This window comes from Equus asinus, chromosome 9 (genome assembly GCF_041296235.1).
Source record: "Equus asinus isolate D_3611 breed Donkey chromosome 9, EquAss-T2T_v2, whole genome shotgun sequence".
Classification (NCBI taxonomy): Eukaryota; Metazoa; Chordata; class Mammalia; order Perissodactyla; family Equidae; genus Equus; species Equus asinus.
The window spans coordinates 71,608,253-71,680,341 of NC_091798.1; positions in this window are offsets into that span (position 1 = coordinate 71,608,253).

Consider the following 72,089-nt stretch of genomic DNA (forward strand, 5'->3'; position numbering starts at 1 on the left):
CAGGCAAACCCCAGGCTGCTGAAGTGGAGCATGTGAACTTAACCACTACGCCACCGCCTGGACCCCTACCGCAAACTATTTTTGATCAATTTAACATAGATTTATAGAAGAGTTTATTTTAAGAAAATTTAAAAGAAAATAAAGAATTAAACCATTTCTTTCCATTCTTTGGAGGAAATTCCAAATACTTGAACTTGGCAGTAATAACAAATTTACAGACTGTGGAACCTCAGTGGGATTTACACTATAACTCTCAGTTTATTCTTATGTAAAATGGAAGGGAGATACAATAGGGTATAGCGGTCCCCTCGTTTCTGTGGGGAATATGTTCCAAGACCCCCAGTGGACGCCTGAAACCTCAAATAGTACCAAACTCTATATACACTATGTTCTTTTCCTATACATACATATTTGAGGTGCAACAGCAAAACTAGAACAAATTTCTTTTTCTTCTTCACAATTTCATGGATAGAAGATTCATTGTTACCCTAGATCTTAGCAACCTCAGCGTACCATTATTTTTCTTTCCTTATTAAGTCAAGAACTTCCACCTTTTCACTTGAAGGAAGCACTTCATGGCTTCTTTTTGGCATATCCGAATTGCCAGCATCACTGGTTTTGGGCTTTGGGGCCACTATTAAGTAAAATAAAGGTTACCTGAATACAAGCACTGTGATACCGTGACAGTAGATCTGATAACACAGATGGCTACTAAGGACTAATGGGCACATTATACAGCTTGGATACCACCGGACAGAGGGTTTCACATACGATGCAAGATGGAGGGGGATGGCGTGAGATTTCATAAGTCTACTCGGAACGGCATGCAATTTAAAACTTTCGAATTATTTCTGGAATTCTCCATTTAATATTTCAGATCTCAGTTGACCACAGTTAACTGAAATCACAGAAAGCAAAACAGTACACAAAGGGGGACTACTGTAGTTGTAAATGCGTAAACACGGATAGCGCCCGACACATGAAGACTCACTAAAGTGAAATTTTACCTTTTTTTGTTAAGCATTTGAACATAATGCTGAAAATATTATCCTTGACAAAAATATCAAATGGTATACATGTAACTTTCAAATATTCACATAGTTTCACCTTATGAGAAGTTATAACCTGAAAAGCGTAACCAGTCTTAACAAGGAATGTTTTAGATTGCTTCACAAATACTATGGAAATTAATCTCCAAAATAATCAATTTGTTCACTCAGACTTTTTATAGTAAAATTATTACCTTATAGGTTAGTATTATACATATGTCTGATATTATAAAAAAGATTTTAAAATTAGGGTTTTATTTGATAGCAGATAAAAGTTATTATTTTGATCCAATTTGTTCAAATTAATTTAATTTTCTCTTGGCACACAAGATGATTCCATGTTTACTTTTTACTATTGTTTGTTTCTGCCAGAAATTATACTATATCATATCCATTTTGTAAGAGGGTTCACAGAACTTCCTCATCATTAGAAATTATAGATAGTTGACTATATTTTTGGTTATGATGAGAATAACTTTCTATATATTGGTATGCTCTAAATGATCCTTTAGTGGAACTGAAAAAAATATATTTTTTAATAAATTTTCATTAAAATCTTCAATTTACCATTATTGGTGTAACAGCAGTTTTAACACTCAATAGTTGATTGTTGAAGGCCTTTATAGAAAGTCCTATTGGTATCTCTTACTTTGTATACATTTTAATATAAGCTTCCTATTCTTTGAATTTAATGCTATTTTACTGATATGCAATTAGACATAATGAAAAACATCATCCCCCAAATAATCACTCCAGTGCATTGAATATTGTACACATTTTAAATATGTCATTACAGTTTATAGATTTCAAAATGTCTTATGAAAGGAGATACTTATTAAATGATATTTTTTATCTTTTACTTACCAGGAACAGAAATGTCTCCAATTTGCAGTGTCATAAATTATGCCTTATAGTTTCTTTGATGTTCTGGCCTGAAAATGAGTTTTGCCTTTTGGAAGACGGAATTCCTCTGTTGTGTGAGATTAATCCAGGTTAGTGGCCTGGAAATATACAAGGAAGGGATAATGAGAAGCAATTAATAAGAATATTAAAATTTTTGTACATTTTTTCTGATGTGATTATCTCTCCTAGCTTAAGAACAGCTTGCTTTTTCTTCTGTTACAATCTGCTTCTTATATTTTCTTATTGCCATTGTTTACCATATTTTCTTACCATCATATTCATCAATGATTCTTTTCTTCTTTACCTTGGAGGAGTTTTCAGTTTTCCTGTCCATTATTATTAATTCGATTTTCCACAGAGTAAATGCTTTATTTGACTGACTCCCATGCAGATTTTAATTTTACTATAGCAGTTTCACTTTCTGTGAGCTCTTCTCATAAGTTTTTGCCTTTTCATGCCACTTATTGCTTTTTTTTTAACATTATCTTGGTCTTTTCTATGACTTTTTGCATCCATTTCATAGAGAAGATATTGTTTTGTATTCTTTAGAAGATACCAAATATCTTTTTACACATTTCTTGTATCCCCCCCCAACTATGAATCACTTCTGATTTGTTCTTCCTAAAATGTGCATAATGACCTTCCCTTTCCTTTGTTTTGTAGTAGTTTCCCCCCCCCTTCTGGTTACTTGTTCTAGAGTGAGATGAACTCAGTCCATGATAGGTGTTCATAAAGAGATGCTGTATGCACCATGCTCACCCACAACCCTGTGGGTATTGACAAAATTCCTGTATAAACTAAAGAGGCAGCCAATTGTGCACAGTCACAGTTCCAATCTTCCGTATGTACTACACATTCAAATAATGCAGATTAATAAACATTCTAGAGTCACATAGTCATTTGTCATTGCATTCAAATTTGAATCTTGGCTCCCTCCTTATCACCAAACATTTAGCCACTCTTCCTGACTTGTACCTTCATTAGAATACATCACTTATCAGGAATACATCGTTGTAAGGAAATGAACCTCAGTACAATACGCACATGTACATAGAGTTTTCCTATACTTGAAGATTCACATGAAGGTAGAAGATATAATGTTGAGATGAGTGTGGGCATCATTCTCTAGTAAATCCATAAATTGCTACCAAAATCTCAAAGAGAATTGACAGAGTTTTCTGTTTAGTTCAGATCTTGGGTATAAGCAAGAATGCAGTCAGTGGGGAAGGACAAATACTCCCCTAAGCTCTTTCAGATTGTGCAGTTTGCTCTGTTTCAGATGGCAGAACCTTCTTTCCCTAACTATTGTCTCTATTCAATTTTGCTAGAACTCAAAGGTAAAAATAAATCTAGCAAGAATTTGGGACTCATGACCATTAATCAGGTACCGTTTTAAGCAAACTTAGCTCTAGAAAAAAATTTGTAATTTTTTATTATAAATATAATATATATACTAGAACATATGTAAATATATGATATATATTATAGATATATTATAAATCCTTTATAAATGTAAAGTAAGGAGTATTAGGATAGCAGATATTATAAACATTCTTTGAAATATAAGTAGATATGTGGACAAAAAAATATTTATGGCCACTTTTTTTCCCACTGGGACTTTTTCCTCTTCAAAATGCATGGCGTGGAGGATAACAAGAAAACTGCAGCACTGAAATTATGACATTGAGTTATACAGACTAAAATTATAATTCAAAGCACCAAGGCAGTCAGGATTTTGGCAGAGCAGCAAGGAGAAGACTGTCACAAGTCCAATTTTCCCATATGTGTTCAGGAAGGCAGAAAGGGCAAAGAGGCAGCATGAGCAAATTCTTCTCTTCTGCTACTGTTTTTATCTTGAAGCAAGATGCTTTCCCAGAATCATTCCTTTAAATAGTGTTAGAATTGTGTCACATCACCCAGAAATGCAGAAGAGTTTGGATAATTGAACACGACAGCTACGAGTGGCTGCTATTCAAAAATTGTAGTTCCATCCCACTTCCTATTTCAGTGCAGAAGGGGTGTTTGCAAAAACTATTTCCTGATGAGTTTGCTCTGTCTCTGCCATTTTTTTCCTATGAGTAAATTATTTTAGCACATTTTTCTTCTTGGGCATTTTCTTTTTGGCATAGAAGAATCCTTTCATATATAACATAACTGACATATAACAGAAAAAATTCAGATACTGGATATACACTCTGAGGGAAATTAGAGGAACAGAGTAATTCACGGGAACTCTTGATGCTCTTAAAAACAAATCTCACAAGCTGATGCCTAATTGAAAGATCCATAGTCTAAGCTTTACTGGAGATAGAAACTTTTTCCTTTTTGATAAATTGAGTGTTAATAGCCGGAGCAATGAAATACATAATAGTGGCTTCCAAAATATTAATACTGTGCTAAACAGAACAGTTGATTTCTTTCTAAGCCATTTCCACCCTCTTGGAAGAGGATTCTTGGAATTTCTGACTCACTATACATCATGTTCAGATTCTGAATAAATGGCTCTTGTTCCTGGAATTAACTATCTAACCACATACTGGCATCAATCAGTTTTAAAAAGTAAGACAAGAGTACTTGCAAAAAAGTACTTCATTTGTGGAACATATTAGTCAGATGTTTCAAGGGCACTATAAAGTACACTTTACCTTACACAATGTTATTTGCCAATTATACCTCAATAACAAAAAAGGAAAATACTCTGATAACCAGTAGTCACAGAAATGTCTCTCTTTCTCTAGTAATTTGGAAATATGTCTCCAAGAGAAATTGGTCTATGCACTATTTATTGTCAATTTCATTTGGCATTTGTGTGCAGGTGTGTGTCCTTTCAACTTGACCTGAGTAGTACTCACTCTTCCTAAAACATCTTATGATAGAAAAGACATTAGTATCGATACATTGGAACTTCTATTTCTTTAAAAACTATTTGGTCAGTATATATCTGATTAAAATCACTGCTTATTTCATTATACGCCTATCACATAACAGAAATACAATAAATATGTTTATAGTCTTAGGAGAAGAATATATTTTCTACATTTACGTTCAAATAATTCAGTTTTCATCCCCATGCTACTAATATCAATAAAAAATAAACAGATGCTAGCATAGCTGAGACATGTCCTAAAAGGAAGAAGATTATCAGAGTGATATTATATAGTTTCACAAATAACGTATCTTGCAATCTCACATTTTATAAATATCTGTTTAACTTGTAAAACTGTTATCTTGTAAAGCTGTGTTTTATTGGAGTCTCATGATTCATGTCCATCTCTGAACTCTCTCTGTACAGCTTTAACACCTTCAGAATAATAAGAATACCTTATTGCCAGAAAGAAAGTATTCAATGAAGAGTTTTGTGGTGAGGGCCTTCAGTCCCAGGAAAGGCTGTGAAACTGTAGCCCACACATGCACAGTTCACTTCCCTGTTCTGGCCTCACATGGTCCTGCCCTGCACAGCCTTTGGGCCAGAGCCAGGTTCTGGAACCTGGCCCGGCCCCTGGGGCAAGGCACTCCAGCACTGTGACTCTGGGTGTGGGGGCTGTGGAGCATCCACGAGGATTAGAAAAATTAAATTTTTTTTTTTAAATTCTCCTTCCATTTGGGAGCTTTCTCTCATGGTTTTTAAGCTTCATTCCATTGTGCTGTGATTTGTGGATTAGAAAATGTAGTAGAAAGAGTGGACTGAAGCAAGTTGATTAAGACATGATAAATGCTACATAACCGAATTATCTTATTTTTTCCCTTTCTCAAAATGTTAATTTTTACTTTTGTAACCATGTTTATCCCTTCATTATACACCGCTCTGTAATTTTCTCAAATAGTGTCTCATTTGAAGTCTTTTCTCCCTGATCCACTTTCTAGGGTTTTCAGGACAGGGATTGTCACATTTTTTTCACTATAATCTCCCACTGCACTCTTGGCCATATAGAAATAAGCATACAATTAATATGTCTTTATTGATCAGTGACTCATGTAACAGACAAGCTTCACAACAATAAATTTGCATTCTTGTATAAGCTAATAAATTTTTTTGTACTTTGTCCAAATACCTGACATGAACAGTTTTTACTATTTTTACATTACTCTAAAATTAAAGGTAGTCTTCACTTTCAAATGTTAAAATTAAAACTACTAGGATAACACTTAGCCTTTCATTGTTATTACAACAAAATGACAAACAACAAATGGCAGGACTTACATAGGAAACAAAACCTTGAAGGATAATAGTTTCCTGGCCCTTTTTATCCAACTCTTTCAACATATATCTTTTTATCTTCTCAGGGTTATAAAGTTGCACATTATTGCATATTGAGTCAGGTTTCAAAGCAATAATACCTTAACAAAAGACACTATATTGGATCTGGACTTAGGGAATTATGTGTCCATACTTTTTAAATAGATGATGGACCATTGGTCTATGAGCATGGTATCTTTGTTTTATTTTCAAGTTAGGCCATAGCTGTGTATCTGTGGGTCAGACATTTAATGTCTATGCTCCTAAATAACACATGTATAAAGAAAAGATTTAAACTAGATGACTTTTCGGTTTTCTTCTTATGTTAATATTCAATGATATGTTTAATGCATAAGAAAAAGAACCACTTTGGTCACTGTGCTAAGACATTAGTAATCTTTTAACATGTTCTTGGCTAATTTTAATACATGTAACTTTAAAGCCATATTCAATTGATAGATTTACATCATCGTCTAGCTTTATCATGCTGAATAACATGATAAAATGCAAAAATTAAGATTAAATTTCTTTCTGTATCTGAATCCATTGGCAGTCTAATTTCTCAACTTGTCTCAAGTCTATTATCCGTATACCTGATCAGGACAATGGGTCACTCCATGATAGAAGAAACCAAGTATATTTTAAAAATCTAAGCTTTTATTTGATTTGTTTTTGGACAAAGTGTTCTCCAAATGCTATTGATTGACTCATATAGAAGATCTAATATTAACTGAAATGTAGATGTAGATTTCGTACAAAAAAAAAAAAGCAACAGAGAATTAGAAATAGCTAAGAAAATAAAATAGCAAAATAGTTTCCTTAGTTATATAGAGAAGAATTTGCATTGGAGATTTCATTTCATTAAATACAAATTAAACATAATTTTCTTTCCCGAGTGGGTAAAAACATTAAAGTAGTCACACTGGTTCTTTTGAAATAAGACTACAGAACTGGTATGGGTTAATACTGATGCTTTGAGAAAATACTAAAAAACTAGTATGATCAAGACAAGATGAGAATAGGAGAAGCATAAGGGAGTCTATCTTTCTTACTCTTCCCCCTACCTATTCCTCATGAGATGGCCTATATTATTACACAAAGCCAGCTGACATTGGTTGGCTGTTCCAAACATCAAGCAACAGAATGTAGGAGGGACTTGAAGTCACGGCATCTGTCAACTAATCAAAAGCAAATAATACATTAATCCTACTTTCTATAATCTTAAACCAATAAGAGAGCAGCTTTCATTGTGATGAATGTTTGTTTTTACTACCTACCCAGTTTATATTTTATCTTTGACAAAAAGTCTATCATACTGTGGGGGAAACATCCTCCCCACTCTAAGTCCAATGTTCCTTGCAGAATTGACATTGACTTTAACTCTAGCTCCTAGCTTAGGACAATGAGTCAGGCCTAAGCCAACAGTATATCTTTGTTGCCCTGATTCGTGGATTGGTACGTGATCCAGTTTGGGCCGCCTATTCTCAAGTCTGCCATTTCACTGAAACTTTTGGTAAAGCACAATCTCCTTATTGCATGGATTACCGGAAAAATAAGATATAGGTTGGAGCTGCTGTAGCCAACTTGCTCCAGGAGGTAGTAATCACTTGCCTGTGAGTGAGGAACATAGCTGAGCTATGTTTGAACTTCTCAATTAAAAAAATGAATAAACTCCCTTCTGTTTAAGCCACTTCAAGTGTGTAGTGTGGTTCTATCACTTTGCAGGTAAAATTCCTCATCAGAACTTTTTAGATAACTGACATTTATAACTCAGTATTTCTGTCCTTAGTGTGTGTTTTCTTCATCTAGCTGATCCTGATTTGATTGTGTTATTGTTAAATGTGAAAATTTTCCAAGGGTCCTTACAATACACTGTTACTTAGGAATATAAAAAATATAAAAATAGCATCCACAAGCACATAGTATGTGGTCATTGAGAGATTTTCAAATATTTTAAAACTCACTTGACTAGAATATATTAATAAAACATTTATTAACATATAACTTAAAGAAATAATTATAAATATCTGTAATGATCAGCAAATAAATTGATAGTGGATTTAAGTTTTACTATATTTAATCTAATCCAAAATTTAACATTCTTTTTTGGTGAGAGAGATTGGCCCTGAGCTAACATCTGCTGCCAAACTTCCTATTTTTTGTCTTTTCTTCCCCAAAGCCCCAAAACGTAGCTGTATATCCTACTTGTGGGTCATTCTAGCTCTTCTATGTGGGATGCCGCCAAGCATGGCTTGATGACTGGTTTGTAGGTCCGTGCCCATGATCCGAACCAGAGAACCCCAGGCTGCTGAAGTGGAGCACAGGAACTTAACCACTCATCCATGAGGCCAGCTCCTAAAATTTAACATTCTATTTGAAGGAGTATTTCGAATTCAATTATTCATCTCCAAAATATAAGAACTTGTTTCGTAGAATTTCACTCTTAAGTGAAAAAATACTAAAAAAACAACAAAAAGGCAAACAATATAGCTGGTGAGGTATTAACATAAATACACAATCCCCAAAGAAAAAACTCCAAGTGATCTTTCCTACCTTGAGAAATAACACTTTTATTATAATGTAGCATAAGTTGAGCTACAGATAATTATGCAAAAACTTTCAGCTATAGAGAATCTTTAACATTGAACTGGAAATAGTATCTGAATCTTGCCAAGACAGGATTTTACCTATATTTTAACTGCTATAGCTTTTTCACCTTCAAAGAAAATATATCCTCTCCAACCCCCATTATGGTCTTTTCCTTGGGATGGAGAGAAAATGACACACTAATGGGAGGAAAAGTTATAAGTTGTTACCAAATAGCTTAAGGCTACAAAACCAGTGCTAGACAAATTCCTATTATCTCCACTCCCCCAAAATAAGTATGAAGGCAAAAGATTATTCATGCTCCTCATTTCAAGAAGATTAAGGAGGCAAAGCTGAGGAAGTGGAGGTTCTTGATTCAGTTTCAAAGATCTTTGAATCATGTGAATAAGCTTGAAATACCAAGAAAAATGGAACATAAGTAAAGCATTAAGAAATGTACTCATCATCATAATATGCTTTCCTCATGTATTGTATCATGTGTTTCTTAAAGTGTCAGGCATCCTACACCAGGAACACGCCATGTTCCTACTAAAACCCTGATTGTGGATCCAGGAACTCAGTATCTGTGGGGTTGGAGTAACATGAGTTGTTGTTATGTACCCTGAGAAAATTCTCCCATTTACCCAGAGCTTAGAGCTGATTGAGTCAGCTGCATTGCCCCAATTTTTTACCAACTTTACCTTCCTCTTCCAGACAGCCCACAGTCTCACACCCTGATAGTCATGATCTGTCTTCTAGAACACAAATTTGTTGGCCTTCTATACATCAACTAATGAAAGTTAAAAGTTATTACATCACCATGTAGTCTATTAGCCAAGAGTTCTACTCCAGAAGGATCAACATCTTTGTATTTGAATGTATCAAAATATGTATTTGAATATTTATTTGCATTTCTCCCATATGTAGTAAAATAGTAGGACAGGGAAATGAAAACTATTTGAGAAAAGATATTGTATTTGAAAAAAGATAAAAAACAGTATACATTCAAAAAGTAGTGGTACTTTAAGCTCATTTTGAATGTTACATTATGTTGGAAAATAAAATTGATGATGAAAATGCATGCTAGAAATATATCTCTCATGTCTATGTCTACCAGGCAGATATATTTGGTGATTTCATTAAGCATTTGGTTCTTGGTATTGAAAATTCCTGTTCACTTTTTTGACTTTTGGCTATTTTATATTTTATTCCACATGTCTTTTTCCTCAAAAATATAGTATATAAGGGCCAGCTTGGTGGCATAGTGGTTAAGTTCGCCTGCTCCGCTTCAGCAGCCCAGGGTTTGTCGGTTCAGATCCTGGGGATGGACCTACACACTGCTCATCAAGCCATGCTGTGGTGGCCTCCCACCCACAAAACAGAGGAAGATTGGCACAGACATTAGTTCAGGGACAATCTTCCTCAAGCAAAAAAGAGGAAGATTGGCAACAGATGTTAGCTCAGAGTCAATCTTCCTCACCCCCTCAAAAAAAATGTATATAGTATGTAATTAAGTGGGGGATCATCTGAATATTTAATATTGAGAATATTCATTTGATTGTTTATTCATTGGACAAATCTTCATTAAACACCTGTCTCAGTTCTAGAAGCGGGATATACTGTAGCAACAAACCAGAAAAAAGGTTCTATACACATAGAGCTAGCATTCTGATTAGGAAAATGTAGGCATTAAATGATCAACTGAATATCTATTAGGTGATGATACACATTAGAATTAGAGGTAGAGGGGGAAACAACTGTGTTGGCTACCCCCCAGTGAGAATACTTCGGGTAGAGACCTGAAAGAAGTGAGGGAGGGACTTATGTGTCTAGTGGAGAAAGCACATTCCAGGCACAACAAGGGCCAAGCCCGTGAGACAGGGGCTTTCACAGCATGACTGAGGACCACAGAGAGGCCAGTGTGGCTACAGTAGAGTGAACAAGAGAGTCCAGAAGATTACGAAGTTAGGGAGGTACAGCAGACCAGATCACACAGCAGCTGACAGTCCAAGGTTAGAACACTGATTTTTATTCGTCTGGGTGAGACGGAAAGCCACTGGAAAAATTGGAGCAAAGTGTCAATATTTTAAATTGGATATATTCTTTAAAAGATTTCTCTGGTAACTGAGTGGAGAATAGCCTGGAGAAGTGCAAAGATGAAAGTAGGGAGAACAGTTATGAGCCTATAAAAATAATCCAAGCTAGACATAATGCTAGCTTACATGAGAGTGGTTACCGTGAAGATGGAGAGAAATGAGTGGATTCTAGATAATTTCCATATTATTTTAAAAAAATGCTGATGAATTAGATGTGCAGTGTGGAGAGAAGGAAAAGATGCCTTTCACAATTTTTTCTGTGCATCCCAAGGAAGGGAGTTGTCATTTATTGAGATGAGGAACACAGCCTGCTAGGAGAATATGGAGGATGGGGGAGCATGGTATAAAATATTTCACTGAAGACATGCTACATGTGAGATGCCTATTTAACACAGAAGTGAAGATGCCAGGTAGACTAATGGTGGAAGAATGGTTTTTTAAAGGAGAGGCTGGGATGGAAATAGAATTTTGTGTTCAGCATCAAACAAATTATATTTAAAACCTGAGATTAGATGTGATTACCCAGGTAGTTAATGAAGATAGGGAAGATATCCAAGAACTGATCCTGTGCTAATCTAGTGTTTAGAAATATAAAAAGAAGAAGAGAAATACCCATAGGACAGAGAAAAGAAATAAATACTAAGTTGAAGAGAAAAAAGAGTAATATTTCTTAGCAGTCAAAAACAAAGATGATGAAGGAAGAGCGGAAAGTGATGTTGAGGCTTGCATATCTAAGTAACTAGAAGACTGGTGATGACATTATCTAAGACTCTGGACAAAGGTGAGAAGCAGTAGGTAATCTCTGGAGGACAAAACCAAAGACAGTATACCTCTTCCTTAAGGCTCACGACATACTGCATTTGACGTGCCAATGCAACCTAGTACAGATAGCAGTTATTATAAAAAATTGTTGATTAAGAAGTGTTGAGATAATAAGTGTTCCTTTGATAACGTTAGGTCATGATTTATGTGATATAAAATGGACGGAGTATCCTAGTTAACACGTAAAGTTGAATTTTTGCACGCTGTGGTACCCTTGCTTCAGTCTCATCCTCTTCTCTTCTTTGCATCTATTATACAATGATATATAGGATTATTTTTTATTATTCTATTTTGAATTAGAATGCTTTTGATAGGAGCTGAGATAGAAAACAGCGATAAAGAAATAAATGTTGATATTTTAAAATGAAAGATTTGAAAGTATACAATTAGTTTGTTTCAAAAGGTAATTCCTGAAATTTTAACGATATTTAATTGCAAAATGTTAGTGATACATGTTGTGGGATTTGATTGATAAATAGCCATAGGCTAACTGAGCCATGTAGACTTTTGTTGTTCTCTAAGTGGAGTGAATTTGTTCGCTTTTGCACTATAGGGGTGGTAGATTTTGGTTATAAAATCGCCAAAACTGCAAAGCATCACTCTCATCCCTGAGTTCACTGATGATATTACTTATAGTAGCAGATATTTTCAAATACTATTTTGGCAATTTAAGTAGTCCCTTGATTTCTTTATCAAATTTCCAAGAATTTCATTTAAGAGGATCAAATTTCAATGCTTTCCACAGAGGGATAAGGATTCTGAAAGATAATGCTAGATTGAGTTACCAACTCAAACCTTGGCATTACTGACTTTGTGTACCCATGCAATTGCAGCTCAAGCCCTTGCTAGCCCTGTCCTATATTGAACTATGAAGAAGGATCTCTAGTTTCTTATTGACACTTGCACAGAAAATTTCCATCTTGAACGCAACACACAAAACCAAATTATCTCTTCCAAAATGCCCTCCTTTTTGATCACTATATCACATAATGAACTCACCAACAGCCCTGTGTCTTACATTTAAAATTTCAGCATCATCTCCGATTCCTCCATTTCCTGTTGGTACCTTGGACATCGTCCAGAAGAATTCATTCAGTTATCTCACTCAGCTTATTAGAGACTCATTTTAATTTAAAAAAATTTCAATAGGTTTTCAATTTGGTTTCGACCAATCATTAGCTCTTCCAGTCTTGTGGCCCACTGGAATCATATCCACTCACACAGCTGCAATCCAGTTATAACAAACGCTTTTCATTCTTTTGATTCAATTGCATATTTCTGCCTGTTGTTTAAAACACCTCGGGGGTTTTGATGCTGTTGAAAGACATCTCTTCTGTGAAATTTGCCCAGGTCTGTATCTCCTTGGGTAACACTTTTACTCCCCTCCTTGCGTTTCTGTGGTATTTTATGTCACTAATAAACACTTTGGGTGAAGCTCGTTGTAATAAAAGTGTTTGAGACTGTATCTTCATTCCTGTTATTATGCCTAGTAAGCAGCTTAGGGCAGAAAATGTTTTAGTCACACTTGCATGTACCAAAATGCCTTGCTCCAAAGAGTAATATATATCTGATGATTAGTATTTTATCAAATGTCTCATATGATAAGTGTAGCTTCCACCTTGTTGAGCATGGTTTAGGTGTTTGTGATATATGATAAATATTACATCATAAAGAGTTTTTATCTTTAATGAAGAGCAAAGTGGCAGGATTAAATCTTCCTGGCACAGCAGAGGGCTCTGTGCACCTATGCGTCAGAGGGCTGTCTAATGCTCAACATTTCCCAGCAAGCTTGGCTTTCTATCAAATTCTGGCCAACATTTTAATTGAGCTTTGGGCCAATATTCAAATTAGTGAGATCTTTAGTTATCCATCTTTATTTCTTCTTCATCCACTTGTCCTTAACCCTAACACATTTTAAATACTCAATAAATATAAGTAATTTCATAGAATTTTATGGATATATTAAAGATTTAATAGTTCAGAATTCTTTGAAATCCTAGTAAATTTGATGGTTTATAGTAATAACAGTGCTTTATGTAACAAACTGTTTTATATGATATTTTAATTTCTCAAGATTGCATAGACTTGGACTTTCCTGTTATAAACACATTATACTCTGGCACAATAAATAGGCTATATCTTTTTGTAAGAAAAAAGTGCCTTTTAAAAATATTTGTTTAAATGTGTGTGAGATTTTTCATTCAAGTCTAATACAGTGATTTCAGCAAAATCAACATAAAATTGTTATAGAATCTTAAGACTAATTACCGGAACAGAGCTGGTTCACAACTTATAATATGGTTTCTGGTGTAACTAACTTTCTCTTTATGTTTCCTTTTAAAGCTGAAATTTTACCGAATGCAATTTTCCCATTTGATAGGGAAGGTGTTTAAAAGTAATCAGAAAGTAAATGCAAAATAGACAGCCTCTACTATTTGATTTTTAATAGGTTGTATATGTGAAAGGTCCACACAAATTATCAGAATTATATAGAGTCATTGGTAATAATTTAAAATATTTATTCTAATAATTTTCTTTTCATAATACTATCCACAAACATTAGAGTAAAAGAGCTAAGGAAAATGTATCCTTTGTGCAAATATTTTATTTTTATTTTCTAAAATTTAAGGTACTATTGTCAAGCGAGAATGCATTTGCGATTGCAAAGGACAAAAAGTAGAATTATAATCTCTGCCCGAGGCTGGAGTGAAAAGCAGTGCTGTTAGGTTGCCTTTCATTCTTCGGGCTCAGTGGTTCTCAACCAGCAGGGGAAGTTTCATCCCCCAGGGGCCATGTGTCAATGTCTGTAGACATACTTGGTTGTCACAAGTGGTGGGTGCAAACGGCATCTAGTGGATAGAGGCCAAGGATGCTGCTAAAGATCCTGCGATGCCAGGATAGATAGTTCTAACAGTGAATTTCCTGACCCCAAATGTCAATAGTGCTGATGTTGAGAAACACTTGCACGGGGTTTATTAGCCCTAAGCTTCCTTTTGTAGATTCCTCTCTCCCTCACTTTTGACCAGGCCATTAGTCCTCAGTTATTGTGGTCAAGAAACACAAAGATGTCTAACAGATCCCAAGAAATCTGTGCTATTTCCTTTTTCGGTCAACAGTTACTCAAATCCAATATATGCAGAAAAGTAAAAGCAAACATAATCCATTTCTCACTTGCTGTCTCATACACTCACTCATACACCCACACTCATTTTCTTTTTTGTTTGCTTTTTTTCTCAGCAGTTCATTTATAAGAATGAGAGAATAAACTGTTTGCATATGAAAGAATATTAAAAAGTCTTCATTTCAAAGAACATTTATTCTGATAGCTGCATGTTCTTTATAGCTCTTGCTATAAAAAATGGGAGTGAGAATCTACAAGATTAATAAAGATTGCTCAAAGACCAAAATTTTCATGCACATGTTCTACTCACCCTAAACTGTATCAAATTCAAGATTCAGGTAGCAAATCTGTACAAGTAGGAATTTAGGGAAAAACGAAATCATTTCTTTAGATCAAAAGTTAGCAAACTACAACCCTCAGGCCAGGTTCAGCCAGCTGTCTGATTTTGTCAATAGTTGGAAGATCAGTCACATTCATTCATTAAAGTATCGCTCACAGCTACTTTTGTGCCACAATGCAGATTTGAGTAGTTGCAACAGGAACTATATGGTCTATAAAGTTTAAAATATTTACTCTCTGGCCCTTTACCAAAAAAAAGAAATGTTTGTCAATCTCTGTTTTACAGTCAGGGTTTGCAAACATTGAAGTGCGTCTCTTGTGGTCACAGGGAACCTGAAGAAAGAGGTTTGAAGCTCCAGTGGTTTCCTCTTCCTTTGTAAGGGCTCTACGTCTGTCTGCAGAAACTGAGGACACTTACCACAGTTTGAAAATCAATGACTTAGTTTTAAGTGCCAAATATTGGTTTTGGTGATGCTGTTGATAATAATAATAGTGGATATGACAGTTACTAAACCTCACTGACACAAGCAACAATGGTATGTAGTTCAACAAACATTATTAAGCACCTGTTATATGCCAGGTGTGTACTGGAGGAGTGATAACGTGATTCTTTCTCTGGAGGTGGCCATGTTTTTATAGGATTTATGCTATTTTTTTGGCTTTATGAGTACGCATTTTAGTGTACAGTAGTTCAACCTATATTTCTGGACAGGGAATTATCAATGAAGGGATGAAGTAACCCGTTTCTATCTCTTCTTGCTCCTTTTAGCTTTACCATATATTTAACAAACACTTTATTTTTCAGGAATTCCCTTCTAATAGGCTTTAATATCTGCTTCCAGCTTAGGCCCTTGGGGATTCCGAGCTACTTCTTGGGTTTTTTCCCTGTAATTTATTTGGTATTCTTGTTATTGAGATAAGAATGCTAACTCATAAAACATATCCTTTGAATGATTTCTGTCACTAGAGATTTCTGAATTTAACTGGATGTAGACAGGAGGAGAAGAGAAGAAAAAGGAAATGTAAATTGGGTACAAGAATGTATTCAAAACTACAGGAAAATAGAAACAAAATGCTATACATAAAAAGGCCTTTCTTCTGACATACAGTAGTATGATCACTTACAAAAGAAGACGGAAGTTCAAGTCCAAGCTCTCAACTGTACAGCCATTCTCTAATGATGCTGAGCATCATTCTGAGCTCAGCAGGCAGCAACCACATCTCCCCAGTTGCTCAAGACAAAATGTTTGACAGCATCTTTAATTTCCGTCTTTCCCTCACTTTCAACACCCAATCCATCAGCAGTCCTATTAGCTAAACTTCTAAACAATTCTCCACTCCTACCATGCTGATCCAACGCATGTCTCTTGGCCTACCACACTAATCTCCCAACTGCTTTCCACGCTTGCATTCTTGTTCTCATACAACCTATTTTCTACAAAGCAGAGTGATTTTTTTAAATACAAATTGTACAATCCACTCCACTTTATATCACCTCTCTCCACCTTCACAACTAGAATAAAATCCAAGCCTTTACCCTGAATTATAAAGCCCTAAGGGATTACTCTCTGTCTACTTTCTGACTTGTCTTATATATCTTTTCCCTTTGCCCACATCGGAAATGCTGGCCTTCCTTCTCCTCTTGTAGGCTGGTTCCGTCATTTCAACCTCTCCATTCTCGCCTCTGGGGATGTGCTGTCTCCCAAACTTTGCTGTATGTGTTCCTTTCAGAGAGTTTAAAAGGAGCTGAAGGAATTTTAGCATGATTCTTGCTGTGGAGGTAGCAATAGGTTTAGAATTTGTACTATTTTTATTGGCTTTATGTAACACACATTTCAATATATCATTTTCTCAGAGACGTCTTCTCCTTCAGTCCCCCGGCATTCATTATAGAAAATCTTGTTTACTTTTTTTAAGCTTGCTTCACTGAGGTATAATTTACATACAATTAAAAGTTTTCAATTCAAGGAGTTTTGGCAAAAATATACAGTCATGTAAAACATCACTTCAGTCAAAACATAGAACATTTCCATCACCCTCAAAATTTATTTTGAGGACCTTTGCTATTATTAAACTGACCCCATCTTGAGTCCTTGCCAACCGATAACCTGCCTTCAAATAGATGAAATCAAGCCATATGTAGTCTTTTGTGTCTGGTTTCTTTCACATATGAGTATTTTTTATAGATTCATCCACTTTGTTGAATGAATCTAAAGTTCATTTCCTTTGTTGCTTTTTATCCATTGTGTAGATACACCACCAACTGGTTTATCCGCTCACCAGGTGATGGGCTTTGAAGTGTTTTCTCTTTGGGGCTATTATGATTAAGGTTGCTATAAACATTTGAACCATTGTCATATGATGCAAGTTTTTATTCCTATAAGAGAGATTGCTGAGTTGTATGATGCAGTGCATGTGTAACTTGGAAAGAATCTCCCAAAGTGTTATATAATCAACTTCATGTTCATTTTTGTGCATGGTGGGCATGTGCAGGTTCATTTATTTCCCATATGGATGTAGGAACACCATATGTTGAAAATATTATCCTTTTTCCAGTGAGTTACCTTGGCTCTACTGCCAAAAACAATCATCCATACATGTGTAGGTCTATTTCTGGAAACTCTACTCTGTCCACTGATCTATATGAGTATCCTCTCTTTATTAAGTAGCTCAATAGTAACTCTTAAAATTACACTTTGTGAGTCATCAATTTAGTCCCTTCCTAAAATTGTTTCGGCTATTATAGATCCTTTATACTTCCACATAACTTTTTGAATCAGCTTGTAAATTTCTATGAAAATGCTTTGAGGGTTTTTGATTGGGATTTTATTGGCTCTATAAATCAAGTTGGGAACTGGTAACTTAGCAATCTTGAGTCTTCCGATCCATGAACATAGTAGATACCGTCATTGACTTAGGGCTGATCGTCTCTATTAAAGAGCAGCGCTTTCACAGCTTTAAGTCCACGGGTCTGCACATATTTTATTAAGAGTCCCTAAAGATTTCATATTTTGATGCTATCCTAAATCATATTTTAAAATTTCAATTGGCATGTTTTGATTCTTTGTATAGGTCTTATCACTATTTATTTCTCTATTGGTTTATTTTTTGACTTTATATTGCTTTTCTTTTCTCACTGAAAAGTAAGCTTCATCACAACAAGTACCTTTGTATCTTGATGACTATTACCATCCTATAAAAGTACTGGTGCACAGTAATTCTCAATAATTATTTCTTCCTGAATGAATGTACTATATATGTGACCTTGGAAAAATTGTTTAATATTTCTAAGTCTATGTTTCTTCATGTAGAGGTATATAAACATTTATATATACATAAATATAAATATCTATAGATAAACATACATATTAATGTATAAACAATAAACAATAGTATTTACCCTCTCTGAGATTTATACTGATTAAATCATATAGTTTTTATAAAAATTTTAATACAGCCTAAATGACAATAAGTATTCTACATTTCCTAATTTTTTTCTGAAAAGTTATTAAACACATCAGTATTGGTATGACTGATTAGCTAATAGTGGATTTACTTTAGCTTAGTTCTTTCTCAAAGGAAATGTGGTTGCATAATATTTTTTATTGTATTAGTTCTCTGCTGGACCAGGCTCCATGAATCAATTACAGCCTGTAGAAAGATATACTCAAAAATATCCTGAAATTGTTTCTTAAAAAATTTAGAATTTACATCTTATTAGTTCACTCCATCATTAATAACTGCCCCACAGTATATTTCTGAAATATATGAAAAAGAAAAAGCTCCTATTTTTAAATAATTTTTTCAACTACTAATTTGGGACTGGTTCTCTGGGACTCTTTATCCTTAGATCAATGTTCTTACTAATTTTTCACCTAGTGAAGATGTTTCATTCTTATTTTAGAAATCATTTGAGTTAGTGATTTCTGAAAGACAGGCCTCAGACAGCTCTGCCTGCTCACCTCAGCGATTAAGATGTATCTGTTATTCTGTAACTAATCATTCTCAACTTTCCTGCTCCTTCTGTTAAGTGTGGGAGATGGGTATGAGGGTGGGTTTGTGTTAACACAGATATAAAAGCAAATCTTTGTATGTTTATTTTCAAGGAGCTGGTCAGTTATTAACAAGACTGGACCTCCATGAGTTATTAAAAGTGGTTTGGGTTTAATTACATTTAGAAAACTCTCAAACAAAAACATAAAACCATCTTTACTCTTCAGAGCAGTGAGAGTCAACGGTATTATTACTCAGCCATGCCCTGTGTAAATGTCAAGTGATCAAGCCTCTCGACTACAAGACACAGTGCCAGCTTTCATTTTCTTGTTCTTCATAATAAGTCATATGAACATTGTGAACATTTTGCTCCTTAGGTTTCGTGTCAAGAGTCCTGGGGTCCGGTGGAGGACATTAGCTATTGGGTTCAAGTTACTGGTCCATTTCACTTTCTTCACTGTCTCTTTGGTGTCCTGTGAAAGGCACTCAGGTGGAAAGATGCACAGACAGGTGTCACACACCCCTACACACACCAGCACTAGGTAGGGAAAGCTGCTGTCACACTGCTGACATCACTTCTTTTTTTGCTACTTTGCCCTTGATATTCTACCAGCAGAACAAATATTCTAGGAATCCCTGCTTCTTTAGCTCTAAACAATATTTCTGACTCTTATCTCAACTCGTCTGTACCTCTCTCAGGATACCAGAACTTATATATTTTCTTCACATCTCCCTTACTAGGCAATCTAATCCTAGACACCACCTTGTCACTATTCAGCAATTCCTTTCCTTATCTTTAGTCAGCACGACCTCATAAATATTCCTTCAATGCCTAATAATATACCATCACTTTGTTAAACACTGGTGTCCAAAAGGCCAACTAAGAGAGAACTTGTTCCATGAAGAAGCATATATTGAAGTGAAGGACAGATTATTTCAGTATAAAGGAGAAAAGATAATGTAGAGCTCACATTAGACTCACCTAGGAAATCTCTAAAATTCCCCAACCCAGGTCTTCATCCCATACCAATTAAATTGAAGTCTCTAGGGGTGAAGAGAGAGTCAGGAGACGCCTCACTCCCTCAAATGATTCCAATTTGCAGCCAAGATTGATTTTCAAAAAGAAGATAATAAATCATAATGAGTGATTTGGGAATAAAATTCCTTAGAATAAATCCCTTCATGTAAATAGAACTCTGTTGTGTCATAAACTTAAAGTTTTACATATTATGGTAGAGTATTAAGAAAGATTTTAAAATTTCATGACTCTATATGATTTTTTAAGCATCAAGAAACAAATAGTAATTCAGTAAATGAGAAAACTTTTAACTACACATCTTGCCAACAAAGCTGTTATTCACAACTGCAAGAAGCATTTTTCTTTTATTTGGAAGTTGAGCTTGAACAGGTGTGGAATGTCAGGAATTTAGATGAAACACTAGATGGCGCCCTGTATGCTGAACATAGAAATGTCAGAAACTAGGAGAATGAGGATTATGAACCTGATGTTACCATGGTGACCTGCTTGGCTTGTTCTGGTTGCTTTTCCCTAGGCCATTTTGCCTCTATTCTTCCTAAATACACGGATTTGCTTTTTATGAACATGGCTATACATTGTGCCAGTGGGTAAAGAAATAAGAAATGTACCAACTACATTGAGAATTGCTGCTTTGTGTAATGCCCTATGATAGTAGCTTCTAAGGGGGATTAAAAAGGAAGCTTAAGCCATGGTATTTGTCATGACGGCGTTTAAGATCTAAGTTATGCATAATAGGTGAAGTTTTGAAAAAATAAACTAAACTAGCAATAGCAGGAAGTGCTTGGTTGTGTATTAAATCAGAGCCATTCTTGGTAAGCATGGCTGGATTTAGAGGGTTCTATATAGGTTATGAATTAGAGAATATGGCTCTTTACTCTGTATCATTAATTTGCTGTGTTTCTCGAGATAATATTTTTTAATCTCCTATTCTCAACTTAAATATGTGGATTGGACAAAGCAATTTCTAAAGTTCTTCTCAATTTTAATATGATATAATTTTTCTAATGTTATAGGAATGGCATGAAAGATAACTAGGCCATAACAGTCAGAAAAAGTATATACATGTGTCTGGATATGTTCTCCATATTTGAAAATTCAAAATTCTGAAGAATAGACAATATCTAGAGGGGGAAAAGAAAGAAGGAAGCCTGTCAAATCTGTCCATCTGACCGGGACCTATGTCCACTTACACTGGGGTATTGCTGCAGTTCAAAGTGTTCAAATGTTCGCATGGAAAATATGCTAAGAACACAGGAAGGACAGTGACATGTCTTTGGGACTGTAAATAAGGTTATGACCTTGACAGTTATACTGATAAAATAAAAACATTGAAGTTGAAACTGATTCTCCATAGATGTGCCTTTAAATTGTAGGTGTCTCGTAAGCCAAAACAGAAGTCAAAAATCCAGAAATCTAATAAAACATGTATTATGTGAAAAAAAAATGCATTGCTCTGTATTTGTCAGTGCACCATTTAGGATCCCCTATGTCAGAAGCAACTGGGGTGTGTTAGAACCGGAGATTCCTAGGCTCCACCTTAAACCTTGTGGTACTCTGTAATTTTTTGGTTTTGAATTTTTTCACTGTGTAATTTTTGAATGAATGAGTGAATGAGTACATGAGGAGGGAGCAATGAGTGAGGAAATAGGGACAATTTATGCCTTCTAGCAAAAAGGTGATTTCATGACAAACCAGAAGAGTAACTATTTAGACAAGACAGAGTTTGCCTGTTCCTTTCACAAAGCATCATATGACTGTGCACATAGTTGGGCTTGTTTATTTGTTCGGTTTTTTAGTCTCAAATCTTAAACTCTCAGAAAGCCCTCATTAACCACCTCATCTTAAGCAGCTCACTCTAATTTTCTCTGCCTCCTATCTCCCCGTTTATTTCTGTCTCACTTATGTATGTTTCCTTATACGTTGTTTTCCTATCCCCACTAGACAGCAGGATCCCAGAGGACAGTACTCAGTGACATTCCTTGTGTTTTGTGTTAAGTGACTTGTGAGGCTGGAACTGGAAGGTACAGATTTTGTTTCCCAGGAGAAAATTAAGCTCCTCTGCAAATTGTCACTGTAAAATGGCCTTAGACAATGTAATATCACTGGGAAACAGCCATTAATAAGCATAAATATTATATTAAATGATATTGAATTTATTTGATAATTGATAAATTATTAAGTGATAATGAATTTATCCATAGAGATTTCTTAGTAATCTGCATTTTGAAGAGGTAAAGTATAACAAACTTGCAGCACATAACACACTCCAAGTCAAAAACTGAATATTATCTTCTCAGATAATTCCCCATGCCCTTTCCCAGTCAACACTCCCTCAGAGGTCACTCTTATTCTGACTACCATAACCAAAGACTAATTTGCACTGATTTTGGACTTCTTACAAATCAAATTATAAAGTATGTACTCTGTTGAGTATAGCTTCTTTCGTTGTAGATAATGTTTTTGAGATTTATCAAAATTGTTTTGTGTATCTGTAGCCCATTCCTTTTCATGGTTGAGTAATATTTTATCTTACAAATTTGCCACAGTTTTTGTACACATTCCATGCTGATAAACTTGTGCATTTTCCAGTTTGGGACTACTCTGAGTAAAGATGCTATGAATATTCTTGTACGTGATTTTTTCTGCATGATTTTTCTCTACATATTTGGTTTTCAGATATATATATATTAGACCTTTTGTCGATATCTCTTATCTCTCATCAAATATGCCCCTTTCCACATTTTGTTTTTCTCTTCTTTGTGCTTCAGCTGAGTATTTTATATTTACCTTTCTTGGAAATTACTAATCATGCTTTCTGGTCTTTCTAGGCTACTGTTGAATCCATCCATTGGTTCTTAATTTAACATACCACCTTTTCCAGTTCTAAAATGTCCACTTGGTTCTTTTTTTGTGAGAGTTATGTTCTCCATTGAATTCTTCCATCTTTAACATATCATTTACAGTCATTTTGAGGCCCCTATTCACTGATTCCAAATCTGGACCACCTCTGGGCCTGCCTCTCTTGCCTGTTTTATCTCTTATGAGTTACTTTATTGCTTGTTTTCATGTCTCATAATTTTATATCATATTTTGCCCATTATAGATAACTAGATACTGGAGTTCTGGATGGTTATATCATTCCTTATGAATGTTAAATTTTGTTCTTTCATGAAGTAAAATTACTGGCAGTTAATCTTGATGCTGCTATAGGCTTGGTTTTAGGTTGTTTTGGGACAGCTTCTTTATGAGCTTTGTTCTTATCTTAGAGGGTGGCTGCTATTCTCAGGTGTTACTTTGCTCAGGACATGTCCTCTTTGGATTCTCACCTGAAAGGCAGTAGTGTCGACAAAGCTTTGTCTACTCTGGTTGAGTTGGAACTCAATATCTGCTCAACACTCTGGGATATTTCTCTCTTTTCAGCCATGTAGCACTGTTCCCTACTGGGCCTGCCCAAGACGCGCTGTACACATAAGATGTTTAGAAGTTAGCCCAGCACCCAAAGTAAGCTTTCATTCAGATTTTTAGTATTCCTTCTTTATATCTTTCTTTATCTCAGCGTTTTGATCCAAAAGCCCAGTAACTCTGTTAACCCATGCAAAAAGCTCTGTTTCCTCCTGCTGTTTCCTGATTGGGCTCTATGCTCCTAACTTACAGTTTGGAAAATCTCCTTAAAGAGACAGCAAGGGTAATTGAATGCTTCCCTGCATTGTGTGCTGTCCAATGCTTACAAAGAATTGTTAACTATATTTTGTCCAGATTTTGTAGTTGTTTACAGTAGGAGAGTAAATTTACTATATGATTGTCTATCAGGACTAGAAGTAGAAGTTCTCTAAGGGATTCTAATTTCTAAGTTTCAAGGAGAATCGATTATTACATTACAGTGTCTATTTTTACATTGTTCATTAATTGTTGAACAAATATAAATGTAGCACTTGTATTTGCAAGTATTAAGCACTGAGGATACAAACATACAAAACAAATACGGATCATGCCTTCATGTTGCTTGAAAAGAAAATATTCATTAAACAATTAAACATGCAGAAAAATAATTAACCCAAATCTTAGAACAAAATTTGAAATAGATGTTGCTATGAGCATGCATAATACAGACTCCCAAAATCAGTATGCTATAAAATCAATTTATTACTTTGTTTCTTAAATTTACTATAGAACTGCATGCATCTACAATATTTTGGGCAGCAGTCACTTAAATAAAACGAGGCAGAATGTTTCCTGTACCTAAGAATACTTTCTCTTTTTAAGTGTCTCGGGCACATTTTAATTTTTACAATGTGAAATACCAATATATAAGCAGATAGAGAAATAGCCACCTAAATTATTATGTTTTATGCAAAGCCTGTGAGAGTTCAGCTACATCCATTTGAAGGAAGCAAGTAAATATATTTAGGTGAAATTCTGCCTCTGAGAATCCAGTGGGACATGTGAGTTTCCAACTGAACATCAGCTTCTCTTGGGGGAAAAACAGTTTTGTGTAAAGAATCTTTTGGCAGATGTTTTAAAAATATCTGTTTTTCATTGAAAAGTGAATTTTATTATATGAAAATGATAAACATTTCCCAGAACAACTGAACACAAAGCCGTTTTCCCACAACCTCGTCTGCCACTATGGACAAAGATAGAAATTTAATATAAGGTTCGCTGGAAGGTCAAGAGATAATTTATTTAATTTAACAAGTCAAATTGAATGTTTTAAAGAGGATTTGAACTTGATGTGTTTAGATATTACTAAATGGAACCGCTGTTTTTTTCCATCACTCCTCTACCATTAAATGGACAGGCCTCTGTTGAGTTTTTCTAAGCTAGGGACATGGGGGTACAGAACAATCAAGGTTATGAATCCCGTTCTCAAGGGTACTAGTATTTTGTAAACAGAGAGAGCAATTCAGGAAATTAATAGTACCTATGACTTGCTAAATTGCATGACATAGGCAGTAAGTATAATACAAGTTCAAAGAATAAAGAAGGGAGAGAAACTTATGTGGCTTAGAATTGTCAAGAAAGGTTTGGTTAAGAAGGTAAGAGCAGAGATGGCTCTAAGTCACATTATGATTTAGTGGAGGATGAACTAATATAAATGACATTGGCAATAGTTAGGCCTTTAAGCAAGGATCTGGAAGGGCCTAAATGATCTTTGTCATGGAGCGCAGAGTAGCCCAGATATTTGCTATGCACCCTAGCCTACAAACTACTCAAGATGGACTCATTTCAGGACTCACGTATCCTATATGACACTTCTTTATCTGTTCCAGAGCATAGCAGATAAGGTTAATTCAAAACTTTTTAGGAAATATTTATGGGGCTGATAGATGATATTTTCTTAGAATAGATTAAGTTCACCCTGCCCATGTATAGCAGAGATTCCAATCAGTGATATTTGTGACCCTGGATACAAGAATCCTAATTTCATCCATAATTATCTTTAATAGCCTTGAAAATCTTTTTTATTTTTTTTTTGGTTCTTAAAAAGCGATATTATGGCCAGCCCAGTGGTGTGGCGGTTAAGTTCATGCACTCTGCTTCAGCTGCCTGGGGTTTGCAGGATACGGATCCCAGGCACTGATCTAGCACTGCTTGTCAAGCCACGCTATGGCAGCATTCCACATAAAATAGAGGAAGATCGTCAACAGATGTTAGCTCGTGGACAATCTTCCTCAAGGAAAAAAAAAAGAGGAAGATTGGCAATAGATGTTAGCTCAGGGCCAATCATCCTCAGGAAAAAAAAAAAAAGGATATTATTTGGGGCTGGCCCCATGGCCAAGTGGTTAAGTTCGTGTGCTCTGCTTCGGTGGCCCAGGGTTTCACCGCTTTGAATCCTGGGCACAAACATGGCACCACTCATCGGGCCATGCTGAGGCTGCATCCCACATGCCACAACTAGAAGGACTCACAACTAAAAATACACACCTATGTACTGGGGGGCTTTGGGGAGAAAAAAGAAAAATAAAATCTTTAAAAAAAAAAAAGGATATTAAAAGTAGAGGTTGAATGTTGTTATGCATCCCACTGTACAAAATTAAAAGAGGAAATGTCACAAAAACCTATAGGCAAATGATTTGTAAATAATTTTAAAATGTGTAGTATTTCCTAGACCTCCCAAGTTAATTTCTTTGGTTTGATGGAATATGTGAACTCTGAAAAAGCTATATTTACATTCCTCCCACAGATTAATAAAAATCCCTTAAGCATAGGTGATTGAAAACAGTATAAAATAGCAAATGCACCTACAGAAATATAACTTAGGAAATTGAATAATTCAAATATCCAGGTCAGACTCTCAAATTGATTCCTCTTCTGGTTTTTGATACAAAGTCTCAAATACAGAATGAAGTGGAAAGCCACGCAGAGAGAGAAGAACAGATCAAGCTCCAACAGGAAAAGACGACTGAATGCTTCGTGGAAGAGGGAAGATGAAAACTCCGGCTCTGTCCTGGGTGACCAGGAGGGAAGACTGCTGCATTGCCCACTGCTCAGCGTTGTTTGGGGCTGGTAACAAGGCAGAATAAAGCCAACGGAGAGCCTTTGCTCTGAGTTCTTCACTGAGCCGAGTGTGACTGAACAGCACCGTGAGCTGGCAATGGAGCCGCGCCACTTGGAGCTTGTTTCCTCTTGTTAGCTTTCTTTAAATGTCAGTTGTCAGCTAAGCAAACCTTTGACCGTATGAGGCAATCCCCTGAACACGCAGGAATCAGGATGGACGAGTAAACTTTCAGCAACACTTTGGTTATCCTCACCAGAGACAGGGAAATATGCCAAACACTCCTGCAGAGGCCTCACACCCATCAGCAGAATCACCACCAGTCACAATTTTCCAGTATTGCAACTTGCCCCTCTGCAAATACCATAAACTTCCAAATTATACACCCATATGCAATCTTACCCTCAACATAACACAAAATTAAAACTATACTGCACGGAATCTAGTGAAAAGTGAGTCTCTCTCCTGTCTCCTACCGATCCCCTCTCCCATAGCTACTTGTATCACAGTAATGTACTCTTCAAGAGACAGTCTATGCATATGTAAATATCACCTTGTTACATAATAATACCCTTCTATACAGACTTTTTGTCTTCACTAAACAATATAACTTGAAATTAATTCCGTCAGTATACACAGAGTAGCCTCATACCTTTTAACGATGGTATAATATTTTATATTATATCATCTATGGCTATATCATGATTTTTCCAGCTGGTCACATATGGATGCATAGATGTGGATAGATGTATAACTCAGGTTGCTTCTAGTCTTTTGCTTTTACTCACAAATATAAATTAATATCATTTTACATATATATTTGTACCCATATGTGAATATATCTGTCAAACAGATTTCTCAGATTTAACCTCCAAAGAACATACGGTAAATGTATACTCTCCCCAGTGAGCACATAAGAACAAGACTACCCATAACTGCTCTCCTTTGCTTCTCTAATTGTGTATTCCTTCATTGCACCAAATTTCATCTGTTTTAATTGTTTCACTTCTATACGTTTTCTCTGACTACCAAGTCTCTCAGAATCAGCTCTCTGCATCTTGATCAGATACATGGTTATCTTAACACTTTTTCCCCCCTCCATGGGAATAGTCACTGCTTACTGATTATCTCAGCCTAATCCCGATGACTGGTATCTTGGACTAAAAGTCAAAGTGTAGAACTTTGAAAATATATCCCTGTTTTCTGTTGCTTGGTACATTGCTAAATCATGGAAAGGCGGGTAAATTTAGCTCTTTGGATTTAGTTTAATTTACCCTTTAATGTCATTTTAATTTTTGTATTATAATCATACTTTGGGCTTCAAGAAAAATTAATTTAAGTAACTGAATTTTGGCACTTCTATTGTGCTATTTAAACTGGCGAATAATCCCCTCTTTAATGCAGCATATTGGCAGTTGTTTCAACCACTTGTTCCTTCTGGAGGCTGTATTGATCTTAGCATTTCATTCTCTACCTGTGAAAAGGAATAGACTTTTCTAAACTGGAAAGGTGACAACATTTCATATGTTACACCATCTGTATCAACTCACATAAATAGGCAAGTAAGCAAAGAGTAGAGGGTTAGTTAGTTAGTTTATTTGTTTGTTGCTACTTATGATGTAAAATGGCAACTGCAGATGAGGGGCTATGTTCTCTCTTATCAAAGTTAAAATCTTTCATAAAAATTGTAATCTTTATAAGCGTAAAAGCAACCAGGTGCTTGGTTCTCAAAACCCATATGCAAATTTTACTGACTGAATTATGTGAAAGAGGCAGAAAAAGATACTTATATGAGTTGGTGAGTTGATATAATTGCACATAGATTTTAGTGACAGTAGATTTTCTAAGCTCTGTCACCTTTCATCTTTCCTGGCATTTTCCTTGCCTTTGCCCACCATCCCCATAAAGGCAGGAGAGTTGAGTGTTCTATCAGTTAGGCTTCAAATAAAGAATCAGAACCAGTAGCAGATTATCTATCTATGATTTATCAATATTATTTATCACAATGAATTGGCTTACACAATTATTCAGGGTATGTGGATAAGCAAGCCTGGAGTCCATGGGGCAGCCAGTTAGGAAGGGAAGATTAAGAGCAGATTGGAAGCCCCTAAGCATGAATAGATAGACAGGAAGGAAGATCCTGGGGAAATGGAGAGATATTGCAAACCCAGGAGCTGACTGAAGTCTCTGAACTCAAGGAAGCGTTAAACCCTCTTTTAAAGAGCTTTCAGCAGATTAAGTCAGACCAACACAGTAGCTTAGTCAACTAGTCAGAGGCTTTAATTTCATCTGCAAAATCTCTTCACAGCAGCATCTAGATTTATAGTTATATTTGAATAACTGGAAGAAGGTGAGTATATGTTACAAAATGGCTGCTGCCTCCCTTACATTCTCCAGCTTCAAATAGACACTATCTTTTCCAGCTCATTCTAACTGGAACCATTCTAGAATGAGAACTCTGGGCACTGTAGTTCAGCTTAGTCAAGTTGACACATCACAAAGCCATCACAAGCACAGTTATTATCCATTCATTATACTCCCTTCAATTTTTGATATTTATGTTATGAAATGCATATTTAAAGACAAATTAAATATTCTACAGCCTCTGTGTAGTAACTGATTCCAGGAAATATCTCTAGACCCACACTGTCAAATATGGGAGCTACCGGCTACATGTGGCTATGCAAAGTTAAATTTAAGTCAATCAGAATTTAATATTCACTCCTTAGTGACATCAATCACATTTTGAGTGCTAATAGCCACACGTGGACAGTGACTACAATGTTGGATAGTGCTAATATAGAGCATTACTTCTGTTTATTTTATTTTATTCTTTTTAAAAATTGGCCCTGAGGTAACATCTGCTGCCAATCTTTTTTTTATTTTCTTCTTCTCCCCAAAGCCCCCCAGTACATAGTTGTATACCCTAGTTGTAGATCATTCTAGTTCTGCTCTGTGGGATGCCACCTCCACACTCCAAGATGAGCTGTGCTAGGTCCACACCCAGAATCCAAATCAGTGAAACCCTGGGCTGCCGAAGTGGAGCACATGAACTTAACCACTTGGCCATGGGGCTAGCCCCAGAACATTTCAATGATTACAGAACATTCTATTGTGTGATGATATTTAGACAATCTCTTCTAAGAACTACAAGAATATTTTATTTGTCTCACTAGAAAAATTGTCTTTTTTTTTATAGTGTTACCAAGCTTTTAGAGTCACCACTCACATAAAACTTAAAATTACATTAAATGAAAATTTATCTTATTAAAAGAAAATGCCCAGTTATAACAAATGTACCACACTGCTATAGGATGTTGGTGGTGGGGGACATTGCATGAATGGGCAGAGGCACTAAGTGGGAACTCTGAACTTTCCACTCAATTTTTCTGTAAAACTAAAACTGCTCTAGAAAAGTGTATTGATTTAAAAAGAATTCCTAATATCTATGTCAAATATTCTTTGAAAAATAGTGCAGGGAATTAACATTGGTATCACGATAGAATAAGATGTACCTCATTTGTCCCTCATTCCCATCCTCCACCAACAAAAATTTGGCATCTACCCATAGACAAAAGTGCTTTTGTGGAAGATGCGGGATCCAGCATCATTTACCAAAGGACCTAGGAGGAGTCTTGCTGATTCATAAGTAGGATAATAAGCTTACAGAACTTAGTCTTAGCTGTAGACCTTGTAGTGGCTAGGAACCAGCCTGAGCCCCTCTCAGCCATGGTCCAGAAGCCCCTTGAAAACTCTGTCTTAGACAATTACCCACAGTTGAGGGAGCTTTTGTAGAAGTCCAGGTTTCCAGTGGAGAAGTTCCAGCACACTGCTGGAGCAAAAACAATATGAGTTTGGATGTGTTGGAGAAAACAATGAATAAGATGGTGTTAATAAGTCCTTTCCTATCAAAAATTACTCTAAATGTAAATGGACTAAATTTTCCAATCAAAAGGCATAAAGCGGCTGGATGAATTAAAAAGAAAAATAAAGACCCCATTATATACTGCCTACAAGAGACTCACTTCAGCTTTAAGGAGACACATAGGCTCAAAGTGAAGGAAAGGAAGAAGATATTCCATGTAAATGGAAATAAAGAGAGCAGAGGTAGCTACACTTCTGTCAGACAAAATATACTTTAAGCCAAAAATAGTAAAATGACACAAAGAAGGCCATTATATAATAAAAGGGTCAATTCATCAAGAAGATACGACAATCATAAACATATATTCACTCCACATTAGAGCACATAAATATATTAAGCAAGCATAGATCTGAAGGGAGAAATATATAACAATACAGTAATAGTAGGAGACTTCAATACCCCTATTTCAACAATGGATAGGTCATTCAGATGCAAAATCAATAAGGAAATGTTAGACTTGAACTACACTTAAGCCCAAATACATTAGACCACCTAGACCTAACACATTCCTCTTGAGTGCACATGGAACATTCTCCAGAATAGATCATTTGATAAGTCATAATACAGTCTTAGAAATTTAAGGTAATTGAAATCATAGCAAGTATCTTCCTGACCACAATGGTATGAAAATAGAAATAAATTACAGGAAAAGCAGGAAAATTCAGAAATATGTAAAAATTAATATATTCCTGAACAACCAATTGGTCAAAGAAGAAATCAAAAGGGACATCAAAAATATCTCAAAACAAATGAAAATGAAAACACAATATACCAAAACTTATGGGATGCTACAAAAGCAGTTGTAAGAGGAAAGTTTAGAGTGATAAAGGCCTGATTAAGGAAAAAGAAAGATCTCAAACAACCTAACGCTACACTTCAGAGAACTACAAAAAGAACAAACTAAGCCCAAATTTAGCACAAGGAAGAAAATAACAAAGATTAAAACAGAAATAAATTTAAAAAATGACCATAAAAACAGCAAAAAAGATCAATGAAACTAAGAGCTTGTTCTTTTTAAAAGATAAGCAAAATTGAGAAAATTTAGCTAGACTAAGAAAAAGAAAGAGGATGAATAAATAAAATCAGAAATGAAAGAAGAGACATTAAAAACGATACCATAAAAATACAAAGGATCATAAAAGACTACTATGAACACTTATACGCCAAAAAATTGACCAACCCAGAATAAATGAAAAAATCCTTACAAACATACAACCTGTACAGACTGAATCATGAAGAAACAGAAAATCTGAATAGATCAATAACAAGTAAGGAGACTGAATCAGTAATCTAAAATCTGCCAACAAAGAAAAGCCCAGGACCAGATGATTTTACTGGTGAATTCTCCCAAATATTTAAAAAATAATTAACACCAATCTTTCTCAAACTCTTCCAAAAAATTGAAGAGATGGAAACACTTCCAAACTCATTTTATGAGCCCAGCATTACCCTCATATCAAAGCCAGATAAGGACACTACAAGTAAAGAAAACCTAGGCCAATATTTCTGATGAATATGGAAGCAAAAATTTTCAAAAAAATACTAGCAAACCAAATACAGCAGCACAGTAAAAGGATCACACACCAGGATCAATTTGGATTTATCCCTGGGATCCAAGGATGATTCAGCTTATGCAAATCAATAAATGTGATGCACCAGTTTAATAGAATGAGAGATAAAAATCATATGGTAATCTCAATAGATGCAGAAAAAGCATTTGACAAAATTCAACATCTTTTCATGATAAAAACTCTCAACAAATTGGGTATAGAAGGAATGTATGTCAACACCATAAAGGCCATGTATGACAAGCTCACAGCTAACATCACGCTCAGTGAAAAGCTGAAAGCTTTTCCTCTAAGATCAGGAACAAGATACAGGTACCCACTGTCACCACTCCTATTCACCACAGTACTGGAAGTCCTAGCCAAAGCAATTAGGAAATAAAAAGAAATAAAAGACATCTAAATTGTAAAGGAATAAGTAAAATTGGCTCTGTTTGTGTATGATATGATCTTATATATTGAAAATCCTAACGTCTCCACCAGAAAACTACTAGAACTAATCAATGAATTCAGTAAGTTGCAGTATACAAAATCAACACATAAATATCTGTTGCATTCCCATACACTAACAAAATGTCTGAAAAATAAAGAAAACAATTCCATTGACAATAGCATCAAAAATAATAAAATTGTTAAGAATAAATTTAACTAATGAGATGAAACATCTATACACTGAAAATTATAAGACTGATGAAAAAATTGAAGAAGACACAATAAATGGAAAGATATCCCATGTTCATGGATCAGAAGAATTAATTTTGTTAAAATATCTATAGTTTCCAATGACATCTATATATTCAATAAAATCCCTATCAAAATTCCAAAGGTATTTTTCACAGATTAAAAAAAAATCAATCCTAAAATTTGTATGGACCACAAAAGACCCCAAATAGCCAAAGCAATTCTGACAAAGAAGAAGGAAGCTAGAGGCAACACATTTCCTGAATTCAACTATACTATAAAGCACTAGTAATCAAAACAGTATGCTACTAGCATAAAAACAGACACAGAGAACAATGGAACAGAACTGAGAACCCAGAAATAAACCTTCACATATAGTACTGTCAACTTATATTTGACAAGTGAACCAGGAATACTCAATGGGGAAAGGATAGTCTCTTCAATAAATTGGTTGGGAAAAATCAATAACCACATGCAGAAGAATGAAGTTGGGCCTCTATCTCACACTACTTTGTAAAAGTTAACTTGCAATGGATTCAATATTTAAACATAAGATCTGAAACCATAAAACTCCTAGAAGAAAACATAAGGAAAATGCCCCTTGACATTGGTCTTGGCAAAGATTTTTTGGATATGACACCAAAAGCACTAGCAACAAAAGCAAAAAATTAATAAGTGGTACTACATCAAACTAAAGAGATTCTGCAGAGCAAAAGAAATAATACATAAAATGAAAGTTAACCTATGGAATGGGAGAAAATATTTCTAAACCTTCTATCTGATAAAGCATTAATATCCAAAATATATAAAGATCTCTTACAACTCAATAGCAACAAAACAGACAATCCAGTTAAAGAAATGTACAGAGGAACTGAATAGACATTTTTCCAAAGAAGAAATACAAATGGCCAACAGGCACATGAAAAGGTGCTCAACATCATTAATCATCAGGGAAATGTAAATCAAAATTGCAATGAGATATCATCTCACACATGTTAGAATGGCTGTCCTTAAAAAACAAGAGATAACTATTGACTAAGATATAGAGAAAAAGGAACCCCTGTGCCCTGTTGTTGTGAATGTAAATTGGTACGGCCACTATGGAAAACAATATGGCAGTATCTGTAAAAATAGAACTAGCATATGATACTGCAATCTCACGTCTGGCCATATACTCAAAGGAAATGAAACCAGGATCTTGAAGATATAGCTCCACTCCCATGTTAACTTCAGCATTATTCACAATTTCCAAGACAGAAACAATCTGCCTGTCTATGGATGCACAGCTCTCTGTAAGCTGGCCTTCAACAACCTGCTGGAGGGGGCAGCCCACCACTGCCAGAGCTTCCAGCTGCTGCACGACCTGCCCTGCCTGCCCATAGCCTTCCGCGTGCTCTTAGCCTCCAGCCACGTGCAGAGGATCTCCTTCGCCATCAGCCAGTAGGAGGCCCAGAACCTTACAAGCCGGATGGAGAACCTGATTCAGACGCTGGTGATACACATTGCACTGGCCACCTGCAGCCAGGCTGCTTCCCAGGTCCCTGTCCTGGAAGCCCTCTGCCTGCTCCCGGAAGTCTTCGTGCCTCTGCTGTGCCCCGTGAGCACACAGCTGTACAGTGCCCACCCTCAAGAAGCAGCAGCTGGCCAGCCTCGTGGGCACCATGCTTGCCTACAGTCTAACCTACCCCCAGGAGCACAGGCCCAACAGACAGTATATCTACAGGCTGGAGCCCAACATGCAGGAGGTCTGCCGCTTTCCCCAGATGCCCTCCCACAAGCCCATCACCTACCAGGTCAAGAAGCTCTTCGCCTGTGAGATTGAAGGGGAGAAATGCACACAGCGTAGGCCTAGGCCCCGGCTGGGGACAGCCCCTAGGCGGACGGGAACCGCTGGGGGGCGCTGGAGAGAAAGGAGCGCAGCTGGAGCGCATCCTGAAGAGAGCGGCCCTGGAGGAGCAGTCTGAGAGGGACTTCTTCCGTCGTCTGGTCGTCAGGAGAGCAGCAGCCCCGAGCCCAGAGGATGCGGGGTCTAGACAGATGCGGCCGAGTGACGCTTGGGCACTACGGTGCCTAGGAGCGGTGTCTGGTTCCCTTCCGGGAGAGCATCTCCACCGCCGGCGGCAAAGCTTGTGCTGCCGGGACCTGCTGTAGCCTCAGGTCCACGCCGAGGCCCTGGATCCACACCATTTACTATAGGTAATTTAGCTTCTTTTTTAAAATTTGAATCTTGATTTTATTGTGGTAAAAATAGTTAACTACCCTCTTAGATTTTTAAGTGTACAATACAAAGCTAACTATAGGCACGATGTTGTACAGCAGGTTTCTAGAATTTATTCATCTTGCATTACTGAAACTTTTACCTGTCGATTAGCAATCCTCATTTTCCCCACCCCCTCTGCCCCGGTAACCGCCATACTGCTCTCTGATTCTATGAGTTTAACTATTTTAGATACTTCATAAAGTATCGTTAGTGGAATCATGCAGTATTTGGCCTGCGGCCGGCTTATTTCATTTATCATAATGTCCTCGATCTTTTTGCATATGGCAGGATTTCCTTCTTTGTAAGGTGAAATCATATTCCATTGTATTTATATATACCACATTTTCTTCATCCATTCATCCATCGATGGACACACATAGGTTATAATCATTTATCTAGTGCCAAAAATATGTTTGAGGCTTCTATCATGATTTCTGTCTTTTCCTGAAGAATAATTAAGTACTGAAAATAATCTAGATTAGTGACTCCCTAATTTAAATACTACCTTAATTTAATCATACGATATGAGCTTAATGATGTTTAGGAACACTACTGCTTTAGATCTGAACATTGTAAAGAATATATCAACATAATGTAAATAAAGTGAATAAAGTATTTTAGGCTAAAAACAGCATGTATTATAAATTAAACAAAATCAAACAAATAAAACATCAGAATATTAATAAAAAGAGAGATTCTAAATATATTACACAATCCCTACATATAATGGAAGGCAAGCTATTTAATATAAATGTTAAATGTTTCTGACATTGAATAAAGTCAATGCAAACAAAGCATGCCCATGTTATCACAGAAAATTTACATAATTACTAATGAGATAATTTTAAAAATACCAGCTGATGTAACTTCATTAAAGACATTGACAGGATGACTTTGATGAGAATACTCCAAAATTTAAAACTGGAGAGCAGTGTGGCTATATTACTGAGCTCTGAAAATTGACAATTTCCTTTTTATACATACATTGAAAGGGTATTTTTATATATATTTAATACACTTCAGAATATATTTCAAAGAAAATATTTTCTTCTGAGTTGAAGAAACTTTCTTTCATTTTATTACCTCTTTCAGTGCCCTGTTCTTTCTTCCTTTCTCTGTCACCTATGTGTCATTTTTTCTTCCCAGGAAAGAAAGAAATTGCTTTCTTTTAACTCAAGAGTTGTCATGCACTTGCTATGGGGTCTTTATGCATCCAACGGGTTAAAACTTATTAGTAAGTGGAATATGAATGAATAAATTATATTAGCTCTGAGATACTTTTCTGACCTTATTGAGATGTGCTGCTTAATGTTTGCACTAGAATGTTCTTATGCGTGAATCTTGATTCTCTCCCAAAGGAAGACCAGAGAGGTTAATAAATGGAACAACTAATTAATAGTCTCTTTAGATTCAGAAGGAGTATTACATTTACGACAAAATACAGTTGGGAACAGTCATAATGCCCTTTAAGAAAATGAAATAGAATATGAGCAAAACAAGCTATTTGTAAATCTTCATCCATTTTTGGTAATAGTCCTCAGGACATGATGTCTGTATGTGGTATTTTTATAAAGTTTTCACATAAATGGCTTGAAACTCTTGAGAAATATATATATTAATAACTACACTTGTAAGATACAGACACTTCTTCTCGTTGTTAGAACATTGCTTGCTATATTTGAAAACTGTATGTAGAAATAGTGGGATTATCTTGGAGAAGTATATCTGAAAAGCAGTGAATGATCAGAAGTTTTGTGACAGAGAACATATAACCTAGCTCTCCACTTCCCTAATTCATTGCTTATCTTGTAACACTTTTTACAAGGCTTATTGAAGCTTGAAAGACAGTTCTGTTTGTTTTCTTTCTTAGGAGAACCCACCCTTGTTGGTGAGATAACAGTTCAGTGGTCAGCTGCTATGATATTCTGCAATCCTCAGCCCTCTCTCCATAGTGGAATGTATCTTTAGTGTGTCCTCCTTAAAATATGCTTCCCCCAGGCCTGTCTGGGCCTCTGCGTCTTCAGATTGCTTTGCCGGCCTGTGGTCATCTTTCCAGCCCAGTGGAAATTGGGCCTCACGAAACCGATTTTCTATGCTGTTGGCTACACTGTAAAATTTTTCATTATACACTTTTTATTAATTACTCTTAATTTTCATGTTAAATAAGCCTCATAGGTGATTCTTTTCACCTGGAAAAACTTCGCCTTCCAATTCTGAATGTCTAATCTCAACCATTTCTGTGCTTATAAACAGAAGCAGAGAAATCAAACTTACGAAACTCAAGAGATTCACACACATGAATGTATTCCAAGCTAGAGATCAAGAATTACAATGACTTGGAAACTTTGAACAGTCACACTTAAAGGGCTCTCTAATATTTATTTAGTAATTAAGCCAATAAATTGGAGGGGTTTTTGTTATGCAACAAAAGCTAATGTATGGAATCTGTTAACACCATCACTACGTATATATATATATATTTTTTTCTTTGAGGAAGATTAGTCCTGAGCTAACATCCACTGCCAATCCTCCTCCTTCTACTGAGGAATATTGGCCCTGAGCTAACATCTGTGCCATCTTCCTTATATGTGGGACACCTGCCACAGCATGAGTTGATGAGCGGTGCATAGGTCCACCCCCGGGATCTCAACTGGAGAACCCTGGGCTGCTGAAGAGGAGCATGTGAACTTAATCACTATGCCGCTGGGCTGGCCCCATCATCACTATATATTTTAATCACTACTATTTTGGGAGGGACTATTTGGTTATTTGCTGGAAGGACTAATACACTTCCACATAAAGTTATGGTCATGTCTACGATTTATTATAGCAAAAGATGTAATGCAGGAAGAGCAAAAAGAAGATACACATATGCAAAAGAAGTCACTCACAGGCTTCCAGGTTCCCCCTTTTTCTCTGATAGCATAGGATAGGATGTGATTTTCTCCTGTGAGGTATCTCCACTCAAAAAAGTCCACCTGAGTCTTGGGGTCTAGAATTCTTTGAGATAAAGACTGCAATCCAGGAACCGAGTATATCATGATTCTTTTTTTTTTTACTGAGGTACATTGATTTATAACATTACATAAATTTCAGTACATCATTATATTTCAACTTCTATATAGATTACATCATGTTTACCACCAAAAGTCTAGTGGCTGTGGGTCATTGTACAAATGACCCCTTCATGTTTTCTTTAAATATGGTGACAGCTTAGTTCATCTTAACCCATCACATCACAGTCACTAAGAGCACCTTACAGTTTAGTGTTCAGTGTTTGACTAAGGGTTGTTGCCATGGCCACAGAGAGAAGCAAGAACTGAATAAGACAGTCCCGCTGTGTTAACTATTTCTCCCACCTGCCTAAAACAAGACTTCCAACCAGAAAATAAAAGTGATGGTGTAGAAGATTTTTGTATCAAAGAGAGTTTTCAGTAAATGAGGCAATGTGGTGTAACACTGAGCAGTGTTTCATTTAGTCAGTAATGCCTTTCTTTGTCTTCTACCCCCAGCACCTCACTGTTGCATGATAACCTTGGGCGAAGAATTGATCTCTTCTCAGTCTCAGCTTTCTCCGTAATATTTAGCTCACACAAAGCTTCAGGAATTAAAAGAAATCCATATGTAAATTTCCTTGGCATTTAGCAGTTCTTCAAAAAGCAAATGCAAGATATTAAATCTTTAAACCTCTCAAAATTATTGTGGATTTCACTGAAAAAGAAAACAGTTTAATTAACTTTTCTTTTTTATTCAGACCAAGTGCCTTTCATTCTGATTACAACATTTGTGCTGAAGTTTTCATTCCTTTGCAAACTGAACAGGATGAGGTAGATGTCAGGAGGAGTGAATATTTATCCCGGACCCTCTGCCCTTTGCCCGCACACTGTATGTTGACCAAAATGACCGTAGGATCTCCTTGGCAGCCTCTTCAGGAAAGAGGACACGCTTGATTCATCAGTGTCTGGCCTTGAATATCAAATGTGTTTTCAATAAGCACAAGGTGTCTTTTTAGTTCTGCGGTGCAGCAGTGCAGCAGACCATGTGGTTTGACTTCTGGAGGTCACAGCTGGCTCTTTGACAAGCCTTACCCTTCCTTTGGTGTTCCTTCACTGAATCATTGGAATGTCAAAATATAGCCCTTCAACTTTTTGTTGTTGCTATTGTCCTTAGTTATTACCATGTTCCGCCAAATATCAAAAACATTTTTTATAGAGAATATATCAGGCTACCATAGCAGTTATTTCTCTTATGTAGAAAGCAAAATCTAGAAGACCACATTTAATTTGGAAAAATATTTTGAAGTTCCTAGAGAGGAACACTGCAGTCATAATGTACTTTTCCCTATAGGATAATTATCTTCAGGTATGCATTTTACTTTTTAGTTGTAGGGATCTGGCTAAAGGATACACCTTCTTGTTGAATATTTGTTGGGAATTGAACTTTTTTTCATTATGAGTAGATATGCTTTCTTAAAAACATCATTATTCAAATCCTAAGGAAGCGTTTACAATTAACAAGAAAGTAAGAAGAAAGTGAAATGAATGGGGAAAAAAATTATATTGTTAAAAAATTATTTCAAAATATATAGGTTGTACAGCAACTAATGTGCATTAATATTCAGCTGTCATCAGTAGTTAATTTTAAGTTTTCTTTCCCATTCTGATTGTAAAAGTAACTGCTTTGCCATAATTTAAATGGAATGTATGTTCTAGATAATTTTTAAAAATGTGATGGCTTATTTTATTCATTATGAAATAAAGATTTAATTTTTCAGGACTTGATCCTACAATCCTTTGTAGCACTTGAAAGTGTAGCTGAAAAAAGGGATGGATTCTGGCCATTTTGCATGGCTAGGCTATTTGGGGGAAAAAATGAAATTCTTAAATGCACATTGCATTTTAATTTGTCTGCTTGATCCAAGAAAAAATGTAAGAGAAAAAATTTAGAAATAAATCTTAAAAATACATCATTATTGGAAATTAATACATTTTATTTTGCATATTCTCGTTCAGAGCTTAAGATAAATCCTTAAAAATAGGGGAGAAAAGTTCATAAAAGTTTTTAAAGTGTTTGGGACATTGTTGCTCTTTAAAATTATGATAATCTCCAAGTGATCTTATTAACAACTGTTCAATATAAAAAAATCGGAAAAAAGATAAGCAATAGGAAGAATGTAGAAGTGATTTACCACCTAGAAGTAATCACCTTTAATACTGTAAGCATATAATTGTATTTAATGCCTTTGAAACATATTGTCAAAATTCTTTCATAAATATTTCTAGAAATAGGCATTGTCACTGAAAACTAAGCTAAATGTTTATTTTCATTGGAAATTATCATTATTTGTGGCTTTTGTTAGTTTAATAGGGCAATATGGTAGCCATTAAAACACCTTTAAAAATATGTTTATTCCTGATTACTTTTAACTTTCTGAGTGTTTCCTCCATAACGGTGTGCTTAATTTTCCGTACCCTAGAATAAAACAGTATTGGCCTAAATTCTGAAGTTTTGAGATAAAGATGTCTTGCTGATGCTTTTCTTTAGAAGTTGTTTAGGTTTAATATGTCTTAGTTATTCTGAGGGTATTCCTAATGATCTGTAAAGAAGTGCCTAGAGAAACATAAAAGTGCCTATTTTTAGAAATAGGCAACTGTAGTGAGTAATATGAAAATGTCAGCAATGTATCACTCTTGTATAAAGATATAAATCATGACTACCTAATAGTGAAGAATCTTCTAATTAGGGGTTATGAGGTTAAGTTTCTTAGCTTCATTAGGTAGAGTTAAAATGGAAACAGCTTAAATATTAAGAACATTTACATCTATAACTATATTAAAAGGAATTTGCATACTATATAATTTTTCCTTGTTTTATTCCTGAGAAGAGTCTGAATTATTCAGATGATAAGCAATGACATTTTTCCTTTTATTTTTAATTAGCTATAACTGTTTAAGTAGGTAGACCCAAGCATCTTATCTTTGTTGATTTCTGATAGAATACAAGGCACGGTGGGAAATGTCTAAAGATGGACAGGGATGACTACCCCTTCCCTCAAGACAAAGATGAAGCAAATACTGGAAAGATGAAGATGACAGGAAAAAAAAGGCTATCATTTGTGTCAAGTTATTGGGAAGAGACGTTTATTCAACTATCTTTTTAACAATTTCCTAGGTGCTATGAAGGATAAGGAAGATTTTGTGTGTGTAAGTTTCCTCCCTGCAAGGACTTTTCCATTTACGTGGTAACAGGAAGTCAAATCACGTGGAATTCACACAGGAAGACTACGGTCAGTTCTTCAAGCACTATATCCTAGGAATGTGTGTGTGTGTGTGTGTGTATGCTTCTTGATCAATAGAAGCAATTAGTAGGTGTGAAAATTATTTTGTTAACTTGTTGAAATATATGACCCACCAAGTTATGTTTCCTGAGCTGTCTTCAGCCCTGTATTTTAGAGTAGTTACCACACCATACCAGCCATGGTATTAGTTTCTATTGCTGCTATAACAAACCATTACAAACTTAATGGCTTAAAACAACACAGATTTGTTACCCTATAGTTCTGTACGTTGGAGGTTTAACACACACCTTACTGGGCCCAAATCAAGGCGTTGGCAGGACTGCGTTCCTTTCTGGAGGCTCTGAGGGAAAGTCTGTTTCCTTGCCTTTTCCAGTGTCTAGAGGCTGCTCTCACTCCTTAACTCATGGTCCCTCTCCATCTTCAAAGGCAGCAATGACCAGTTAAGTCTTTTTCACATCATATTACGCGCACATTGACTTTTATTCTGCCTCTGTCTTCCATTTTTAAAAATTCTTATGATTATATTGGACCCACCCAAGTAATCCAGAATAATCTCCTTACGTTAAGGTCATCTGATTAATAAACTTAATTACATCTGCCACCTTATTTCCCCTTTGTTATGTAACCTAACATATTCACGGGTTGTGGAGATTCTGCCCTGAACATCTCTGAGTGGAAGGCATTATTCTGCCTGCCACAGCCATGAACTATGAAGACAGGACATGAATGAATATAGTGTAGAGTTTTAATAAATGAATCTGAAACTACTATTAAACATGTTTAACATTTTACTGAACTTCAGGCAACTTCCCATGTGGTCTTTAGTGTTTTTTTTGAAAAAATACCTGAACTTTCTCACATTCTCTCTCTTTCTCTGTCTCCATCTCTTCTCTCTCTCTCTCTCTGCTTAAGAAGCTCTTTGTGACCTTTCTTTTTGCTTCAAATAATGTCGCCCACTGAGGTCAGCCTCTGATGCTTAATGAGTTTCTGGAAATCTTCTTTATCAGGACATTCTTGGCCTTAGAAGAACCCAGCTATCCTGGATTACTTAGATACTGAAAACATGCTTCTTGTTTGTCATCTGGATCTTGTAAATCTCTTCTGCATCCACTGAATCCAAGCACTGAAAGACAAGTTGAATTTGATCACAGAACTCTTTGTTCCAAGGAGTCATAAACCAGGAAGTATAATCTTGATGCATCAAATTAGAACCTGCACTAACATTTTGAGCTCTGATGCACAGACACCAAGATTTGTAGCCTCTCTGTATTGAAGGAGCTTGGAACCATCTTAATTATTAATAAATATCTTCTCTTATTTTGGGGAAAACTCAGGAGCCTACCTCACTTGGTTTTCTGAAATCCATGAAAAGTGTTTCCACAAGTTCTCCACATATCTGACATCTTTCATTCATTTTATTTTGTTTTGTTTGTTTTTTTTTTAAAGATTTTATTTTTTTCCTTTTTCTCCCCAAAGCCCCCCGGTACGTAGTTGTATATTCTTTGTTGTGGGTCCTTCTAGTTGTGGCGTGTGGGACGCTGCCTCAGCATGGTTTGATGAGCAGTGCCATGTCTGCGCCCAGGATTCAAACCAATGAAACACTGGGCCGCCTGCAGCGGAGTGAGCGAACTTAACCACTCAGCCATGGGGCCAGTCCCTTGTTTTGTTTGTTTTGTTTTGTTTTTTCCCTTGGCACATTAGAAGCCAGCTTTCTTCCCTAGATCATGGGGGAAAAAAAGATCCTGCTTAGCCATTTAAATCAACTAGAATAGTCTATAAATTTTTCATTTTTTCCTGAGTCCTTCAAAATATCTCACTTTGTATTCTGATCTTTGGAAACATCTTCCTTGTAACAACTCTCAAAAGCATTTCTTTTCACATTTGTATTCTGAATCTTTTATATTTTCCCAGGGCTTCAGACTTTAGCTAAATCTTCCGCTGATCAAATGTAACTAGAAACAACAAAAGTTTAGAAGGATTGTGTTTGCAATGAGGAACAACAAAGGTTGGCTTTTTTTGGAGTTTGCTCTTTCCTTGCCTAAAAAAACTCCAGAAAATTAACCAGGAGACTCATTTTAAGTTTGCCAATGGTGAGTGGAAAACAAATGGAGTAATTTAATTAGATATAAAAGGGCAAGGATTGAACATTCTTAATATAAAAGCTTGCCATATTGTTATTTGGTTCTATTTGGGCATAAATGTTCCTCTTTTAAGGTAAGTAACAACATTAAATATATTTTTGGAAAGATGAAAAAAGCCCTCTCTCAAGTTAGAGTAAACTAGTGGAAGGAGACCTTAATGGGTAAAATCATGGCTCTGAATTTCCTCTCTGATTGCCATTGTAGGGTAAAAGGTGGGCTGAGACTCTCAAATACCATATTTTTCTCTTCTTAGAACATATTCTGTCAAGAAATGGTGTTAATTGAATGATACAGTGTAAGAGAAGTGTTTCTATCCCCCAAATTTCTCTAAAGCAGTTTTGGAAACCCTCCAGTATGAAATATATTGGGTTCAGCAGAGATGCATAAGTGGATTCTTCAAACCTCAGTGTAGATTAATTTGATTTTTAAATTTTCCCTTGAAGTTTGTGATGATGGCTGTGAAATGGTAGGGCTTTAGAAGGAAGGAGATCACTGTGATGGGTAGAGTGCCCATAAAGTAGTTAGCGTAGCCAGCAGAGGGTACTGTAGATGCTGGCAGCAGTGTCAGCATTTGCTGTGGATGAAAGAATGCTAGGATGCAAGGAGAAATATGGACCATTCTCATATTAACAGCAACACTTCTGACTATCTTTACACTAGTTTTTCAAAGAGGGGTGTGTTACTTGATGCTTAGGATAAGGATGATTGTCAATTAGAAAAGCTATGACACCAGAAAGAATTATAGTATTTTTAAATGTTTGAATGATTTTATGAAAGAATACAGTGACATTTTCAAAAGGTAACTCCAACAATCAAAATATTAGCATTTTCTGGGGCTAATACACTTAAATAAGCATGTATTAAACTGAATGAATATCTAAATAAATGAACATATGGATGTGGCCTGAAGAAAAGAATCTTGGACCACTTTGCTTTTGGGAGTTGTTATGGATTGAATTGTGTTCCCCTAAAGATGCTAAAGTCCTGATCCTCAGTATCTGTGACTGTGACTTTATTTTGAAATAAAGTCTTTGCAGATAAATCATCTTAAGCTGAGGTCATTAAGGTGGCCCTAATCCAATATGATTGTGTCCTTATAAAAAGAGCACATTTGGACACAGAGACAGACATGCACCAAGGAGAGATTATGTGAAGAGAAATACGGAGAAGGCCGTGTTGCTATTGGAGTCATGCTGCTATAAGCCAAGGGACATCTCAGGCTACTGGAAGCTGGAAGAGACAAGGAAATATCCTTCCTAGTGCCTTCAGAGGGAACATGTCCCTGCTGACACCTTGATTTTGGTCTTCTCTTCTCCAGAACTGTGAGACAATAAATTTCTATTACTTTATGCCATTCAGTTTATGTTACTTTGTTACAGCAGCCTTAAGAAATTATACAGGAGTCCTTATAAAAATAATTTTTCAAAAGTTGTTAATGGAAACTAAATTTATTTTTATCAACATACAGTTAAAGTTTTTCGATTTGTAAGTTTCTGTTTTGGTTTCTCTATTTACATGTTGACATTTTCTTCCTTATAAAGGAGAGTCTAGAGAATACTTTAGAAATTGTGGCGTTCAAGCAAACACACTGTATACATTCAAAGCAAAACAGCTAAAGAAGAACCAGATATGTGAGATAGAGTAATGTAAGAAATGAATTTTCCTGAGTCCTTTCATTAATAATGGCACCTATGCTATCTGGTAGGAAATAAGACAATTTCCTTCTGTACCTCCGACCTTAAAATAAAACACTCTACAATATATGTACTTCTTCATGTATTATCCCTCTTACTGTTACGATATTGATATTGAGGTTTCCCTGATATTTTAGTCACTTGCAAATATGTGACCTCACAGGGATGTAAATGATCCTTCTGCATGTAGTCTACTCATCTATGTCATCAGATCCCTTCTCCTCAGCCCACCTGCCACACACACACAGTTTCACCAGGGTCTTTTTACAATGAATCAAATTCTGAAAATACAAAGATTAGATAGATAGATAGATAGATAGATAGAACAAGGGAGTCAGAACAGTGATGTGCAATAACATGTATTTTCAGATCAACGTAATCTCACGATGCATAGTATTAGGAAATTCTGACTTTTAAACATATATCCATCAGCTGTTTGAAGTTTCTATTCATTTATTTATTGTTTATGTGTTTGGTTTTTGTTATGCTGGTTGGATAATTTGACTATATAATGATTATCATGTGAAAAGCCAACATAAATTTTTAATAATGACACCTTCAGGTCGTAAAATTTAAAATCTAGTATTTTTGTAGAAAAATAGGAAAAGATAAGGTAAGAGAGATTTTAAATTGAAAGGAACCACCAAGATGAAAACATAATCTGATGGGTAACTTTATAAAAAGCAGCATGGATGTGTGCTATTCTGATTTCTTGAAAGTCCTTGAGGAAATCTTATTAGGGTGCGAACTACTTTGTCCTAGATCCAGAATAATGAAAGGGCTCTCATCCAGAATAAAAATTAATTGCATTCTGCTTATAAATTCTACTATTGTAAAGCATCCTCTGCCTCTTCTTGTCAATGAAAATAATATTAACATTTTCCAGGTAAACAATATTTCCTTTACATGTGTTTAAGTAGCCAAATGATCTTGTCACAGATGTTTTTTCCATCAAGTATTTCACTTAAAAGTTTCCAATCTTTCTTCAAACGGTTAGAGTTTAATTTTGGTCTTCTTCAGTTCTAGCATTTTGTATTAGCAGGAAATGACATTGTGCCAAATATTTCTAATTGACATCTGCAGAGCATCCTGTAATTCTTCCCTCATCTGTCAGGTAATTCAACTTCTCTAGTCCTATTTTTAAGTTAATGAATCAAGGGAATGTTGTTTTCCCTTTTGTGAAACTGAAAAACACGGTAAGATTATCCACAGATATATTAGGGGCACAAGAAAATGCTCCTGTAACTTTTATCTTGGCAAATTCTATACATGTTCAAAAAGAGACGTGCAATAATCCAAAATTTGAAAATGGAAATGGGTGATTTTGCTCACAGGTTTTGCTGATGCACTTGTCTTATTGTTGCAAGTTATACTAAATATAAAGCTTTGTTTTTTTTCCAGCGTGATTTAGCATCATTAGTCATACCTCACAAAGTCATTGCAGGGAAGACTTAGATTGTCAGTGTCATTTCACAGGTGAAGAAATTTAGAAAAAAGTGATAGAGTTTATGAGACTGAGATACAGACAGTGTTTTTTCCTTTTTTTCCCCAAACTGTTTTCAATACTACTCAAGAATCCATAGTGGTTTCCTATTGCATTGTGTCAAAGCAAAATATTCTTTTTCTCGTGTCTTCAAACACTGGTCTATTTTTCAAAACCAAATACAAAGCCTAAAGTAACCTCTCCAGTGATGGCATTACTACAGTCATATTATTTCTAAATAATTCGTGCACACTCATGATGGAGCTAGCTTTAACAGAATGAATCCAATTATAGCAGGCTGTTGAGGGGATCCTCGAGAGGTGAGGAAGACCTCGTAGTGAGGAAAGGAATGTAGACCATGGAGAACTGGATTTGATTATTTTCATAACACCATCAATCCAGACATAAGCAATATGCTTCAAGCGTTTGAATGGGTTCTAGAGCAATCACAGGCAGTAAAGGCGGCCCTTATAGAAAGAAGAGTTTGTGCTCTCTCTGGGTGAGCTGGAAGAGGTCATTTTAGTTTCATTTCTCTCTCAGGATCAAACACCACATTTCACTATTAAGCAAACTATTAAATTCCCTTATATGAGTTGTGATTTGTAACATAGCTACCTACGTTATAGGTGATATAAATGGGACCTTTAAAGGCCTAACTGGTGTGTTTAATTATGATAATATTTCTCTTGAGCCTGGAATGGTGCTGTGAATATTTGTCTCTGCTACAGTTCTTGCTATGGAAATTCTAAATATGAAATTTATTCTAAGAAAAACTGTATTTAATAAGAATAAGTCTATTTGAAAGAGCCAAGTTGTAGAAATAATTTTTCCTTTTACATTGCATCAGAAAAAGGATATAGTCATCTAAAAATGTGAAGCCAAAAGAAACAAACAACGTGAAAGGAATCATTGATCAAATTGATCCATTATTACAAAACAAAATTACATTTAAAAAATATAATTACAAATTTTAATCAAATTATCTGAGTAACTGAGTAAAGTGCTTCAAAAATTTAAATCTATGGCGCCAGCCCAGTGGCATAGCGGTTAAGTTTGCACGCTCTGCTTCAGTGGCTCGGAGTTTGCAGGTTCAGATCCTGGGGGGACACCTAGCACTGCTCATCAAGCCACACTGTGGCGGCATCGCACATAAAACAGAGGAAGATTGGCACAGATTTTAGCTCAGTGACAAGCTCCCTCTAGCAAAAAGAGGAAGACTGGCAACAGATGTTAGCTCAGGGCTAATCTTCCTCACACACATGCACACATAAAATTTAAATCTATAAATCTAGTTTCTTATTTGAAAATGCTACCTCTACTCATTTGCATTTGAGTAGATTTTCTTAAAATTGAGCTAGTGGGTTCATGTTGTGGACATGGTAATATTTATCCTTCTTAGGATAGTTTTGTAGCCTATTTGTGGTAGAATTTTTTATTATATTTTGGAAAATTTTAGGTTCCAATAAAAAAGTTAATATCTTCTTTTTGAATTAGTGTTTATAAAAGAAACAAAGATCTGCTTTATAATGCTTACTTTGCTTCTAATTAACTATGTGTGTTCGTGAAAAAATTTACTTAGTCTTCATATATTTCTATTTCTCAGTATTACTGTGAGGATAAAGATGGATGGAGAGGATGGATGTAAAAACACTTATAAAATATGCAAAGTGTATAAGCATCCCATGAGATTATTGTTAATATTTTGATTGTTACTATTTTCTGTTTTGATTCAGCCACCTGTACATTTCTTAAGTTGTATTGAGCTATCTGAAAAATGATAGCAGTCCCTGTTTGTATTTTTTCAAATAGATGTGAAGATAATACAGATAGTAGAAAGAACATGTTAATTTTACCTCAAAATTTTTCAAATATTAGAACACATTGGCAACTGCGATCCAAAAATATAAATAAATAAGAGTTTAATAAAACAGATGTGGGGAAGTCAGTAGGAGTTAATTTTGATAATGAAATATTTGGGAAAATTCCTACTAGTATGGTCCACTCTTAAAAGTTCATTTTACAAGTGATGTTGGTGAGAGAGTGTTTACATATGAGAAAATTAAACTAAGGAAATCCTTCTTAGACAAAAAGATTATTATCTGGGAAGTGTTAGAAAAGGCCAAATCTAAAACCATTATTTAAGTATTGTCTCTCCAATGATCTTACAGATTTCCTTCTTTTATATCCACTGATGTGTCTGTATTTATTTTTGGAGGGAGCAACACACATGAAAAGACAAAACCATTACACAATTGGCTGCTTCAAATGGGTTGTTTCTGCCTGAACTTAATTAGCCATTACCTACACATGTTTACTCACGCTAAATAATATGAGAGAGTGAAATTTTGAAGTAGACACATGAAGGATAGGACTGGGTATAATTACATTGTATATTGGATGGTTTTGAATCATATTGCTGCTCTTCTTTCCTTTAATTATACATATCCCTCTGTATTCTCAATTCAGATGTTTGGTTAGTCAATTTCGTTTTCCAATCACAGGTTGATTCCCCAAATAATTTAAATGTGTTCATTAAAATGAAGGTAGTGGATTTCATTCTTTGTTTCTTTCTTTCCTTCTTTCTTATTTTTAATGTCTCAGTTGTTAAAAATCAACTTAGTATGCAGTCTTGAAATGTTGGGGGAGCTGTTCAATTAAGTTTGACAGCAATAGTAATATGACAGCAGGCTCACTGGAAAGTAGAATATTCTAATTATAATAACTCAGATTGGTTTGAATCCTGACGGTCATTAGGCTATATGCTTCTGCTAGTTACTTTACAATTCTTCTCAATTCTCCAGGGTCAATAAATTTTGACCCCAAAATGAAAGGAAATGTAGTCAACGTATGCCTGTGTCAACATATACATAGCCTAAGAGAAAGCTCTGGTATAAGAGTGACTCATTTACACAGGGGTGATAGAATGCCTTACTTAGCATACTGGGAGAAATTTCTCACACTGTGAAAATATGATGTGAGAAAATCTATGAATTTAAGATAGACTTTTTACATGTAAACAATGGGTTGGAGCTTGAGACAAGCATCCTACATTCGACAGATTACCAGGATGATATTAGAAGTTGTACAGAGATACAAGTGGTATACAAGTTACCTGTTGGTAAGGTTGTCAACAGGACTGAAGGTAAGAAGTGTGCCTGAGTAATAGTACTAGCTTCAAGTAGTTTCATCTATTAATTCATACCATTGCTAATGAGTTGAAGGGTTTCAGAGACATGAATACTAATCCATTTACTATGAGATGAAGCTGTTACCAGATTGCAATGAGATTGAAATAAAAATAAATACAGAACAATCAATAAATAGTAAATAAAAGTGATACTTTGGGGAGCTAAAAATGCGTAGACAAAGGAGGAAGGAGAATGATTGCAAATGTCTTGGGATGGCTGTTGACTCTGGAATGTCAATAACCACTGCAGGAGTGACTGTCATGCAGTTACCTCACTCAGCAAGGTGCCTGAGTGAAAGTGAAAAGGATATTGAGCATCTCTTATTTTTCATGACACTTGTGGTTCCACCTGGGAATGTGTGAATGTGAGTGAAGAAGCAATGTGATGCTTCAGTATGTATCATATGGTACAACAATATCCTTCATATAAATGGACGTTCTGCTAAAAGAAAGAAATTCTTGTCAAATAAATTGGGGTAAGATTGGATTAAGGTATTTATTGAAAAATATCTCAGAGTTTTTAACAGTGAATGTCCAGTGAAACATTTTGAATGCATGCAAAGTTAGCAGATTTTTCCTTTTTTTTCTTCTTAATAGACTTTACTTTTTAGGAAAGTTTGTGTTTACAGAAAAGCTGAACAGTTAGCACAGCATTTCTTAAATACTCTCAGTCCTCCCTTACAGTTTCTGTTTTAACATCTTGCATTAGTATGGTGCATTGGTTACAATTGGTGAACAAATCTTTATTATTGACTAAAGCCCATAGTTTACATTAGGGTTCACTCTTCACCCTTTGGATTGCACACTTCTCTGAGTTTTGATAAATGTATACAGTCATGTACATTACAGTATCATATAAAGTAGTTTCACTGTCCTAAAAATTCCTTATAATTCACCTGTTCATCTCTCCTCTCTCCCCACCCCAGATACCTGACAATCACTGAGCTTTATACTGTCTACAGTTGTGCCTCTTTCAAAACATCACATAGTTGGAATCGTACCATACTGGCTTATTCATACTGGCTTATTTTGCTTAGAAATATGGATATAAGCTCATATCTTTTTGTGGCTTGATAACTCATTTCTTTTTTTATCACTGAGTAATATTCCATTGTATGGATGTACCACAATTTGTTTATACATTTACCTCTTGGTGGGTATCTTGCTTGCTTCCAACTTTTGGAAATCATGGATCAAGCTGCTATAAACATTCCTGTGCAGGGTTTTGTGTATACATAAGTTTTCACCTCATTTGGGAAAATACATCGGCACACAATCATTGGATCAAATGGTTAAGACTACATTTAGCTCTCTAAGAAACTGCCAGTCCTCCCAAGTGGCTGTATCATTTTGCATTCTCACCAAAAAGGGATGAGAATTCCTATTGCTCTACATCATCACTAGCATTTGGTATTAACAGTGTTTTGGATTTTAGCCATTATAATAGATGTATCATGGGTTCTCATTTTTGTTTTAGTTTGAAATTCCCTAATGACATACAATATTGGAAGGCTTTTCATATGCTTATTTACCATCTACATATAGTTTCAGGGAGGTGTCTGTTCATATATTTTACCCACTTTTTACTTGTCTGTTTTCTTATTGTTGAATTCTAAGAGTTCTTTGTATATTTTGGATACAAGTGTTTTATCAGATATGTGTTTTACAATTATCTTCTTCCAGTCTGTGGCTTGTCTTTTCATTCTTTTAAGTTTCCAGGCAGAAGTTTTTAATTTTAATGAAGCGCAACTGATTAACTTTTATCTTTCATAGATTGTGTTTCTAGTGTTGTGTCTAAAAATTCATTGCCAAACTCTTGGTTACCTAAATTTTTTTCCCATGTTATATTGTAGGAGTTTTATAGTTCTGTAGATTTGTATTAAACATTTATGTCTGATTCATTTTTAGTTAATTTTTAAGTTTTGTGAAAGATGTAAAGTCTTTCTCTAGATTCTTTTTCTTTTTCTTTTTTTTTGGAATGTGGATGCCCAATTGTTTCAACATGAGTTGTTGAAAAGGCTATGCTTTCTCCATTGAATTACCTTTGCTCTTTTGTCAAAAATGAGTTGACTGTATCTGTGTGGGTCTGTTCCTGAGCTCCTTATTCTGTTCCATTGACCTGTCTATTCTTTTGCCAATACAACACCATCTTGATTTCTGTAGCTTTAAAGTAAGTATTGAACTTGAGGAGTCTTCAGTATTGTGTTGGTTGTTATGGGTCTTTTGCTTTTCCATATAAACTTTATAATCAATCTGTCAATATCCACAAAATAACTTGCTGGGATTTTCTTTGGGATTGCCTTGGATCTGTATAAGAACTTGAGAAAAACTAGCATTTTAACATTTTGAATCTTCCAATAATAAACATGAAATAACTCTCAATTTATGTAAACTCTCTGAATTCTTTTATCAGGGCGTTGTAGTTTTCAGCATACAAATCATGTACATGTTATGTTAGATTTATACTTAGGATACATTTATTTTTGTGCTATTACAAGTTATTTTTTTTTAATTTCACATCCAATTCTGCATTGCTGGTATATAGGAAAGTAATTCACTTTTGTAAATTTACCTTGTATGTTTCTTGGGAGCTTATTACAATCAATTATTAGTTTCAAGAGATTTTTGGTAGATTCTTTGAGTTTTCTAAATAGATGATTGCTCCCTCTGAAAATAAAGGCAGTTTTATTTCTCTTTCCAATATGTATACTTTATATTTCTTTTATTTTCCTTTCCTTTCCTTTCTTTCTTTCTTCCCTTTTTTTTTTTTTTTCCTGGTCCCATTGTACATCTGGAGCTTTCAACAAAATGTTAAATAGGAATGGTGAAAGGAGACATCCTTTCCTTGTTCCCAGTATTAAGGGGAAATCATGTTAGCTCCAGGAGTTTTGTAGGCATTCTTTGGCAAGGGAGTAGGTTTCCCTTTATTCCTAGTTGCTGAGAGTTTTCATCATGAATGGTTGTTGAATTTTGTCAAATGATTTTTCTGCATCAATAGATATGATTGTATAGTTTTTGTCTCTAGTTGGTTGATATGGTAAATTACATTGAGTGATTTTTTGAATGTTGACTCTTGTTTCCCTAGCATAAATCTGACTTGGTCATAATCTGTAATTCTTTTCTTAAAGCTTTGGGCTCCTTCGTAAAAATTTTATTGAGGATATTGGGGTCTATGTTCATGAAATTATTGGTCAGTAGTTTTTTTTCCTTGTAATTTCTTCATCTGATTTGGTGTTGTGGTAAGGCTGACCTCATAGAACGAGGTAAGAATTGTTTCTTCTGCCTGTGTTGTTAGTTAAATCTACTGTATTAGCTTTCTAGGACTGCCATAATAAATTACTGCAACCTGGATGGCTTAAAACAACAGAAATTTATTCTCTCATGGTTTGGGATGCTAGAATTTTGAATTCAAGGTGTTGGCAGGGCTGCGCTCCCACTGAAACCTCTCAGGGAGGATCATCCTTGCTTATTCCAGCTTATTCTGTCATGATGATGACATCATTCCTCAATCTTAATTTCTTTAGGGTCAGTTCCTGCAGAGTTGTTTTGTTCCCTTGATTGTGTCATGTTTTCTGTGATTCTTTGTGTTCCTTGTAGCTTTGCGTTGGTGTCAGCATTTGAAGAAACAGCCACCTCTCTCAGTCTTTGCAGATTGGCTTTGACAGAATAAATCTTCACTTAGTAGCGTGGCTGGAGATTCTGGGAGCCTCTCAAACCTTTTCCATGGAGGTGTCTTCTCAAACTTGTCTGTGTGGATTCCTGATTAGACGGGATTTACTTCTTTCTCTTTTTTTCAGGAGCCCATGACCAAGATCTTGCTCTCTCTGGGGTTTGACTTCTGTACTGCAGGCCAGGACTTCAAAGGCACATTCCACTCCTCTCCCTCCTTCCCTGTGGAGAAGCCTCAAGTTCTGGGCCTTCTCCCAGATTTGCTGAGCTGTGCTGGGTGCAACAGATTGCCCACACTTTTTTCTTTATTCTTAATTGTCCCCATGGAACTGTGAGGGTTCCATCTGTGCTCTGGTTGAGGCAAGTCAGAAACTAGCATCTCAGAGTGGGGACATTGGAGGCATGTTCTACTGCTCTCCCTCCCGCCTAGTGGAGAAAGCTCAGGTTCTGTGCCTGCTCTCAGTCTCACAGAGCTGTCTCAGACACGGTAAGCCATCCACCCCTTTGCCATTGTTCTTATCTGCCTCCAAGTGTACATCTGAGTTTCCAACATAGAATTTTCCTTTTTCCTGAAGGGTTTCCTTTAACATTTCTTGTGAGGTTGTTTCACTGGTGACGAATTCTCTCACTTTTTTGTTTCTTTCAGAGAACCTTTTTTTCTCTCCACTTTTGAAAGATAATTATGCCAAATACATAATTCTTTCTGCTGGATTTTTTCTTCAACACTTCAAACATCTCACTCCTCCCTCTTCTTCTTGCAAGTTTTCTAAAGAGAAGTCCAAGGTAACTTTTATCTTTGTTTCTCTGTACGTGTGTCATCCACTGCCCCCATGTCCTGGATTTTTTCTTAATTTTGTCTTTGACTTCGATTTTCTGCATTTTGAATGTGATGTGAATTGCACATTTTTGATATTTACCCTGCTTGGTTTTCTCAGAGCTTCCTGGATCTGTGGTTTGTTGTCTGTCATTAATTTTGGAAAACTCATTCCTTATTATTTCAGACATATCTTCTGCTCCTTTCCTTCTTCTCATTCTGGTATTCCCATTGAGTATCTATTACATCTTTTGTAGTAGTCCCACAGTTTTTGGATATTCTGTTCTATTTTTTTCATTCTTTTTTCTTTTTCCTTTTCAGTTTGGAAAGTTTTCATTGACATATCTCCAATCTCACTGGATCTTTCCTCAGTTAAGTCCAGTCTTCTAATGAACCCATCAAAGGCATCTTTTATTTCTGTTACAGTGTTTTTTATTTTTACCATTTTTAAAAAATTCTTTCTTAGAGTTTTCATCTCCCAGCTTACATCATCCATCTATTCTTCCATGTGACATCATCCACCTATTCTTGCATGTGGTCCACTTTTTCCATTAGAACCCTTAGCCTAGTAATTATTGTTATTTAAAAATTCCTCTCTGATAATCCCAGAATGTCTACCATATCTGTATCTAGTTTTGATGCTTGCTTTGTATCCTTAGGCTGTATTTTTTTTCTCACCTTTTAGCATGCCTTTTATTTTTTTTGTTGAAATCCAGCTAACAGGTAGTTACTTAAAAAGGCCTTTAGTGTGAAGATTTATGTTAATCTGGCTGGAGTTAGGCTGTGTTTAATATTTGTGTCAGAAGATTTGGTTTCCTCTGCTGTCCTTATTTTGTCTTTCCCTCTGTCTTTGGATTTTTCTAGAAACTCCATCTAAACTAGAGCCTGTAGCTTTCAGTTCTTTTGTTTGTAAACCATGATTATCAAATTGAAGTCCTGTTCATGTGGTGGTAAGATATTCATGGGGGGAGGCATCCTAGAATCTTATGATTAAATCTTTGTGTTTTAGAGGGCCAGAGTCGCTTACCTTTGGCCTTCAGAAGAACTTTTTAGCTTTTTTTTCTTTCCTTAGGAGTTACAGGAAACCTAGAGAGGATTCCTGTTTCCAGTTCCTCTTCCCCTAAATCAGATACGGTTCTAGTAAAGTTGTTTCCCTTCCAGGCAGGCTTTTGCTATGGAGACAGAAAGCTCTGGACATATTACAAACTGGTTACTTTTCCCTTCCTCCTGAACTAAGCATGATCCAGTCATCACCATGAGGACCTAGTGGGACTCTTGGAGGTAAATCTCATGAGAGTTTGGTGCCCCAACAAGACTGGGCCTTCAGGAGTTTTTAATTCTGAAGCTCGTTGACAGTCAGCCTCCAGCAATTCATCAATTAATGTTTAAGTGTTCCCAGCAGTGAAGGGCTCCAGTATCTTTTACTCCCACTAGGGTGTGATTCACTGTATTCTCCTGTCTCTCCAGTTTTCTGGGCAGAAATTTGCCCTGTGAACTCAATTCTCTGATGGAGGAGAGTTGTTGTTCTCTGATGGAGGAGAATTCTCTGACGAAGGAGAGTTTTCTGATGGAGGAAAGTTGTTGTTCGGCTTCTTCCTTGTTGACAGGATGGGAGTGAAGATGCCCAAGCTCTTTATCTGTGTGAGTGTGAACTGGAAATTTCTAATCCTTTTTATTTAGGGAGCAAGGAGGATACATACGGACATGTCCCAGAGGATAACGATTTGGCAAATGCTGACCTGACCATAGCCTTTTATATGTCTTTAAAAATATAAAGTAATAGCCAAAAGAGGATTGGCTGAGGCTCAGGTATGAAAAATGATCAATTAAATCCTAAGTTAAGTTTGGTTTTAAAAGACTGCTTCACAAAAGAACCGTGAATCTTCCACTTACTACAGGTAAGAATTTCATCAATTAAATTGCCCTGTCTGAGCATGTCTCTCTATCTTTCAAATTCTCAGCTATCTCAAAGATTAACATGAAGCTAATATTAACTGATAAAGTAATAATAATAGCAGCAGATAATATTTACTGATATGTTAAAAGGTGCTAGTGCGTATATATTTTATTTCTCTTAATCCACTTCGGCGGGCCAGGGTTCCTGCTTTCAGATACTGGGCTCAGACCTAGACAATGCTCATCAAGCCACCCTGCGGCAGCATCCTGTATACAAAAAATAGAGGAAGATTGGCACAGATGTTAGCTCAGGGACATCTTCCTCAAGCAAAAAGGGGAAGATTGGCAACAGCTATTAGCCCAGGGACAATCTTCCTCAACAACAAAACATAGCAATAATAATAGTTAAGCCTAGTTCACACAGATGTGAGTATTAATTAAGCCTAGGGCTGTCTGAATACAGAGCCCAAACTCCAAAGAACATGGTAACATGCTCTATAACTCTGAGAAATTGTCAATCTGTGACAAGTCAAGTCTGACTCATTGAGGGTGGTGTTCAGATCATGAATGATAATTTGTTGGGATGTTTATGGATTCATTCATAATACAAAATGGCTTAAAAAGATGTTTATACATTTTGGAATAGTTAAAATTTAGACATATATAAAATAGTTTTGTCTATTTAAAGATTTTTTTCTTGTGATTGATATTTGTTTCATTCAGTAATTTTTGTTGAATGATTAGTCTAAGCCAGGCTTTGTAGTAACTATTATAAAAAAAAAAAAAAAAGGTAAATTGAACAAAGTCACTGCCTCTAAAAAGGCAAAACAGAGTTTATGTATGTATGTATACAAACATATGTATGCCTGACTTTGTTGTAAGATGGGACATGATCAGTGTCATGGCAAGCTCATGATGTTTCTGTTGGCTCATTAAGCAGTGACCATAATGTATTTCTCTCTTTTGTCCACATTGGTTCTTCAATATTTCTAAGAGGCAATCACCACCTTGTATAATGAGCAGGAAGAATATTTTCGCTCTCAAACTGAAGTACTGTTACATCTGCGTAGAACTCCGTGATCAGGGAAGATACTGTAGTGCAGCCTGAACACTGGGGGCTCTCTGTCCAGACAATAGATGCAGAGCCTCAGTGGGTCTGCAGTAGGAGGCAGCTCTAAGTTGCTACAACAGTGTGTAGGTATTTGCAGAGGTCTCTAAAGATTTTGAAAATTTCTCATCCATGTTGGCTGGGATTATAAATTCAATTGCTCAAGGATAGAAGTGTAAATTTATAGCTACAGCTTACAAGGCAAATAAACACTTGCCACAGGCTTTATGATGTTTGCTGTTTGTTGTTTTTGAAAATTTATTTAGTGCTTGTGAAAGATGCCAGATTGAGAAAGACACTAAAAAAAGAAATTCACAGTTTATTCACAGATGACTCATTAGCAGTTCGGTTTGCTCAGGAGTCTTGTTACTTCTAGGCTTCTAATCAGTCTAATGTAGGTTTTTTGCAGCACTTATATGTCTATTTGGATTTGTGGCAAGGAGTGAATGTGAAAATAACCATGAGTCACCGTGAAGCAGGTCAGTGATCAGATTCTAGTGTCCAACTTTCTGTGGGCAAGTCACTTAATTTCTGCCTCAATCTCTTCATCTGTAAAACGAGAATAAATAGCAATAGCTCACAGAGTTGTTGTGACCATTAAATTAGTTAATACGTGCAAAATTAGGTAATACTTTTCACGTACTAAGTGCTCTATGGGTGTTAGCTATTTTATATATTTAGTTCAGCAGATAACTTTTTGCAGAAAGTTCGTTAACCTAACATGTTCCCATGTTTAAATCATACAGCAGTGTTCGCTCTTTGATTTTCGAGTCTGCAGTGGTAGTGATTGCACTGGAATCAGTGAGCAGTGAGAGTGAATGGGACAGCTGTATTCACTGATTTTAGTATCTATAGCATCATCCGTTGATGATAATAGATTGTTATTCTACCTTTTGCCATCTTATCTGTTCTACTGTAGTCTACCCATTTCTTTCCTGCTTGATTGACATCCTTATCAAAACCATGTTTTCTGTACTGGCTTTTGAGGCTGAATTCAGCCAGGACTCTTTTCCTTCTATTCATAGGAGAGTGAATTCTGCCATCCTCTCAAGATCAAAATACCCTGTAGAGATTTATTGCTTTGTTCCCAGAGATGTGAGGGAGAAGTGTTGGACTACGTATGTCTTTTTCCCAAAAAAGATGTTTCCATTTGAGAAGATCCTGTGAAGCTTGAGGGTCAACAATTCAATCCCTGATCATTGCAACATGATTATAATTCCTAACATTTTTATTTCAAGCTTGTGCTAATTTATAAAGGAGTATCTTTTCAAGGTTCTTGGAGTCATGAATAAAATTTTCACATTAGCTAAACCTTATAAAAATTATGGGATTTATCCACTTGCAAAGCACCTGGGTCTAAAGTTAGATATAATTAAATGCAGGGTGGCAGAAATATAGAAGACATGGAACTATGCTCCTGCAATTAAACATATAAGTAAAAAATTGTGGCTCATAGGTGAAAATCAACTGAATTCAACAAACTTTGAAAGGTTCCTAGCCTATACCTGAGAGGTCAGAGAAGACTAGGATCCAAATCTCTGCACAGGTGATTACCATGCAGCGTGTTTGTGTCGCATCAGACAGACCTCCTTCCTGTACGCCAAGTGGCTACCTCTTGTTGCTTTACTCATATATTTTGTCCACTATTTCGTCTCCAGTGTTTGGCTTAGCTTCTGTCACATAGCAGTATGTAGGCTATTTACTGTCCCAACCCTGGCCTCTTTCATTGTCTGTGCAAATAATACATATTAACTATAATTTTAACCCCTCGCCACAATGTATAATAGTACAAAAAGTTTAGACAGCAGATTAAAATCATCATCATCACTGTCATCATCACTCACTCAGGTCATTCCTTGTTAAATTCTTAATAAGGTACCAGGCACTCTTCTAAGCACTCTTTTGACTCATTGAATCCTTACAACAACTCTATGGGGTAGGTGTTATTGCTCTTCCTATTTACATATGATGACACTAAAGCATAGAAGAATGTACAAAATTGCACAAGGTCACTGAGTAACTAAATGAGGAGCCAAGATTTAAATCCAAAGAGTCTGACTCCGAAGTAAATACGATGCCAAGTTGTCACAATGGGCAATAGAGGGTAACAATACAAGCTCTGCCTTGCAGGGCTGGTGGGTGTGCTATGCTGTGAGGGAAGGCAAGTTCTCTGTGCTTCCAGAACTTCCAAGGGACATGATACTGCCAGGAAGCCTACTGTTAGATATGGAGGTTAAAAGAACAATTTGTGAATTTTGGCTGTTATTGGCCTTTGAACTTATAAAGCATTCTTGTATAAATTTGCATCTGTAAATTTATGTAAGAAGGAGCTATATACTGTACCAAAAAACTATTTAAAAATTTGCTTTTCAGCAACTTCAAGGTACAAAATATATTCAGGGCAATGTGGAGTTTAATATTTAAGTTGATATGCTGTCAGCCACTGTAAAAAAATGTCCTTGCCAAGGAGATAGTTTTGCTAAAAGTTCTATTTTTAAACTATCTACCTTAAAAAAAAAGCAGTTTATATTCATAAGCACCGATTTTCATATAATCTGATACAATGCTAACTTTAAAGTGATACACAGAGGGTAAGGTGGCACCCTTATCTTTAACTAGGAAAATAATTTCAAAATTCAAGTTGATTACAATATTATTAATAATGCATTACTCACCCTTTTATATAACATGTGTAGCAGTCAATATTCTTGAAGCATTTATCTAAGTGTAGCAGGACATAACTTTTTAATGTTTATTTTCTAATTTAGGGCACTGGTGACACAAAATTAAAATAACTTGTTTAATGTCATATACTGAATTACTAGAAGTCCTAGAATGAGTTCTTCTACATCTTAATTTCCCTTTCCCAAAATGCATATATTTGGGTAATATGGTTAAATAAACAAAATCTGCATTCCTGGTAGCTTTTCCTACAATATTACTTGCTCATAACATTTATGAGTGGCATTTTGATTGGTGTCTGTCTGTCTTACTTGTATTTTGAAAGGGCAGTTATCCACAGTGCATGATTTCCATAGTCTAGTGACAGTTTCGAGTTGAACTTACCCTGGCATTCATCTTCAGATTTATTTCTTTGACGCTTGGTGGATAGTCTTTCTGTGATAACATTTATATAAATACTATCCGTATGAATTTTATGAATTTGTATAAAGTTAATTTATAAAATATTCCATTTATTTGAGTCTATAGGTTTATTTGAAACTAATCTAGTGGTAGATGTGAGCGGAATGGTTCTACTCAGAGACTACGGACCAGGAAGGGGCATGAAGGAGCTTTCTGGGAGTCCTGAGAAGGTGGTGTGAAGACCAAGGCAGCAACCAAAATGATGTGGCCACAAGCCAGGAAGGACAAGCTTGCCAACAACCGCCAGAAATGGTAATAGTCATGAAAGGATTCTCCCCTCCATCCTCCAGAAGGAATCTTGCCCTGCTACCACTTACGTTTCAGACTTTTGGCTTCCAGAACTGTATGGAAAAAAATGGCTGGTGTTTTAAGCCATCCAGTTTAACGTAGTTAGTTCCTCAGAGCAGCCACAGGAAACTAAAACTCCCCATCAGACCTTCAGACTCTATTTTAGTCTTCCCAACATTCTTGATCATGTATTCACTGATGATATATTACAGTTAACTTTATCTCAAAAATTACATGGGTTTCCGTAAATATCACCACATGTATTTTTATCTCAGGTATGCAGTAATTATGGTGATCTAAGTAGTAAAATCATGACCATTGAAATGTGAGGAAAACAGAAGTCCAGCATGTAGGAATAAACATTGAAAGGAGTAGTGAAGGGAAGAGAGATCAAAAAAGACACTGAAATTGGCTATAACCACAATGTGCCAGAGGGTTATAAGGGAGAGAGAGAAAATGGTTGGAATTCAGTGCAAGACATGGCAAAGAACATGAAATTAGAGACCTGAGTTCGTGTCTCAGCTCTAAATTTTTTAAGAGTTGTAATAATTTGGACAACTTGCTAAATCTCTTGATGTTTCAGTTCCCTCATCTGTTAAACTATAATAACAGGGTGCATCAATCTCATTTTCTAAATTAGATAAGATAAAAAATATAAAATGGTTAGTAAAGTTCTGTTATGTAATATAGAGTATTTAATAAATTTTAGCTATTGCTAGTTTTCTTTTTCTTATTATCATCCTCACATATTACTTGAGTGAAGTAGGTTTCTTTAGGTTCTGTCCATAAACCTTCTTACAGATAAATGCTGAGAAAGTAGAATTCAGTGTAATAATGTTCTTGTTTAGCATGCACAAAAGAGATTTACTCATAAGCACTAGGCTGAAAATAGACCCATCTTTATTAATAAAGCTTCTCAAGACAATTGTTTGTTTTAGTACGTTACGACATGAATTTGAATTAAAGATCTGAATTTGAACTCAGGCATATCAAATAAAATTTAAAGGCAGATATCCTTTTCTAATTGCTAAATAAAAACTCAGTCTTTGAGAGAAGTTGTTGAATGATAAGAAGGCTCACAAAGAACTTTGCAGTTCAGGGCTCTTATATTCTAAAATCGGTGAATCCCATTCATCTGCTTTAGCAATTTTTTTTACACTTCTGACAAAATTTTTGACCTAATTTTATTTTCATAACTTTTGATCAGTTATGCTTTGATATAGTAAAGAAACTTTGTCAGCTTTCAATCCACTTTTAATCTTTTGTGTTTTATCTAATGAATATATTGTTAAAATATCATAGAAATATATGAATAATCTTCCATAACTTATTTTTATTTCCTAGAAAAGAAGGAAAATGGAGCGAGTGTGTGTGTGTGTGTGTGTATTTTAGAGATAATTTTTCCCAATTACTTGAAAATGAACTTAGGCATTTTTAATTGTCAATTCATGGTGTATGCTTTTTAAATATAACACTAAGAATGCTAAAGTGCATACTTTTACTTCAATGAGAAAGAATTTGTATGTATACCTTTTCTCATTTTGTGTTAATAAGAATTGCATCAACAAAACACTGTGGGTTCGCATGAGAATATTTTCTTCGTTACTTAAAGTGAGGAGGTTTTTCACCTGTAGTTTCTCCAAACACTTGAGAGTGAATTAAGTACTTACACCATCACATAAACAACTAGATTCTAATTACATGTGGCTGGTAAGAAATATTACTTTTACTTTAAATGACAGTCCCAAATAAGCCTGTATTTTAAAATTTTGTTATTATTGTTATGGTTTTGTTTTTGCAGTTGTCTGTCATTTTCTGAGACTGTCTATTCTCTTTTACTCTGTCCCTCCAGGTCTTGTGGGAAAGGATGGGCAGTAGATTATTGTATTTGTAATGGTAACAATATGCACTGGAAAAATATACACTAAAACAATGGCCAAACTCAGTAAAAAAATAATGTCTTGGTTACGTGACATTCCAAGGGTAGGGGAGCAGTGTTCTGTTCCACAGTCATTGGGGTTCCGAAATATAAAAGCTGTGCCATCTGGAAAAGTAACTCCCCAAATTGTCCTGAGTTTTTGACATCAAGTCTGAAGTGAAAAGAGAAAAGGTAAAGAAGACACATGTCCTTTACAAACTCTGGTTTGAAATTCACATGTTCCACTTCTGCTATCATTCTATGGGTTAGAACGGGTCACATGATCCTTCCAAAATGCAAGCTGGGGGAAGGCTGGGAAATGTGGTTCCAGGTGAGCAGTTCCTTCCCCTCAATTTTTTATCATGAAGGGAAAACATGAACCTATCACACCCTGCCTTCTAAGGACTAAATATTTGTGGACACACTTTCCTCAATACTCAGAACACAACCCTGATGGATTTTTACTCTCCCTACCCTTGCTCCATATCCTGATATTTCAGTCGCTGATTTTTTTATTTTCCCTTCCATTTTTTTAACTTTTATTTTAAGACAAATACACTATTTTAGTTGGAGACTTCGACACCCTTCTGCTGGAAGTCAGTAAGGATGTAGATGACGTAAAAAGTACGTTTAATCCACTTGATTTAATTGACATTTGTGGAATATTCCATCCAACAACAACTGAAGCAGAAGGAACATTTCCTAATTCATTCTGTGAGGCTGGTCCTACCAAATACTAAACAGGATGAAGACATTACAAGGAAAGAAAACTATCATTTAGAAATGCTCATGATCTGAGGCCAAAAATTTCTAAATATTTGCAAATGAGTCCAAAATGTAGGAAAAAATTACACACCAAGTGGGATATATGCCAGGGAAGCAAGGTAGGTTCAACATTCAAAAAATCAACCAATATAATTCATCACATTAACTGGCTAAAGGAGAAAAACTATATATTGATTCAGAAAAAGCATTTGACAAAAGCAAATACCCATTCATGATACAGGCTCACAGCAAGCTAGGAATAAGTGGAAACTTCCTCACTTGATTAAAAGAACACCTACAAAACACCTAGCACTAACATGATTCTGAGTGGTAAGAGTCTGGACACTTTCCTCCTAAGATCAGGAGCAAGCAAGGATGTTTTCTCTCACTGTTCCTAGTCAACATTTTACTGGAAGTTCTAGTTAGTGCAACAGGACAAAAGCTTTAAAAAGAAAAACTATGTATATACAGATTTGAAAGGAAGAAATCTGTCTTTATTTGCAAAGAGAGTTATTGTCTATGTAGAAAACTCAAAGAATCTACCAAAAATCTCTTGGAACTAAGAGGTAATTGTAGCACATTCACAGGAAACATACAAGGTCAGTATACTATAGCCTTACTTTCCTATATACCAGCAGTACCCAGTTAGAATGTGTAACTAAAAGAAATAATTTACAATAGCATCAATGTAAATGTGACCTATGTAAATCTAATAAAATATGCACAGGATTTGTATGCTGGAAAGTACAAAACACTGATGAAAGAAACCAAAGAGGATCTACATAAATTGATAGTTATTACATGTTTATTATTGGAAAACTCAATATTAAGATATAAATTCTTCCAACTTGATCTATATGTTCAAAACTATCTCAAAGCCCTAGCAAACTATTTTAGAGATATTGACAAAATGATTCTAAAGTTCCTATGGAAAGGCGAAAGACCTGAAAGAGTCAACACGGTGCTGAAGAAGGAAAACAAAGTCAGACTCACACTACGTGACTTCAAGACTTCATATGAAGCTTTAGTAATCAAGGCAGCATGCTACTGGTGACAGAATACACATGTAGGTCATGGAATATAATAGAGACCTCAGACACAGACCCACACAAATATAATTAATGATACTGATTTTTGCAAAGGCACAAAGGCAATTTAATGGAGAGAGAGAGCTTTTCAATAAATGGTGCCAGAAAAATTGGAAAACTGTGTGCAAAATAGTGAACCTAGACAAATACTTTACATCTTATGCAAAAGTAAGACAAATTGGATCATAAACCTAAATGTAAAACTCAAAAATATAAAACTTGCAGAAGAAAACATAGGAAAAAAATTGGTTTGGCTTTGTCAATAGGTTTTTAGATACCACGCTAAAAGTATGAGTCATGAAAGAAAAAAGTGACAACTTGGACTTTATTAAAATAAAAACCACTGCTCTACAAAAGACAATGTTATAATAGGAAAAGACAGGCCACATACTGGGAGAAGATATTTTTAAAGCACATCTCTGCTAGTCGTTGTCTTATTCTTAGGCACCCCTTTGTCTCTTTCATTTAACTAGCCGCTACTTATTCTTACCATGCAATGCAACAACTGCAGAATGTACTCATATCTCAGTACATTATTATATATAAAATAAGTTATACTATACTTTTTCTTAATCTGCCCAAAATGCACAAATAAAATTAATTATGGTACAAAGTATACTTTTAACTGGCTTCTTCAGTGGTAAAAATGTTTATGGCTCTGTTTCTGCATTTAGGGCTTGGTGATATGGATTAGATATTATGTTGTAATATCCTATCTGAAACCCCCACTCGGTATAAATGAAACCAGTTCTGTGAGGGATTTGTATCATTGTTTTAAAGAATTACGTTTTACTTATCACTTAGACCTACTGACAGGTGACAGTTCCCCAGCTTGCAGAATATCCTAGAGTCCCTCGTATTTTTGAAGTGTATCAAGATTAGAACATTTTATAGGTGTTTTTCAGTAATGATAAATACCTTGGCTTCAACTAACATCCCATTAGGAGAGGGCTGACCTTAGGTAAAATTGTCTTGTGAGCCATTTACTTTGCTGCGGTCCTGTTTCTCTGTGCATAGGTATGAACTTGGTTTCAAGTAAAAGTTTCAAAGAAGGGGAAAGTAAGGCTCATATCCTGGCTATGACAAACTAAGTTATTGAATACTGTAATTTTGTGGAAGTTACTTCTCTGTTCCTCCAATTTCTAACTATAAAGAAGAAGAAGAATTTTTACCTAATAGTTTTTTCTGTGAGCATTAAATGAGGTAATTTGCGTAAAGTATCAGAAGAGTGCCTCTGTACAATCATAGACACTCAAAAATTTTGAGCTACTCTCTTAGCTACGGGAATCTTTGATATAAAGCCACACAAATGCTCTGATGAAATATCCCACTACGCCATTATAGACTATTCACATTTTCATACTCATTCACTTATTCCTATAGCACAGCTAGTGAGGACTATGGTTATGTCTAAAACTTTGTAATAGATTTCACATGTAAAGCAAGACTTTAGTAAAGGGCTCCTGCATTATGGACACGATCAGTGACTTTGGAAATGCAGACTCAGGAGAGGAAAAATAAGGATACCCAAGATAGGAGTTACAGAGCACAACACTGTATTCAGACCTGCCTCTGCTAATTTGTCTGTACAAGAAGTCAGACATTCTGGGGCATACTTAGAAGCCTTAAGTATGTGTGTGTGGAGGTGGGGGAGGCGGAAGCAGAGAAGTTATGTATGTATAACATTAGATTTCCCATGGCCAAAAAAAGGGTAAAGAAATTGAGTCAGTTTTAAAAATACAGAAATTATAGATTCCGAATAGTGTAAAATTATTTCAGACAGTAGACAATAGTGTTCTTGCTCAAAAATATTTTTTAATTTGAATAGATTTTAACCAGTTACACGAGTCACAAAGTGACATCTTTACCTGAATATGTAAGCAATATTTTTTATTTCTGTTTATCCTTATCCTTATTATATTATCTCACAATTTTTGTGTACTAGATAAATATTTATTTAAAACAATTATAACTAACTGCCTCTTGATGTTCTAATCTAGTCAAAGCATTCGATTTTATTTTATTTTTGCTTTTTTTATGGATTTACTAGTAGTCTGAATTTTCTATTAATTGTATATTTTATCTCATGCCATATTCCTTCTCCTAGGTTATTAACAATTAAATTACCTAAAACTAGATACCTATCTGAGTAACATTTCTCTCAGATACTATCCATTTTAAAGCATTTTATCTGCCTGAGGCCCTTGACCATCTAAAATTTCCTAGATGGTTTTCAGTGCTCACTCCATGATATCACATTTTCTAACCCCCTAAATTAGTATTTCTTTTGCTGCACTGTGTTGAAAGTACTCTCCAACCAGAGGGAGATTAGTCCTCAGATTTTTCCTGCTGACTCTTTGTGCTCTGTCTTCAAAAAGTGTCAGATTTATTAGGCACTGCTTCTTCCTTTTGTGATTCCAAGCTGTGACTATTTTTAATCAACCTTTTTTCTTATTAAGAACTCTGTCAGTGTGGCTATAATTGACAGTTCTGAAATTTCCTCCTTCAAAAATTCCGTTAGATTTTAAATGACCTGTCAGTGAAGATTTGTTACTGCATAATGGCGTCTGATTTCCCCTTCTCTGGTGTAGAAATGTTGGATTTGGTCAAGGGGGGGGTATCCTCAGGGAAAAAACCCTGGTGATAAATGTGGTCTGATCGTTAGTGATCAGGGATGGAGTCCTAGCAAGATTAGGGCTAACCTGAATCTGCTAATCAGGGCAGCATGAGGTCTGAGAGAGACTTCAAACTGTGTCCTCAAGAGGGACAAGGTGCAGATTAGCACACAGGGCAGATGAGAGCTTGGAGCTGGGAGAAGTGACCAAAGACCCTTAAAAGCTGGTTAAGAAACATCCACGGATGTTTTCTAGCTCCTAGCCAACATGATCTGTAGTAATTTATTCCTTTTCATCCATAGGCATTCTAGGTATTCCTTGATCAGTTCCCTCGTGAGTTGGGCTCAGGAAAACCTTGTGACCTCATGTCTTTCTGGTTACAATACGTAAGTGATTGCTGCAGAGTAATGAAGGTAAAACCTCTGTGCACAGTGCCAGGGTTTCCTCAGAAGGCTGAGACCCGTGACTGCCTCTGTTACCTCAGGAAGACAAAAAGAAACATTTCACACCAGAAAGAGGAAAAATCTCTTGATTTTGAGCACAGAAACTTCAGAAGGTTAAAAGGTGGTGAACTTAATCTTGAAAGTGATAAACTACTAAAGTGCAAAATGTGAAATACTGTGCTTCCTTCCCAACCCAGGGCAACCAGATGAGAAGGAAATTAAAGAAATATATACAGATAATGCGCCTCTGGGGTTCTCCAGCCCTTGGCTTCAGGGACTAACTGTCTCAGGACTGCAGGTGGTAGAACAGGGCCTTTATACTTTGGGGCAAGTTGGCTTTGGGGAGGATCAGAATGTCATTTTTAAAATAAGCCATTGTGTATTTCTTCAATAATTTTGTTTCCAGTGCTTATTTTCTTTAAGATATTATAGTTGGGTTCAAGGCACATCAGGGTGGAAAGTGGGAAGTCTAGAAGCTAAGATTCACTGGTTCTAGTTTGGAGATAGATAAATGAATGAATATGTACACACACACACACACACACACTCTCTTTTTTTTAAGCAACACTGATGGGAAATTAGTTGAGTAAATGAGGCCAATTTGATACAAGGGAACATTTCATAATCTGGAAATGATCTTATGAGTACTATAACTTAAATATTCCACTTTTTATTTATTAAGACAGTTAGTGTTACCTACAGCTTATCCTGTCAGGTCCCATAGAAAAGACTAGAAATAATATTTCACAAGAAAGGAGGTAGGTGTCCTCTGTTCGGTCTCACCTAGATTCTTTCCTTGATCAAGACTTCTATGGTGTGTGGTTTGTGTTTTTAAAGTAACCCACAGAAAAGTTCCTTTTCCAGGTGGTCAAAATAAAATAATGAAGCTGTTAAATTATGGAAACGATTAAGCTTTAATATAATCAGAAAATTTCTGTTCTCACTACATTTTGTAAACATAAAAATAATTATAATGTATACATATGTACATATATGAAATTATCTAATTTTGTTGCAAATGAACATGTAATTGTTATTATTGCTCAGTTCAACTAGTATTTTTTGAGGACTCACTGCCCACAGTTCTGTGATAACCAGAAATAATGACCTCAAAATTGTACCTTGGCTCTGAAATATTGAAATGACTTTAAAATGCCTAGAATATAGCTTGGACATTAGAAGAAGCAACTGACAATGTATTCCAAGTTGGATGTATTCAGTAATGATTTATATTCTGGAGCAGTTTTCTTATCTCATCACAGAAGCACATTTTGAGTAGCACATTCTAGACAATAATTTGTGAAAATCAAGCAAAATGGTGCTCCTCAGTCTTCTGTCCAGGTTTAGTACTAGGAGGACAGATAACTTTTGAGTCATTCCCCTTGGAAACTGTCATTTTAAAAATTCCTTTAGTTTTGCAGGAAAGCTTAATTGTTACTGATGTGGAATATTTATAGAAAACCGGAAGCCTGCTTATAGAACTTTTTCTGTGATTATGTAGCATAAGTGAACATTTTTTTATGACTAAGATAAACTCAGTATTTCTTTTTTTAAAAAAATGCTTGCAGTGTGCATACAGGTCCTTAATGATTTGTGAATTTATGGGCTTTGCAGAATGAATTTAGCAGTGGTCTATAGTTCTATCTATAGAGAACATACAAGAAGAATGATACTAAAAATAGAATTTTTCATGAGTTTTGTAGTTTAGAGGAAAGACAAAAAGCTGTCCCTGAGTTTTTGTGCTAATTAGTGCCTCTTTTATGGTAGCATAAAATGTTCTAATGGTAACATAGTAGGAAGTTATTTAGTTTTTATCCACTCCTGAAATTATGTTTGGGTGGTGTCATTAAAAATAGACACAGTCTATAGGAAGAACAGGCATTTCCCTTGCAGCAGCTTAATATATGCCTGCCTGAGCGTAGCTTTCTGTAGATACCTGGACTGGAAATTGGGTTGATAGCCTTGTCCCTCACATTAAGGAAAGTTATTGAATGTTGTTCATTCAATTACTCTTATAGAGGTGACAAATGGAGTATCTGAGGGAAAGAAAGTCAGGGCAGAAGAACGAGGGAGGAATATGAAATTTTTATTGCAGGAGAGGAAAAGTAATTTTTCCTATACCCTTATAGGTTCTTGCCTGAGACCCCTTAGTAATAAAAGACAGATTAATAGGAGAAAAACAAACAGAAGTTTAATAACATGTGTACCTCCTGGGAGATACCCAGGAAGGCTGAGTAACTCCCTGAAATAGTCCAAGCCACCACCTTAAATACCATCTCCAGCTGAAGACAGAAGAAAGATATTGAGGGGGTGGGAGGCCAGTTATGGGGGTTACCAGGAAGAGCACTGTAAACAGTAAACAGGGATATGGTTCTTATGCATATGAAGTCCGTGCTTTCTCCACTGATAACAGTTTCTAGAGATTCGTCATCCTCCTCTTCCTCTTACAGAAAAAGAGATACCTTACAAATGGAGATTTCCTTATAAATGTAAATGTGTCTTACAAAAGGGTAACTTTTACTGGGTTTCAGAGTTCCTTCTGTGTCTGCTGTTTCTTAAAAATAACTGGCTCAAGCAAAAACTGAGTGCCATCCCACTGAAAACAGGAATGAGACAAGGATGCCCTCTATCACCACTCTTATTTAACATAGTACTGGGGATCCTGGCCAGAGCAATCAGGCAAGAAAAAGGAATAAAAGGAATCCAAATAGGGAGGGAAGAAGTGAAACTCTCGCTGTTTGCAGACGACATGATCTTATATATAGAAAACCCCAAAGAATCCATTGGAAAACTCTTAGAAGTAATCAACAACTACAGCAAAGTTGCAGGGTATAAAATCAATTTGCATAAATCAGTAGCATTTCTATATCCTAACAACTAACTAACAGAAAAAGAACTCAAGAACGCAATACCATTCACAATTGCAACAAAAAGAATAAAATACCTCGGGGTAAATTTAGCTAAGGAAGTGAAGGACCTATATAATGAAAATTACAAGGCCTTTCTGAGAGAATTGGGTGACGACATAAGGAGATGGAAAGACATTCCATGTACATGGATTGGAAGAATAAACATAGTTAAAATGTCCATTCTACCTAAAGCAATCTACAGATTCAATGCTATTCCAATCAGAATCCCAATGACATTCTTTACAGAATTCGAACAAAGAATCCTAAAATTTATATGGGGCAACAAAAGACCCTAAATTGCTAAAGCAATCCTGAGAAAAAAGAACAAAACGGGAGGCATCACAATCCCTGACTTCAAAACTTACTACAAAGCTACAGTAATCAAAACAGCATGGTACTGGTACAAAAACAGGTGCACAGATCAATGGAACAGAATTGAAAGCCCAGAAATAAAACCACACATCTATGGACAGCTTATCTCCGACAAAGGAGCTGAGTGCATACAATGGAGAAAAGAAATGCTGCTGGGAAAACTGGAAAGCCATATGTAAAAGAATGAAAATTGACCATTCTTTTTCACCATTCAACAAAATAAACTCAAAATGGATCAAAGGCCTAAAGCTGAGCCCTGAAACCATAAGGCTTCTAGAAGAAAACGTAGGCAGTACACTCTTTGACATCAGTATTAAAAGGACCTTTTCGGACACCGTGTCTTCTCAGAGAAGGGAAACAGTAGAAAGAATAAACAAATGGAACTTCATCAGACTAAAGAGCTTCTTCAAGGCAAATGAAAACAGGATTGAAACAAAAAAACAACCCACTAACTGGGAAAAAATATTTGCAAGTCATATATCTGACAAAGGCTTAATATCCATAATATATAAAGAACTCTCACAACTCCACAACAAAAAATCTAACAACCCAATCAAAAAATGGACTGGAGACATGAACAGACATTTCTCCAAAGAAGATATACGGATGGCCAATAGGCACATGAAAAGATGCTCATCATTGCTGATCATCAGGGAAATGCAAATCAAAACTACAATAAGATATCACCTTACACATATTAGAATGACAAAAATATCTACATCTAATAGTAACAAAGGTTGGAGAGGTTGTGGAGAGAATGGAACCCTCATACACTGCTGGTGGGAATGCAAACTAGTGCAGCCACTATGGAAAACAGTATGGAGATCCCTCAAAAAATTAAAAATAGAACTACCATATGATCCAGCCATTCCACTACTGGGTATCTATCCAAAGGGCTTGAAGTCAGCAATTCCAAAAGTCCTATGCACCCCAATGTTCACTGCAGCATTATTTACAATAGCCAAGACATGGAAGCAACCTAAGTGCCCATCAACAGATGAATGGATAAAGAAGTTGTGGTATATATATATATATATATATATAATGGAATACTACTCAGCTGCAAAACAGAACAAAATCATCCCATTTGCAACAACATGGATGGACCTTGAGGGAATTATGTTAAGTGAAATAAGCCAGTTAGA